At 45.9% G+C, this 70,298-nt stretch overlaps 4 protein-coding genes and 1 long non-coding RNA gene across 6 annotated transcripts; 1 reads left to right on the top strand and 4 right to left on the bottom strand.

The window, feature by feature from the left end:
- Positions 1-5,999: 5,999 nt before the first annotated feature.
- On the bottom strand, positions 6,000-19,215 carry LOC134759251 (uncharacterized). The gene is made up of 2 exons (XR_010135300.1): positions 9,909-19,215; positions 6,000-8,648 (listed from the first exon to the last, which is right to left on the bottom strand). It is a non-coding gene; the product is annotated as an uncharacterized lncRNA (long non-coding RNA).
- Positions 19,216-28,023: 8,808 nt separating this feature from the next.
- Positions 28,024-29,174, top strand: LOC101138009 (small ribosomal subunit protein eS26-like). Its single transcript, XM_063709698.1, has 2 exons — positions 28,024-28,132; positions 28,799-29,174. Exons 1-2 carry the CDS (start codon positions 28,024-28,026, stop codon positions 29,140-29,142), a joined length of 453 nt encoding a protein of 150 aa, XP_063565768.1. The 3' UTR covers positions 29,143-29,174.
- A 6,138-nt stretch (positions 29,175-35,312) lies between these two features.
- On the bottom strand, positions 35,313-46,581 carry BUB3 (BUB3 mitotic checkpoint protein). Of its 2 annotated transcripts, none has more exons than XM_004050231.4 (8): positions 46,231-46,581; positions 45,601-45,795; positions 44,986-45,055; positions 42,812-42,963; positions 40,125-40,283; positions 38,268-38,445; positions 37,853-38,069; positions 35,313-36,861 (listed from the first exon to the last, which is right to left on the bottom strand). In XM_004050231.4, exons 2-8 carry the CDS (start codon positions 45,793-45,795, stop codon positions 36,846-36,848), a joined length of 987 nt encoding a protein of 328 aa, XP_004050279.1. In that variant the 5' UTR covers positions 46,231-46,581; the 3' UTR covers positions 35,313-36,845. The 2 variants fall into 2 exon arrangements, with proteins under 2 accessions (XP_004050279.1, XP_004050280.1); XM_004050232.3 differs by having other exon boundaries at positions 35,313-35,635; positions 46,231-46,546.
- A 3,388-nt stretch (positions 46,582-49,969) lies between these two features.
- On the bottom strand, positions 49,970-52,585 carry HMX2 (H6 family homeobox 2). The gene is made up of 2 exons (XM_004050233.4): positions 52,075-52,585; positions 49,970-51,150 (listed from the first exon to the last, which is right to left on the bottom strand). Exons 1-2 carry the CDS (start codon positions 52,340-52,342, stop codon positions 50,597-50,599), a joined length of 822 nt encoding a protein of 273 aa, XP_004050281.1. The 5' UTR covers positions 52,343-52,585; the 3' UTR covers positions 49,970-50,596.
- An 8,134-nt stretch (positions 52,586-60,719) lies between these two features.
- HMX3 (H6 family homeobox 3) lies at positions 60,720-64,777 on the bottom strand. The gene is made up of 2 exons (XM_031015465.3): positions 64,279-64,777; positions 60,720-63,671 (listed from the first exon to the last, which is right to left on the bottom strand). The coding sequence occupies exons 1-2, from the start codon at positions 64,682-64,684 to the stop codon at positions 62,998-63,000; spliced, it is 1,080 nt and encodes a 359-aa protein (XP_030871325.1). The 5' UTR covers positions 64,685-64,777; the 3' UTR covers positions 60,720-62,997.
- Positions 64,778-70,298: the final 5,521 nt, after the last annotated feature.

Here is a 70,298-nt window from a genome sequence, read left to right as displayed (position 1 = left end):
CTAGTCTGGCCCTAAATGGATTGGCTGCTGCCCACCCACTTTGGTGAGGGAAGATCTTCTTTACTCAGCTCACTGATTCAATTGCTAATCTCATCTGGAAACACCCTCACAGATGCACCCGGCCAGCTGAGCATCCCTTAGCGATCAAGTTGACATATAAAATTAACCATCACACCTGTCTTATCCCTGAGCTCCTAACTGCTACGGCACTTCCCATCCTTCCCACAAAGGATCTCCTTTTTTTCCTACAGTGAGGCAATTGAGCAGGCATGATTGCCCCTTATTGGTGAGGACACTGAGGCCAGGGGTGGTTGCCAGCATTTCAAATGCCCCCCAGTGGTCCTTGCCTCTGGATACTTGCATTCTTGTATAGTCCCCTCTGTATCAAATAAGGCTACCCTGCGTAAGCAACAGTACATTGTGGAAATGTTGGAGTGTGACATCTCAGGCTGGGTCAGAAAAGCCGTTGCTTTCACCTTGTTCTCTCTTGGGTCACTCGCTCTCCAGAAAGCCAGCTGCCATGTTGTGAGGATACTCAAGCCACCCTATGAAGAGGTCCCCCTGGTGAGGAACTGAGGCCTCCTGCCCACAGCCAGCACCAACTTGCCAGGCACATGGGTGAGCTCCCTTGGAAGTGACTCCTCCAGCCCCATTCAAACCTTGAGATGACTGGAGCCCCTGCTGAGAGCTTGACTGTAGCCTTATGAGAGACCCTGAGTCAGAACCACCCAGCTATTCTGAAGTCGTGGGCAAACCCAACTCCATACTGGAAAATCCCAGTTTTTATCTGGGCCTGGTCCCAAGGACCCCAGTCACGCTGCCCTCACATACCCTATGAGCCTCCCCTACTCCTCTGTCTCTATTTGACACCTCTTCCCTCAGATATTTGCCACTAAATTGCTTCATGACACATTCCTTTTCTTCAATGTCCTCAAGGAATCATGATTTGGCCCATCTCAAACCACAGGCCAAGTGGAGACACAGAGGCCACCACTGAATGGGAGGAAAATGGTGCATCTCACTGTCCAGGACTCCAACTTATGAAAGTAACTCTTCACTCCAGCAAACTCCTGGTCTTTCCTTTCAACTCTCTCCTGCTGATGTCTTTTCCTAGATTGCTGCCAGAAAAGCCAAGGCTCCCTATTAAACCCACTCCTGTGGCCCACCTTGTATTCTGATGCAGCAGATGTAAGGAATAGCCCCATTACAGCCCCATGGAGGTTCCAGGGAGACGGGGTAGATGTACATGACATGGAGAGGCAACTATGAAGACAAATGCCCAACCCCATCCACTCCACTCCACTTCGAGTTTCCTCTGCTTTCAGGGGCTCTCAGTCTGTAACCTTGCAGGCTCCACGGTAGCTCCCATTCCCCTGCCTTCAGTGTCTCCCAGGAGAACGAGTTAGAATGTTGGACGGTTTTAAGCAGCCTTCCCCTTGGACTTCTCAGTACTGTGTAGAGTACTACTTCCAGGACCTCCTACTCCACTGCCCAGTCCCTGAGGACCAACCTAGGAGGCCCCCAAGCTTAGAGGGGTGGTGGGCAATGGTACCCTGGACTCCTCTCATCTCAGGTGTCAGAGACTGGCTGGAAGGATGGCACTATCACTAATGTGTTTATTTATTTAGCAAGAGGTCTTGAGGGCTCTTGAGGACTCAGTTCAGGTGCTGACCCGGCTCAGGGGACCCACAAAAATGGAAGGATCAGGTGCCTCCTCAAGCTTGTTGGCTGGCCCTAGTGCAATGTGACAAGGCTGTGTGCGTTACATGCACACATGCAGATACCTAGGTTGGGTATCTTTTTTAGTCTAGGGAAAGCACAAGCTGTTTAAGATTTTACTTGGATGACGTGCTCTTCATCTTTTGCCATTTTTAACTGGTTTTTCTCTGGTTTACTCTGCACACTGAAGCCAGAATGAGCTTTTTGGAGCCCAAATTTGATCTCTCTCCTACCCTCAGAAAGCTTCCCACTGCTCTTAGGATGAAGACAAGACCTCAAAACATGGCCCTAACCCTCCTCACCGCCCACACACCTCATACCACCCTCACTTCCTGCTCTCAGCTCCAACCCCACAGTTCCTGGCGCCTTCCCTAGGGCCTTTGCTCAGGCATCCTCTCCCCTCTGTCTTCCTCTCCAGTCCTGCAGTGTTTCCTCAGGGAAGCTCCCTGATAGCCTTTCCCAAGCCCTTGTTGCATCCTATCTGTCATTTGTAGAAGCTTCTATTCTTAGCCCAGCTGCAACTACGTGTCTCGTTTGTGGGATTATTTACTTGTCTGCCTCCCCCATATCCCAAAAGGTCCATAAGGTCTGAATTTGCTCATCATGGCGTTCAAAGCTCCCCAAACGGTCCCTGGTACATAACAGCTGCTCAATAAACATTTCTTAAATAAATGAATGAATTATAAACTCCAGACCTTACGATCTGAGACTAAATTTCCTCTGGCTCCACACCCTTTTATGAGTTCTCACATTTAATGCCTCTCTTTCAGCCTCCATCTCCTCATTTTTTAAGGGAATTATTACTTGCTTCTTGGCCTGCTGAACAGGGCCACTGTGAGACTCACACAAGCTCATGGGGTCCCTGCAGTGTGGTGCTTAAGGACATGGACTTTGATCTCTGAAGGATCGGAGTTTGAATACCTGTTCAGACCCTACCAGCTGTGCAGTGGTTATTCTGCTGGTGTTGCTAATAATTGCACACTTCACTATCGATATTTGTGCCTGAACACATAAGATACTCCAACTTTCCCTTATTCGTTAATGTGAATCCTAACATCTTCATGAGTTCTTTGTGTCAACGTAAATTTGTCACACAGTAACTTCTCACTCCATGTAGCTCTAACATTTAAAACATGTTTTCCACTTTACACAGAGTATTTTCACATTTATCTCCCTTTCCCAAACTAGGAAACTGAGGCTCACAGAGGTAAACTGACTTGCCCAAGATCACTCAACTGGGAAATGTCATAGCCACAACCCAAGTGCCAGTCACACTGCAAAGGGGAGTTGGTAATCCCCACCATAGGGTGGGTGGTGAGGGGTCTGTCAAGTGCAAAGCATAGTACCTGGGACATAGTAAGGTCTCAATGAAGGGCCACTGACTGCCCAAGTCCAGAAAGGCAAAAGGGTAGTTCCATGCCCACTACATCTCCCAAGGCACTGGTCCCGGGAGTGTCCAGGAAACCTGACACATATACTCTCTCTCTCTCTCTCCATTTCCCTATTTTTTTTTTTTTTTTTTTGAGACAGAGTCTCACTGTGTCGCCCAGGCTGGGGTGCAGTGGCGTCATCTCAGCTCACTGCAACTTACGCCTCCTGGGTTCAAGAAATTCTCCTGCCTCAGCCTCTCAAGTAGTTGGGATTACAGGCAACTGCCACCACGCCCAGCTAATTTTTGTATTTTTAGTAGAAAGGGGGTTTCACCATGTTGGCCAGGCTGTTCTCAAACTCCTGACCTCAGGTGATCCGCCTGCCTCAGCCTCCCAAAGTGCTGGGATTACAGGCATGAGCCACCGCACCCGACCTATTTACCTTCATTTAAGGGCTTGCCCCCCAATCCCCACTTGTTGACCCAGTGTTGCAAGTAAGAATGCTGAGGGCCCGTTTACCAGTAAACTGTGGCTGCCCTGGTCTGCCCTGCCACCCTGTGGGACCGTGCTCCTGCAGGCCTCAGCCTCCACCAAGAAGAGGGGCCAGTTCCACTGATGAAGATGAGCTCCACCCCAGTGCCTTGGTCACTGCAGGACAGGCTGGGATCTCTAGCAGATCCAGAGAGGTTCTCAAACCAGAGAATCCAGGATCCTCATCCTCTGTCCAGGCTGGATAACCTCTATCGAGGGTCCCTGCTGCAGAAAGAGATCCTGACGAGACAGAGGGCACTTTGTGTCTTTTAGAATCCCAGGACACCATCTGCACACAGCAGCCCCTGCTTGGCGCCCAGTGGAGCCCCATACAAAGGGTGGGGGTGTCAGATGACTCAATGTCATCATGAAGCTCATGAATGACTAAAGCGACTAAGGTGTTATAACTCCAAAACAACCAGGTCCTCAGCATAGAGAGTGCTTGGTACATTCATCTTGCCTCCACAGTGACAGTCCCAGCCACACACCCTGACCACACCTCTGTCCAGGAGAATAACGGTTCATTACGTGTTGCAGCACCTCATATGGAGACAAACTTTTACTCCATATTATGTAGTTAGAATTAGCCAAGAATGGCATCAGAAGGTGGCTGCCATCTTCACTCATATAATGTCCTCTGTTTCCCTGTTGCTCTTGTTGCTGGAAGAGCAGAGAGGAACATGGGCTTTCAGCAACTTCCACCAGAGATTGTCCCAGCTATTTTCTAAAGAGCAAGGGTACCCTCAGCGTCTCTGAGCAAAAGTAAATAACTGTGGCTCCCCAGGCCCTCTCCTTTCCTGCATCTGCTTTTCCTGGTTTAGAGTCTGCTTCAAGCAAAGATGCCTGTGAAGAAGGAGGCAATTATTTGCCCGATGATTAAAAGTGCTGTCTAAAATAACAAGTGTCAGTGAAGAAGCGGGGAAACTGGAATGCTCAGACATTGCTGGTGGGAATGTGAAATGGTGCGGTTCATGTGGAAAACAGTTTGGTAGCTCCTCACAAAGTTAAACATACAATTACCAATGACCCAGCAATTACACACCTAGGTAATTTTCACCCAAAAGAACTGAAAGCAGTCACTCAAACAGATATTTGTACACCAATGTTCACAGCAGCACTCATCACAATAGCCAAAAGGTAGAAACAGCCCAAGTGTCCATCAATAACTAAATGGATAAACAAAATGGATAACCAAAATCTATGCAGGGGAATATTATCCGGGCTTAGAAAGAAATGAAATTCTGCTATCTGCTACAACATGGATAAATGTTGAAAACATAGTAAATGAAAGAAGCCAGATCTAAAAGGCCAAATATTGTACAATTCCACCTACGTGAGGCATCCAGAATAGGCAAATTCATAAAGATGGAAAGTAAAATAAAGGCTGGGGGAGGAGAGAATGTGGAGTTACTGCTTAATGGGTACAGAGTTTCTGTAAGGGATGAAGGAAAGTTCTCAAAACGGACGGTGGTGATGGTTGCACGACACTGCCAATGTGCTTAATGCACTGAATTTTATACTTGGAAATGGTTAAGAGGGTTAAAAAAAGAAAAAGAAAAAAAATAAGAAAAAAGAAAAAAAGAAAAAGAGGTGTTGTCTATATGCAGACGCCCCTTTCCTTTCAAGGTTCGATTTCCCTGTTTATTCGACAGGTGTTCACTGGGAATCGGCCAGGGCAGGCCCCGTGCCGAGCTAGGCCTGGGATGAGGTGGAGGAAAAGTGCTCTCCCTCCATGAGCGGCTCACCCTCATGTGGATCCTGAGTACAGACATTTAACCACAATCCCAGTGCAGGAAGATCACTGAGATGACGTCTGAGGAGTAAAAATCAAGGTTCCGGGGAAAAGAAGCAGCCTGCAGTGTGGTAGCCAAGCTCCCACCTGAACTCCCTCCCCAGGTGTTGGGGGTTGGAGGTGGTAGGGTGCAAGTCTCCCCAGATACTCAGGGAGGATAAACAGAGTGAGAAAATGGGGGAGGTAAGTGAGCAAGAGGAGCTAGGCAGGCCGAGAGTGACAAGACCAATTCCACCTTCTCACTCCAACCTTAACCCTTCATCCACCCTGTCAAAGATAACAGAGTTAGCTGGGTGTGGTGGCTCATGCCTGTAATCCCAACATTTTGCGAGGTCGAGACATGGGGATTGCTCAGGAGTTCAAGACCAGCCTGGGCAACATGGTGAAACCTCGTCTCCACAAAAAATACAAAAATTAGCCAGATGTTACAGTGCACCACTGTAACCCCAATTACTTGGGAGGCTGAGATGGGGGGACTGCTTGAGTCCGGGAAGCAGAGGCTACAATGAGCCATGACTACACCACTGCCCTCCACTCTGAGGGATAGAGCAAGACCCTGTCTCAAAAAAATAAATAAGTAACAGAGCTCTGTGAGCAGCATAAATTTTATTAATGAATAACAATCACAAGAAGACAAAGCAAAGCTGTTACTGAGTGCTTCCTACAGGCCAATCTCTGTGAGTTCTACTTGCATTTTCTTGTGTAATACCCACCACAGCCCACGGAGATAACTGCAATTATTACATCATTTTACAAAAGAAAAAACAGTTCTGAGATGAAAATGTGTCCAAGGTCTCACAGCTGGAAAAATGTTTGCCAGTTGGAAACTTTGTGCAGAAAATTTGTTTCTTTCATTTTCTTCTCAAAACAAATAGGGAACATGCCTGGGGGGTGAAAACATATAGGTAATGGTGGTGCTTTCTCAAACCCTAAACCTTCCCATGTGATGGCTTTGGTGCTAACCTCCCAGACCCACAGCCAAGAATGTGGAGCGCATTTATTGCCTTGGACTATCCATGGACTTAGGTCTTTGTTCGATGCCTCTGCCCTGGGATGCGGGTCAAGGGGGCTGACAAAGAGCTCTGGACACTCAGTCTTCCTGTGGTCATCCTTCTGCAGCTCTTGCTCCCTCCCAGGAGAGCTGGAAGGTGCAGACACTGGAAGACAACACTCTGATACAAATCCCTGGCATTGGCCCCGGGCTTCAGAATGTAAAAGGCATTTTGGGCATGCATTCATTTATCGCCCTCTAGAATCTGAGAGAGTAAAACATCTCGTCCCCATTTCCCAGATGAAGAGCTGAGGCTCGGAGAAGCGAAATAACTTGTCTTAGAGTCCCAGAGGGAATACAGAAGTGGCTACATAATTTGCGGGGCCAGGGAACTTGAAAATGCAGAGTCCTTGTTCAAAAGTTACTAAGGATTGGTGACACTAGAGCACTGAACCAAATGTGGAGGCCGTCGCAGCCCACAAACACGGTGCAGGCCCAGGAAGTCAGCCCTGGAGTTAGGAACTGAGCCCTGACTTCTTAGGGGGTTTAGAGCATGTGCCAGCACCCCACAGCTGCCTCTTCCGAAATACAGCCACTTCCTGGCCCCTGCCCTGCAGCCCTCAGAGTGGGGAGGGGGTCTCCAAAGCAAGGGAGCAGACTGAAGCGCCTCCACAGAGCCTGACCACAGGCTCCAGCGGGGCCCCCATGTTGCTGATCACATTAGCTGAATTCAATTGTGATGCCCTCTAATTACAATCCTTTTCTAGGAACAAGAGGGCCAAACTGAATTAGGAGGGGGAAACAGTCCATACTTTCATTCAGAAAAAAAAAAAAAAAATTGGAATAAAGGCAAAATTAGATTTTACTCCATGGGTCCTGGATTTAGAAGCCAGAGGACAGAGTTGAATCTTACCTCTGACACTTCAACTTACATGGGACCAGCAACAATGACATCTCTCTCAGCCTTGGTTTCTGTATCTATGAAATGGGAATAAAGTATTTTTGGAGCATTGATGAACATTAAGTTAGACAATGCACTGGTACTTAATCTTCTGGGGGAGGCTCTCAAAAAAACACCTCCTCCATTTAATTTCAGGGAGTTTCATGGTGCCCTGAAGTATAAGCACAGTATCCCTGGACATGCCTGGAAGTTAAGAAACACTCAAATAAGAAATTAAAATATTTTTGGTAATTTTGTGGGATTTTAAACCACTGTACTATGAATACATTGAATTAGAAAGGCTTTGTTGAAATATTCACAGACTTAGCAAACAAGCCAGACGACCCGTGCATTATTTTATTCCGCTCTAGCATGAATATTTCATAAATTACATGCAATTATTAACAACATCAACACCAGCAAATTAATTACTGTCAATTCATATTAATAAAATTGCATTTTGTAATAAATAAAGTTAGTTTACTGCGCCCCATCAGTCTCAGAGGTATTCACATTTGTCAATTGTCCTCTACTTCAGGCTAAAACAAAAGTAATCAAATAACTAATTATTGTACAAAATGTATCACCACTTACACATCAATGAAAACTCACAGTTATTTATAACCCTCACAACTGAATATTCAAATCACTGTTTATTCTTATGCTAAGAGGAATTTTTCAGCCCTCTCCTTTTTACCGACTCCCTCGGTCTCTGCCCTCCGCCACCTGAGGAATAGCATGTGGCCCCCTGAGCCATGGTGAAGGTGTCTCAGCAACGAAAGAGTGAGGGGCTCACAGCGGCGAACAGGAACTCAAGCAGAAACTCCAGAGAGATTTGCAGAATCTGCCATGGGCCTTCCCATCGCCAGTGGCCAGTTGCTCCATTTCTTGAATTCCGTGCCACATAGGCTCCCCGCCTTCCGTTTTTCATTCTTACAAATAAAAAATGTCTTCTCCTTCAATAAAGGCTCCAGAACTGTAGCCTGGGATTACAACACGTATTCTGCCTCCCTCTGTTCATTTCAAAACCTGGGGTAGTCGACTCACCAAAGTGAAGTCAAAATAACTGCAATGAAAATTATCTAGAGAGCCCGTTGCATGCAGAGCTAAATCACACACTCTTGATTTCCTTTGATGCTCACTCATAACAATTTAGTGTGTTCCATTTAGAGGTGGAGAAACTTGGGTTCCACAAGATCAGGTGACTTGTCCAGGAACCTTCAGGAAGGAAGAAGACAGCTAAGACTAGAACCGGCTCTGTCAATCTCATCTCCTGTGAGGTGTCCACCGAGCATCCCCGAGGCTCTGGAAAGGTAGCAATACACAAATGGAGGTTTGCATCTGCCCAGCCAGTCGTCGGCCTCCTCCCTGCACATGCTCAGGCCTGGCCGGGAAGAGAGAAGACCTGGGACTCAAGCCAGTCCCATATGGGCCAGAGGTGCCTTACACCCTCAGCATTTAACTCCCATTTAAAAAAAATACGTCAACGCCCATTTTGCCCAGAGGGGGAAATTCTCTTCTAAGATTTGAATTGATGTTTATAAAGCTGGAAGCATGTCAACTATTCACAAAGTGGGCCTCATCAGCAGAGTTTCTGCCTCAGTGTAGGATTCTCAGAATGTGACTTGGAGCCTGTCACATTTCCTAGGGCTGCTGTAACAAATCATCCGCAACTTGAGGGGTTCAAACAATAGGAATGTATTCTCTTGCAGTTCTGGAAGTCAGAAGTCTGCCCCTTCCAGAGCCTCTAGAGAAGAATCCGTCCTTGCCTATTTCAGCTTCTGTAGCCGCTTCTTGGCTTGTGGCAGCATCACTCCAATCTCTGCCTCCACAGGCAAATGACCAACTTCCATCTATGTCTGTTTCTGTGTACAAAGTTCCCCTCTTCTTATAAGGATACCCAGTTACATTGAATTTATGGCCCATCTTATTCCAGCATGACCTCATCTTAACTTGATTATATCTGCAAAAACCCTATTTCCAAATAAGGTTACATTCATGGATTCCAGGTGGACAGGAATTTTGGGAGGGGACACTATTCAGCCCAGTATAGAGTGCACTTCTTGATTCAATGGGGCAGTATTTGGCCCCACTAAACACAGACATTGCCCATGCCAGGAGTATGCCCCTTGCGTGTTCCCAGGCTGGGCACCAGAGTCATCTTAAAAGCACGTAGCTAACACATTCCCGGACTCCATCTTGGCAGTTCTGGTGCAGAAGTTCAAGGGGGAGCCCAGGAATCTTTGTTTAAGGGCTGTCCACATGATTCTCATGGGTAGCAGCCAGGTTTGAGAATCTCTCATGTAGAAAGGCTAATAATCATCACTGTAATGATAACAAGAGCGGCCAACGTCGGCGAACCATGCATGGAGCTAAGTGCCGCACATGCCCGCTCACTCCATCCTCGCTCACCATCTGTCAGTGAGATTGTAGCGTCAGTTATGCTCAGTTGACAGAAGAGAAAGTGGGGGAGAGGGAAGGGAGACTCTGTGACATGCCCAAGGCCACATGCTGCTAAGAGGGAAGCCTGGGCTAGAAGCTTGTGCTGACCGCTTCGCCACTCACCCAGCCATGGGTCAAGCAGCGAGTGCAGGTTCCATCCCAGGGACTCACTGTGCCAACGGACTTCATCCACAGCACAGCTCATGCTCCACTGGCGCCTGAGGAGAGGGCTGGGATTCCAAAAGTGATTTCCCTCAATTCAGTCTCTGTTCACATAGCTCCTCCATGGGAAATGATGTACTAGGACCAACGTGGAAAAGAGGAGAACAGGAGTGACTGAGAGAGGGCCCTGTGCATTATATGTGGCCACAGCAAAGCATGGGCCTGCAGGCCTGTGGGGGATGCAGAGGGCCCTTCCCACTAGGACAGTCACCAAAGCTGTGTCTGAGATGAGCCCAACAGGCCAATAGGACTGGCACATCATGGATGCTCCCCATAAGTATTTGATGAATAAATGAATGGCAGGGGAAGTAAGAAAGGGAAAATATGCTGGGCAGAGAAACCTGTATAAACAGAGGCACAAAGACAGGAGAGCCTGGGATGAGTTAGGAACCAGTGGTTGGGATGTGGCACACATACATCTAAGCAAGCAGTAAAAGGTGAGGTAGTAATCATAACAGCAATAATACCAGCAGTTCACATTACTCAGCAGTTAAGTCCCAAGCTCTGTGCCTTACATGTATCTTATTTTACTTGATGAGGTATTATTACGATGCTCATTTTTAAGATGAGAAAACAGGCTCAGAAATGGTAAGCAACTTGCCCAAGATCACAGACTCTGTGAGTGGCAGATCTAAGACTCAGACCCGAATCCATCTGACTCTGGGCCCACCTCTGGTCCACGCTGGGATTCGGAGTTTACACTGTGATGTGGTCATCATGGAGCTCCTGCAGGGTGCTGAGCTGAGAAGGCACGTGCCTGGAGCTATGCCTATGGAGGACCCATCAGGAAGCCGGCATGAGCCTCCTCGGTGATCCCAAGTGAAACAGTGAAGTGACCAACATAACTATCCTATAACAGAATTATTCCAAACAGCAGTTTCTTAAAATAAAAACTCTGGATGGGAGGTTTTTATTGCAGGCTAATTATACAAGTGAGAAAGATTTGTCATTTTGGTAAACATTCCCCATTCCCCAAACATGAAGAAATCAGCTCACATCAGTCTTTTGACATTTATCTGAAAAGGACGGTATTATTTTCAGAACACTGCTGTTGATTTCAAACATGCAAACAAACAAAAAAATTCTCTGGCTGCCCTCAAGAAAAGGAAAATATTAGGCTACCCATGACTCAAGGGAAACTGAGGGCTGCAGTGAAGGACCCCAGTTCATTCACACCTGAAACACTGACCCTGTGTGGACAGGGCATCCCGGTTCACTCACACCTGAAACTGATCCTGGGTGGACAGGGCACTGGGTGGCATCTCCCTCTGCAGTGAATGACCCTGGTTCACTCGCACCTGAAACACTGATGCTGCATGGACAGGGCACTGGTGGCATCTCCCTACTTTCCAGGCCTAGAAGTTTAGTAGAACCCAAACAGGAACCATAAGACCGTCAGCAAGACAGGAGATGGGGGCACCTGGATCCCTGGGAACCAGCGTCTTTACAAGGGATGATAGAGCAGGTGGTGGGGGGCAAAAAATGACAACAACAATCCAACCTCAAACTTTAAATCTGGGCTACTTTGCTATAACTCCAACGACATGGTTCTTTTGCTAACTGATAGGAAGATCTTTCAAGTTTCTAAAGACTGGAGATCCTCTGCTGCGACTCATACATTTTACACAGGAGGGAACTGAAGCTCAAAAAGATTGTCTTGCCCGAAGCACACAGCCAGGTGGGAGTAAATGGAGTCTACCCTACAACTCCAGCCCCCTGGCTCCCCGGCCAAAGCTCTCTTTTCCTCTTTTCATCTCATTTGGCTGCTTCTTCCAAAGAAATGTTTCTTCTGCACAAACAAAAATAAAAAATGGCAGAAGTGTGCATTTGCACAAACACACACACAAACATATAATTCTTAAAATTGGTAAAAATAATTAAATCCAGAAAACCAAAGTTCAGCATGACACTGTCCTTAATTAAATGATGCTCTCCCCATATTTTTCTTTCCTCGAATTTGCTTTTTAACAACAGAAAGAGTTAAGTAGAGTGACTATATTAACTGAGTTTCTTGCCTTTTAATAATTGGTGTCACCACCTTCATGTGATTCAAATTTAGTTGCTTTGCACCTAATTAAAGCATTGCACAAAAATAGGTAATTTGACATCCAAAGGAGGAGTGAGAGGAGACCAGAGAAAAGAGGGGACATATTACTTAACTTTATGATGATAATTAACTGAACACAAAGACGCTTATAAGAACATTCTACGCTGGATATCATCCAGAAAAATTAAACCTATGTTGCTGCTTCAATACATCTGAATACTAGGAATTGGCAGAAAAAAAACATCTGTTCTATGAATAATAGCCTCTACAGTCCCAGAGGAAAGCAGTACATGAATTGAAAAAAAAAAAAAGAAAGAAAGAAAGAGAAAAAGAAAAAGAAAAAATGGAGTCTTGAGCCTTTTCCAAAATGGTGCTAATGCGCCACTGAAACTTAATTTTATAATTTACTGGCAGTCAAGATGGCAGGAAATAAAATAATTTGCTATATTCTGCACAACAAACCCTGCTTTTCCTGGGAAGGGGTAATTATCCCCATGGAAAAAAAAAAAAAGAAAAAAATACGCCATCTCATATTAAGCTAAAGTCTCATCAAGAAGAGAAAAAGTGCCTCATTACACGTAATTACCAGGGAATTAGAAACATCATTTAACTAAATGAGCGAATAATGCTCAGGATATTGAAGAAACTTGCCTGCACTTCTGCAAAGCACTCTAAGTCCCATTACAAAAATTGCCCCTCTTTAATGGAATAATTTTAGGCCTTGTCTGCCTTGCTTTAAAAATAAAGAGCCTCCGAGAGGCAGAAAGAGGCTGAAACTGCCATAAACAACTGTTGAAAGGGACTGAAGGGAAGGCGCTGTCTCTCTTGGAGACCAAGACCCAGAATGACTTATAATCTACCATAATCAGGAAAATTAAACCTGAGGACTTGAAAAAAGGATTACCCCCTTTTTAATTGTACTTCCTCAAGACTGCGATGTGCTTGTGAGTATGTATTAGGGATAACAGATGAAAGATTTTCAAGTTCGGGTACGGCTTCCCTGCTCCGATACAAAAGCAGTTACAGCCAGTCAATCTTATCTTAAAAAAATAAAATTATAACATACCTGCAGATTGATGTTTATTGTGTCTTAATGCAATGATTTTCCAGCCATTCAAAAGCTTCCAGGCTTGAGTTAGGATCCCCTCCCCCTTTTCCCTTTGCTTTTCATATTTGTCAAGATTTAGCATGGAAGCAATGAATTTAATATAACCACCTCACCTTCCAGCAATGCTAATCTTTCCTCACCCAGAAACCAGAAAAGGAAAGTATATTGATACTGGTCACTCCATCTTAGTTTCTTGACTTTAGAGCAAGAAAAATTCAGAAAGTAATTGGTATTGGTCAGATTCCTAGCAGATGGCCAAAGAAGGCTCTCAAGAGGCCATTTTAAAGAAGAAATGAGTCAGGGAAGGGATTGCAATATCATCCTGAGATATCCTGCCCTGAGACCCAACAAAGAGCCACCAATCCCCACCACTGCATGAGGACCAGGGCCTTCCCTGGAACAGGGGCAGCCAGAGCAACCAAAAGTGCCATTCCCTCAGCCACGGATTTCACGCCACCATCAACAGCAACACCCCTTTTCAGCAATGAGGAAGCTAAAACCAGCCAAGGTCTCAGAGTTCCCTCTTCCAGTGCCTTGTGGCCAAGTCCAGATTCATATATGTCAAGCACAGTCACCTCTCAGCAGGGCAGGAATGACATTCCTACTGACCACACCTCATCTGAATTCTCTATCCCCTCACAGAGGTTCCGTAGTCTAAATACGTTGCTTTCTGGTCCAGTACATGTAAATATGATAGTAAGAAGAGATGACAAAGTGCCAGCACCATAGGTGTGCTCACCACAAACACCTGCCCTTGGGATGGTTGGAGATGGTGGGCAGAGAAGGCAGCAGAGCTAGGACAGGAGATAGCTGAGCTTGATCTATTCCTCTGTCCCCTTGGGCCCTTGGACATGTCCCTCAGAAATACTTTCAAGTTCTAGGGCCCTATACCCAAGAAATAAAAAGAAATAATGAAAGGCAAAGGCAAATATGAGAAGAGCTTCACATAGATAAAGCCCTGGAAAAAGAAACCACATTTAAGATTGATAATGGGCAAAGTGCCCTGGGCATTTTAGGTCCCCTCGTTTAACTCTGAGATGGAATTTGGCACTAATGAAGTGTTTGGGTGATAGGAAACAAAGAGGAAGCCAACGTCCTATCCCAGGTAAACGGAAAAAAAAGCACACAGTATAATATCATTTCATGATGAGTCAGGTTAACTGACTTGCCTGCTAAGATCACACAAAAAATAAGGGAAACCTAGAATCAAAACACAGATCCACCTGCTTCCAAAACTATTTCCCTGGGCCACACAATGCTGTCCTCTCCAACGAGTATAAACAAGGAGCATTAGTAATAGCACTCACCATACTATAGCATCCCAATGTATTTCAAAGAGCTTTCACACATGTTCTCGCCAATGAGGTAGATAAGGATGGCACAATCTCCATTTCATACCAAAACTTGAAATGATCAGGGCAAAGTCATCCTGCCACCAGCTGCCAAGACCAGTGATACTTTCTCCCGACTGATGATCATACTGGTAGTGAGAGTAGAACAAATTCTGAAAGAAGATTCATCTGGACTAAGATTTGCAAACACAACCAATGTTTATTTTCTCAATGTAAGCAATACCAATTGCTTACCAATAAAAGAAGTGTTTACTTTCTAATTGTTTCTTTTATTTTTATTTTCTAATTGTTTCCCATCAGATCATGTATCTTGTGACATTAGTAAGGCAAAAATTTTTAATCATATGAGTTAACCAGTTAAGTTGACACAATAAGCTCACATTGATCACTCTCTGCTCCAAACACCACAGCAATGACAGCTAAATCATAAGAGAAAACAAAAAAGACACAGTCAGACTCCAAAGTAAAAAATAAACATTTCTGTGGACTTAAACAGCTGATCTCTGGGGCTGGAAGCAGGAAGCAGTGGCAGGGAGTTTACCGCTACAGCTGCAGTTGCAGCTACTCCAGACGTGGGAGGATTGCCTGAGTCCAGGAGGTCGAGGCTGCAGTGAGCTATGATCACGCCATTGCATTTCAGCCTGGACAACAGAACAAGACTCTGTCTCAAAAAACAAAGCCTGGAAATCAAAATTGTAAGTCAGCCCTCAAAATCAAAATTGAAATCTATATTTACCCTAGATGAAATTAAAATTTCATAGCTCCCTGTACCAAAGCCTTCATTTATGTTTAAAATATTCAAGGAGGTAAATGAATGTATAACTTCATTGAAAACAATTCAAGAGGCTGGGCATGGTGACTCACGCCTGTAATCCCAGTACTTTGAGATGCTGAGGTGGGCAGATCACCTGAGATCGGGAGTTCGAGACCAGCCTGACCAATATGGAGAAACCCCATCTCTACTAAAAATACAAAATTACCCGGGTGTGGTGGCGCATGCCTGTGATCCCAGCTACTTCGGAGGCTGAGGCAGGAGAATTGCTTGAACCCAGGAGGCGGAGGTTGTGGTAAACTGAGATCACACCATTGGACTCCGGCCTGGGCAACTGGGCAGGCTGGGCAGCCAAGAGCAAAACTCCATCTCAAAGAAAAAAACAAAAAATTCAAGAAATTATGTATCAAAAATAAGCAAATGCAAAACAAGAAGAGGTGGATATGAAATAAAATAGAAATCCAAGAATTTTTTTGAAAACTTACTAGGTGAAATAAATTCTGGATTAGATACAAACAGAGAATTAGTAAATTGCAGAGAGTTCTGAGGAACTCATCCAGAACATAGCATGGAGAGAAAACAAAACTAAAATATGGAAGAGCAATTAAGAGACATAGAGGGAGAATTATAAGGTTCCAACATTGACCAAGCAGGAATACCAGAACAAGAGAATGTAGGGACTGGTGGGGAAGCACTATTCAGAAATACAAATGCTGAAAATCTTTAAGAACTGAAGATGTATATTACATTTTCAGTACTAAGCAAGAATATATGAAAATAAATCCACAACTAGACATATCACAATGAAATTGCAGAATAAAAAGACAATCTTAATAGCTTCCAGAGTGCTATGGCTACTTTTATGTGTCAACTTCGCTGGGCCAGGATACCTAGACATTTGGAAATTATTCTAGATTTTTCTGTGAGGGTGTTTTTAGATGAGATTTACATTTAAATCAACTTTGAGTAAAGCAAATTGCTCTCCATAATATGGGTGGGGCTCATCCAATCTGCTGAAGACCTGAACAGAACAAAGGGCTGACCTTCCCCAAGCAAGAGAGAATTCTGTCAGCAGATTGCCTTCAGACTTCATTTGCAACATTGGCTATTCCTTGTTTACCACCAGACTGCATTTGGATTTGAACTGCAACTCTTCCCTGATTGTCCAGTCTCCTCTATCAAATTTTAGACTTGCCAAGCCTCTGTGTTGCATGAGCTAATTCTTTACAATAAATATCTTTATACATATATATGTGTGTATGTGTATGTATAACTATATATATATGTATGTATGTATACGTACACACACACACACATTATTTAATTGATTCTGTTTCTCGGGCAAAACCTAACTAATACACAGAGGGAAAGAAAGATAGCTTCTAAAGGAACAATAGTTAGGCTCACAGCGGACTTCTCAACAGGAAGTACAGATGTACAAAAAGTATGCAGAGAGAAAATTAACTATCAACCTAGAATTTCATATCCAGCTAAACTATCTTTTGAGAGTGAGGACAAAATAAAGACATTATCTGGAATACAAAAACATACTCAGATTCTCATTACAAAACAAACAAAACAAAAAATTACTAAAGGATACATTTCAGCAAGAAAAAAAGTAACTCAAAGGTAAAAAGCAACTATTGGCAGATATATATACATACACACATACATACATAGTATATTAATATAAGTAATTAACTGCTGAACTATAAAATAACTAACTTTGATATTTTAAAATTGAAGAAAAATAAAACTATAAATAGCAATTATAAGATAGTTAAAGGGAGTGATCTGTGAGTAGGTAACATGAGAAATGACTGTTACTATTGGAAAGAAGCTAGAATTATTGAATAACTATAGAGTCTGATGGAAAATAGATAGAATACTTTAAAGGTAACTATCAATCTATAGCTTTCAAGCCAGAAGTGAGGTGGGGAAGAGGGGAGAAATATGAAAAACTATCAATCCAACAAAAGGCAGAGGAGGAAGAAAGAGAAAACAAAAGCATTATAAGTAAAAATACCTAAATAAGGCAGCAGAACTGAAGAAATAAACTCATATACATTACTAATCACAAAGAAATCTAAATGGATTAAATCTACCTATTTAAAGACCGAAATTATTATACTGCATTTGCATTTTTAATCTAGCTATATGATGCTTAAAATAGACACGCCTGGCCGGGCATGGTGGCTCACACCTGTAATCCCAGCATTTTGGGAGGCCAAGACAGGCAGATCACTTGAGGTCAGGAGTTCAAGGCCAGCCTGGCCAACATGGTGAAACCCCGTCTCTACTAAAAATACAAAAACTAGCCAGATGTGGTGGCACACACCTGTAATCCCAGCTACTAGGGAGGCTGAGGCAGGAGAATCGCTTGAACACAGGGGAAGGAGGTTGCAGTGAGCCAAGATCATGCCACTGCACTCCAGCCTGGGCAACAGAGCAAGATTCCGTCTCAAAAAGAAAAAAAAAAACAGACACACCTAAAACCCACAAGAAAGACTGAAAATAATAAAACATAAATATATGTCACATGCAAATATTAACCAAAATAAAGCTCACAGAATGTTGCATCAGATAATATGTAAAGCCAAAGGTGTTAATAGGGATGAAGAGGCATACTTTGTAATAATAAAGGAAAAAAATTCACCTAGAGGATATAATAATTATTAATAATCATAAACTTGTATGTGACTAATAACACAGCCTCAAAATTATATAATTCATTACATACATTAAAAATATTAAAGCAAAACAAGTAACAAATTACACAAAGCAAAAACAGAATTTAAAGCAGAAACTGACAAATCAACATAATGAGAGATCTTAACATATCAGAAAAATTGATAGATAATGTAGGTCAAAATTTAATAAGAACATAAGATAACTGAATAACACAATTAACAATCTAATGAATATAAAAATTCAACATTGTACCTAACAAATAAAGTTATTTGCAAGTGTATTATAAGCCATTTATAAAGATTAATTGTGTTACAATGGAAAACTTAACAAATCACAAAAATTGGTATCATTCAGATGACTCTGACTACACTGCCATTAAGTTATAAATGAGCAATAAAAAATAGCCCACATGTTTGTAAACTTAAAAATATACATCTCAGTAATTTATGGTAAAAGAGGAAATCTCAGTGGAAATTATAAGTATGTAGAACCAAACAGTTATGAAATATTTCACATCAAAACTTTTGAGATGGGCCAGGCATGGTAGCTCACACGTGTAATCCCAGCACTTTGGGAGGGCTAACAGGGGAGGATTGTTTGGGTCCAGGAGTTTGAGACCAGCCGCGACGACATAGTGAGACCTTGTCTCCACAGATTTAAAAAAAAAATTTTTTTAATTAGTCAGGCACGGTGATGTGCACCTGTAATCCCAGCTACTTAGGCGGCTGAGATGGGAGGATCACTTGAGCCCAAGAGGTGGAGGCTACAGTAAGCAATGATCACACCACTGGACTCTCACTTGGGTGACAGAGCAAGACCCTGTTGCTTAAAAAAAAAAAAAAGGTGTGAGATGTAGTAAAGGACGTATTTGAAAGTAAATGTGCAACTTTATATAAATTTATTTTTAAATGAGAAAGATTGAGAATTTGTGACTATTGTATTTAGCTTAAGAAGTCAGAAAGAGGCCGGGCATGGTGGCTCACACCTGTAATCCCAGCACTTTGGGAGCCCGAGGTGGGCGGATCACAAGGTCAGGAGATGGAGACCATCCTGGCTAACATGGTGAAACCTCGTCTCTACTAAAACTACAAAAAATTAGCCAGGCATGGTGGCGGGCGCCTGTAGTGCCAGCTACTTGGGAGGCTGAGGCAGGAGAATGGCATGAACCCGGGAGGTGGAGTTTGCAGTGAGCCGAGATAGTGCCACTGTACTCCAGCCTGGGCGACAGAGTGAGACTCTGCCTCAAAAAAAAAAAAAAAAAAAAAAGAAGTCAGAAAGAGAACAGAAGAATAAACCTAAAGAAGGTGGGCGAATTGAGGCTGGATGTGGTGGCTCACGCCTGTAATCCCAGCACTTTGGGAGGCTGAGGTGGGTGGATCACCTGAGGTCAGGAGTTTGAGACTGTCCTGGCCAATGTGGTGAAACCCCGTCTCTACTAAAAATGCAAAAAATAGATGGGCAGGGTGGCGGGCCCCTGTAATTCCAGCTACTCGGGAGGCTGAGGTAGGAGAATTGTTTGAACCCAGGAAACGGAGGCTGCAGTGAGCCGAGATGGCGCCACTGCACTCCAGCCTGCACAACAGAGCGAGACTCCATCTCAAAAAAAAAAAAAAAAAAAAAAAAGAAGGTGGAAGAATTGGAAAGACAAGCAAGAATCCAGCAAGAATCAGAAAGGACATTCTTTTTTCCCTCTGCTACGTTTCTGCAAAGCCGTATTTTGCTTGCTATGGGGTATGACTAGGTGATTCAGGTGGAGATGAAATCAGTCAAACCTTGGTCATGAGGCTGTACCTCCAGGGCATAATAACACAAACCCAAGAGGCCCTTTTTTTTTTTTTTTTTAAGGCAGCCAGTGTTTATTCAGACTGTGTGCTGAACACTTTGCTAAGATGTGTGGGTTAAAATGTACATAAAATTTATTAGTTTAACCATTTTTAAGTGTACATTTCAGTGGCATTAAGTATATTCACATAGTTGTGCAACCATCTCACCATCCACTCCACAACTTTTTCATTTTCCCAAACTGAAATTCTGTACTCATTAAGCAATAACTCCCCAAATCCACCCTTTTCCCAGCCTCTGGCAACCACCGTTTTACTCTCTGTCTCTATGAATTTGATTACTCTAGACACTTCACATAAGTGGAATCATACAGTAGTTGTCTTTTCACATCTAGCTTATTTCACTTAGCATACTGTTCTGAGGGGGTTCATCCATGTTGTAGCATATGTCAGAATTTCCCGTCTTTTAAGGCTAATATTCCATTGTGTGTATACACATTTTCTTTATTCATTCATCCATCGATGGGCACTTGAGTTGTTTCTATCTTTTGGCTGTTGTGAAAAATGCTGTATGAACACGAGTGTACAAGTATCTCTTCAAGTCCCTGCTCTCAATTCCTTTAGGTATATACCCAGAGGCAGAATTGCTGGATCATATGGTAATTCTGTTTAATTTTTTTGAGAAACCACTATACTGCTTTACGTAGAGACTGCACCATTTTACATTCCTACTAGCAGTGCACAAGAGTTCTAATCTCTCCACATCCTCACCTACACTTGCTATTTTCTGGAATTTTAATAACGGCTATCCTAATGGGTGAGGTGGCATCTCACTGCAGTAGCAGGGACTTTATTAATACTAGAGAGCACTGTAGGCATCCTCAGAGGTGGACTCCCACTCCCACATTAGCAGTTCAGAGTTTATAACTCAACTTATGTTTTGAAAGAGACTGGAGAATAAAATGGAAATTAGGAAGATGTAGTTACATAATGCACTGCCTGAAATAAAAAGTTCTCTCCCATTAGGAAAAGAATATTAGATTTAATGAATGCCCTAAGAATCTAATGTTACAGAATAACATGACATTCGTATAGCCCAAAAGAAAAAAAATAGAAATTTTTATTTATTTTTTGGCTTCTTTGGTTAAAGACCATCTTCAAAAGGAATATATATATCTCTATATATAAAATATATATGCTCCTTTTGAAGATATATACATACAAAATATATATATTCTTTTTGAAGGCATATATATGCCATATATATTATTTGAAAACAAATAATGGCTAGTATTATATATAAATTAATATATATTTACATATATTTAATATATATATAATACTAGCGAGAATATTTTTTAAAATATCAATAATTAGCATGTATTGAGTTATCACTATATGCCAGGCACTGGATTAAATATGTTACATACATTTTCATTTAATCTTCCTAACAATATTTTGGGTTGTCTTTAACAAATGAGGCAGCTGGAGCCTAGGATGTAGAAAATTTGCCCAGGATCACATAGCTAATCACTGGCAAAGCTAGGATTTGAGCCACGGGCTGCCTGATTTGGAATTTTCCATTCTACAAGTCATACGATTTCAAGATGTTTTTTGTGCTGCTTCAGTTTTCTTTCTAGTAAAACCTCAGTGCAAGCTCCACTTTGCTCACTAAGACAGCACCCACACACTTCAGAAAATGGGAGCTGCCCTGAAAAGGATCGTCATGAGCCATGCTGCAGTTCTCACATGAACTTGTTGCTTCCCAGTTATTGACAAAATTCTTCTCCCAGTGGGAACCATGAAGAGCACACACCCAGCTGGTCCTCTTTGAACTGTGGCACACATTAAATGCTGAAGGCACAAGATTGGATTGCCTTACAAACTCACCAGAAAATTGGGTAGGTTTGTACCTCCAAAAATAAAGTTCCCAAATGTAAATGGAATAGCATATATCTGGTGATTAATAGCCAATTGATTTGTTATTAATATTATACTTTAAGTTCTGGGATACATGTGCAAAACGTGTAGATTTGTTACATAGGTATACATGTGCCATGGTGGTTTGCTGCACCCATCAACCCGTCATCTACATTAGGTATTTCTCCTAATGCTATCCCTCCCCTAGCCCCCCACCCCTCGACAGGCCCTGGTGTGTGATGTTCCCCTCCCTGTGTCCACATGTTCTCATTGTTCAACGCCCACTTATGAGTGAGAAAATGCAGTGTTTGGGTTTCTGTTCATGTGTTAGTTTGCTGAGAATGATGGTTTCCAGCTTCATCCATATCCCTGCAAAGGACATGAACTCATCCTTTTTTATGGCTGCATAGTATTCCATGGTATATATGTGCCACATTTTCTTTATCTAGTCTGTCATTGATGGGCATCTGGGTTGACTCCACGTCTTTGCTATTGCAAACAGTACCACAATAAACATATGTGTGCATGTGTCTTTACAGTAGAATTATGTATACTCCTTCGGGTATATACCCAGTAATGGGATTGCTGGGTCAAATGGTATTTCTGGTTCTAGATCCTTGAATTGCCATACTATCTTCCAAAATGGTTGAACTAATTTACACTCCCATCAACAATGTAAAAGTGTTCCTATTTCTCCACATCCTCTCCAGCATCTCTTGTTTCCTGACTTTTTAATGATAGCCGTTCTAACTGGCATGAGATGGTATCTCATTGTGGTTTTGATTTGCATTTCCCTAATGACCAGTGATTATAAGCTTTTTTTCACGTTTGTTGGCCAGATAAATGTCTTCTTTTGAGAAGTGTCTGTTCATATCCTTCGCCTACTTTTTGATGGGGTTGTTTTTTTCTTGTAAATTTGTTTAAGTTCTTTGTAGAGTCCGGATATTAGCCCTTTGTCAGATGGATAGATTGCAAAAATTTTCTCCCATTCTGTAGGTTGCCTGTTCACTGATAATAGCTTCTTTTGCTGTGCAGAGCTCTTTAGTTTAATTAGATCACATTTGTCAATTTTTAGCCAACTGATTTTTAACTACAATGCAGAACAGAAAAAAGCCCTACAAGTGATCCTGTAGAATTGTATCCCAGTTCTACAAGATCTGCATACCCAACCAAGGGTATGTTTCCCAACAAAGGTTACATTTCTGCATACCCAACAAAGTTAGGTATGCAGGACGTGTATTAGAAAATATAGCCCAGATGCCATTGCAAAACATATCCCTAGACCAAGTCTCAATGAAGGCAAGACCTCCATTTCTCAGGGGCCTCAAGATCTCTGCTCCTCAATGCATACCTCTGCTCCCTTCTCAACTTTCTCACCTGCTTGCATGTGGACCAGAAGTGGCTTCCCCAGCCCCCAAATCCACAGGACCCTCCAACTAGCTGCAAAGACGACCACCAATGGGTTCAGTCTCTTTAGTGCCCTAGGAATGAATTCCAGTTGATCCAGCTCATCTTTCTTGAGAAGGACAACTAAAGTCCAAGGTCACTGTCTTCAGGCCAACCAGGAAATCAAATGCCCTTGAGTCAAGTATCCATCTGGTGTCCACTTAAATATATTAGGGAGGTGTTGGGGGTGGAGAGGGGCATGTACATAGTTCTGTGGCTTTGGGTACCATCCCCAAAAAGGGGCTTAGTCCAGGACTGAAAGAGCCCCCATGCAGAGATTATGGTGGCAAAGCGATAGCTTGGGAAACTTTTTCTTAACAACGATTTTCATAATGATTATGCAAAGTATTTAAATTTTACATGTATCTACATAATGTTCATCCACTACAACTCTAATATCTCTAGGCTTAAGAGAGAAAATGCCTGCTTACATAAAAGGGAAGAAGCAAATACAAAAATGTATGACAACTCAAAAGAAATGACATATGAGAGAACTGGAAATGACTTTGGGTAACTTTGGAACTTATTCAAATGTGTTTGCTTATTCACATCCCTTTCAAGGTCAGGGAAAGAGGGCTTCTTTCTAAGTAGCACTAATTAATGTCTCCTTTCTCTCAGCTTCAGGCCACTTGGCTGATTTATATGCCTGTCCCATCCCAGTAAACTATGTTTCTTGAAGGCAAAGGTCACATGTGATTCATCTTTGAATAATAACAATAACAGCAATTAACACTGTGCATGGTGTTAATCACTTTATATCTGCTATCTCACCTAATACATATAACAACCCTATGCAATAGGCATTGTTATTATCACCACTTAAAGGTAAGAACGCAAGGCTCAGAAGTTAAATAATGATCCCAAATCCCATAGCCAGGGAGTTACAGCACCTGCATTCAAGCCTGATAGGTCTACTACAGAGCCCAGCTTCCTAAACTCAATGCTATGTCCAAGGCTAGGTCAGAAATGTTAGGTTCAAGAGATGAATGAATGGGTGAATGGGTGAATGGATGATGGATGGATGGATGGATGGATGGATGGATGGACAAATGAATGAATCTTTTACGAAAACAAAACGTGATCCACAAAGACAGTACTGTGGTGATTGGTGAGCTAAGCACATTAAGGCATGTTCCTGAGTGAGGTCAAGGGCATGGATTTGCTGTATTCCTTGTCTAGGAACCTCTAATAAAAAATAAAAAACCTGCACCTCTAATAAAAAATCCCCACCACAAGTCCTAGAAGCATAAGGGTCATATGAGAGGGAAAGAGAGACGAAGGGATGAAGGACAGAAATAGACACGTGGTGAGTATTGACTCTGTTTTAGGTTTCACAAATCTGAATTTGTCTGATCAGCACAAATCCACCTTCAGAAATGGTGGAGGGTCAGAAGGATCATCTTCATATGAAAAAGACTCCCATTATGTTCTAGAGACCACAGGAGCTGAAAGGTTTTAGCACCTTCATCCACCTCTAAACATTTGCCCTTCACAACAACTTTAAAAGCAAAAGGCTTTGAAGGAACGAAAGCCCTTTTGAACAGACTTCATTCACACTTGCCTGTAACTCTCTTACTCCCTGTATCCAGTCAGGGTTCAGACAGGGAAGCAGAGTCCCAGGGGCTCATGGAATAGGGCTTTATTATAGGAATCTGACCTTGTAGTTGTGGGAGGAGCTGTTGGGGAGGCATGAAGGTCTGGACGGGGTGCTGGAGGATTGGCAAACACAAGCAGTCAGAGAGGCCAGGCACATTTAGCCACCACAGAACTGCAAAAGGATCTGAGGAAAGGCTGTGTAGCTAATGTCCTGTGGGTCTGTAGCCAAGCATCTGGGCCCTTGGGCCCTTGGGCAAAGCCAATGAGTAAAGAGAAGCTAAACTCTGTCAGGCACCTCTGCAACCATCCATCACTGCACCTGACAGCAAAGAAACCTGAAAGATAATGGCCACCATGTTTCTTCAGCCTTCCCTGTCCGTGTGTGTTCCCCTTTTGGCCAGCTCTAACTCGGAAGCATATAGGGAAGGGGATGCTGGGAAATGTAGTTCTCAGCTTAACCAAGTTGACCCAGCACAGTCCACCAGACTCCTTTAATTAAATATAGAATACTTAAAGTGATTATTCACATCTTTGGGGAGACTGCACATTTTAATCATAATTACATGATAAATATTTCATGGTATATATCTTTGTCATATAATTAGGAGTAAAATATGTAATTTCAAAAAGATGCTAAATAATTCAAATGGCTGAGGATGTGATTAAAATCATGATTGAGATATGGTCAAAAGGTAACTCAAGGTCTTCAAACATGATCTCCCAAGCCACATGTCTCCTGACAACTGGCCCAAACCTATTATCACTACCCTACATTCTCTCATGAAGTCTTATTTCAGAATGAAAATTTCAAGAACAAGCTCACAATATTTTCCCATCTTCCTCCCTCCAAAATTACTAGACTTGAAAAATCTCTACAGTATCCCAATAACCACCTGATTAATATGCAATTTTAACACCTGGTGGTGTCCCCAAATACCTACTATCTTCTGAAACTCCATGTTCAGCTAAACCTGAGCTGGGCCCAAAAGTGAGGATAAGAGTGTCTCCTAAGCTACTGCCTGGAAGATTCTCTCCACAATACATGTGTTTCAAGGTTTCACTGTACTATAAGTAAAATGGGCCCTGTCACCACGCCTTCAAAAGACACAATTCCTTCATGGCATATGCATGCTAGGTCAGATCCAACTCTTGGGCTTATGGGCATGCCAACAGGCTCATTTATCCATTGCCACCCACCACCACCTGGACCAAATGGCATAATGGAATAGCAAACAACTATTTCAAAACCCCACCAGCCACATTTTCCTAAGTCAAGCTGTGCACAAATGCCTTTTACTGTTTATTGATTGAAGGAAAGAAGGAAGGGAGACACAAAGAAAGAAGTGACAGAGAAACAGCAAAAAGAGAAGAAAAAGACACTGTATGCCCCGAATTACAGACCTTCATGATTACCTGTAAGCAGTGGTCAAGAGAAGACCTTCAATGGCATGCCATTGTAACAGTCAGCCTGGCACAGGCTTCTAATCCCTGAAGGTTATGAGGCTCTTGTGAAAGACCCCTATTTTTTCCAGCAAGCAGTTGGCAGTGATGGATGACTCCATTAGAACAGCCATGACTCCATGTTTTCTCAGAGGCCCTCAGCATCCAGTTAAGAGGCTGGGCCTTAAGAAGCTTTTTAGATCTCAATTCTTGGATGTCCAAAGGGTTGAGAGAACCACATTCAGCAAGTTTCAAAATAGCTCAGAGGAGGCTTGTTTCAAACTGATTCCTTCAGTTACCAATTCCTGACCTTTATCTCTATTTCTGGAGAGCTAATAAAAACAAAGATTAATCCCTGTCTCACAAAAGTAATGACAATTCCACCCACAAATTTATCGGTTCATACTCTGGCACAGCTGTCAATCTGCCCAACAAGTCCTCTTCCTTCTCTTACCAGGTTCTCCTGATTGCCCAAAAGCAGGACCTTTTATAAGCATATCTGTCCTCATAATTCCAAATCAATAACTAGATGCTTATAGCAACAGGTATTAAAAACAATTTCCCCTACTCTTATTTTTTCTTCTCATCCATTTTACTAAGCTCTAATCAGGGAGAAGCCAGTTTAGATTAAAAAGATGAAATTGATCAGGAATGTTGGCCAAACAAATCTAAACACAGCCCAAAAGAGAAAAGAAAGCTTTTTCCTGAGTTCTATTTATTTTGGAGTCAAAAGTAAATAAGAAAACCCTTGCTAAAGTTTTGACTAGTGGCCAAATTAAAATTTCATATTTAAATTTTGCATTAGTCCAATTATTTCCCAGTTCATCCACATAGGCTAGTTTCCCTGCATGTTTCCATAGGGTTGTCCTGAATTGGAGGTCTTGGGTGAATCAAACTGATTTATTGTTTTCAGCCAAAAAGTGTTTTCCTAGAAATATTAAATGTGTCCAACCTCAGTAATGCAGATAGCTAGTCAAGTGTTTCCACACAGAGGTCTTGTTCAATATACAGGTCAAATATCACTATTATTATTAACAATGTGCTAAAAGCTATAAAGAATTCACAATTTAGGAGTTAGGATATCCTCTGTAATCTCATTTGATTTTTTTCCTGTCATGTCAATTTATCATATTCTGTGTCAGTGGAGTCCAAATAAATGCAACTGATCTAACTTTTCAATAGCTTTACAGTTGAGTCAAAAGCAAAACCCTGGGCCAGGCGTGGTGGCTCACGCCTATAATCCCAGCACTTTGGGAGGCCGAGGCGGGCGGATCACGAGGTCAGATCGAGACCACCCTGGCTAACATGGTGAAACCCCATCTCTACTAAAAATGCAAAAAGTTAGCCGGGCATGGTGGCAGGCACCTGTAGTCCCAGCTACTCGGGAGGCTGAGGCAGGAGAATGGCATGAACCCAGGAGGCGGAGCTTGCGTGAGCCAAGATCGTGCCACTGCACTCCAGCCTGGGTGACAGAGCAAGACTCCATCTCAAAAAAAATAAATAAATAAACAAAAGCAAAACCCTGGGTAATGGATGGCAACACAAGTACGGGATGTTTTGAGATAGTATGTCCTATTGCAAAGCTAAGCAAAACAAAGGTGAAGTCCACATTCTAACAGTACACAATTAACAATATATATTCCATTAGTATAACTAAAGTGACCAGAAAGCCAAGCTACCAAGTAACAAGCTCTCAATGAATAATGCCCATTCTAGACTTCTACTGGCAACTGAGGTCCACATTCACCTGATGAACAGGAGAAACAAAAGGTATTGTGTTGAGAAGCTTATTGGTATACTTGTCCTCCATTTCCATGATCACCTTTATGCTAGAGTCACATATGGAAAGCTGTGTTTCTCCATATGACCAGCAATTTTGATGAACTAACAGTGAACCCAGCAAGAGAGTTGCTTCTATATCCAAAGCTTGATGAAGGCATACATTGCTACTATTCCGTGCGAGGGTATTTCTGTACGTGGAGAATGCTAATAACTGAATGCCATGTTAGCCTGTGAAATGATGAAGGAACTGAAGGATTTTTTGTCAGACAATTCAATAAGAATGTTAGGTCTTAGCAGCTGAGGAGGGTAATATAACACTGAAGACAAATTGTCTGGGCTCTTTAAGAATACATGGCTGGTGCTAAGAAAATCTTCAAGAGCCAAGTATTTTGAGAATTATAAAGTGATGTTATAACAAGGTCAGGAGTCTAGGTACATAGGTTTTAAATTACTGCAATAGCCTATAACAGAGTCCTATAAAGGGGATGAAAGGTACTTCGTTACAACATTGGAAAAGCAAACTTAGGTGCTTCTGAGACCAGTAGGTATAATTTGTATGGCTTCTTCAGGTTTGTGTTAACTGCACAGAGTTGGCTAGTATGGTCAGAGGTGAAAGAATATTTCTTGGGAAATTAGTTAATGAAGTAAACCATTGGAAATGAACCTTCAATTACTGAAATCTGACACCTGCTAAAATAAAGCTCAGTAAAGCATTTCATTTTCCTTTTTTCTATTCAAGTCAGGCGATTTGGAAAGTCATACCAGTGGTGTATTTAAGGAAAGCAAAACAACAAAATAAAACCAATTGCTTTTCATTTAAAATAAGTCTGAAGTCTCTCCAGTCTGTGCCTCCAAGATGACAAAAGAAGGAACAACGGTCGTGCCAAAAAGGGCCATGACCACGTGCAGCCCATTTGCTGCACTAACTGTGCCCAATGCGTGCCCAAGGACAAGGCCATTAAGAAATTCGTCATTCGAAACATAGTGGAGGCCGCAGCAGTCAGGGACATTTCTGAAGCGAGCATCTTCGATGCCTATGTGCTTCCCAAGCTGTATGTGAAGCTACATTACTGTGTGAGTTGTGCAATTCACAGCAAAGTAGTCAGGAATCAATCTTGTGAAGCCCGCAAGGACCGAACACCCCCACCCCGATTTAGACCTGCGGGTGCTGCCCCACCTCCCCTACCAAAGCCCATGTAAGGAGCTGAGTCCTTAAAGACTGAAGACAGACTATTCTCTGGAGAAAAAATAAAATGGAAATTGTACTTAAAAAATAAATAAATAAATAAATAAATAAAGTCTGAAGACCAGTTGCCAAATCATGAGTTATATTAAATGGGCTGGCCAACTCACGTCATGTTCTCCCAATTACAGCCCTCTATAAATCACAGTACAGTCTAGTTTTTATCTTCTGATTTTTTTTTCATCAGGACACAAAATGATTCCCAACTAAGTGCCTTACAACCACCCCAGGACAAGTTCCGTGGGCATCCTTTGAAAATGAAAGCACCGTTACAACACACCACTGATCAAGAGGAAAGTGCCTTTGTACTCAATGGCGCAATTGGTATTTGCGGCCACCGGTACAGCAGCTTTCTTTCATTTCTCTTAGTGCTAGTTCCAAAGGCAACATAGCCAGGTGCCATTCTGAAAGGAAACTGCTATAACTAGTCTTAATAGCATAAATCAGCACTTTCCCAAGTGAAAGATGGGCTACCCAGAGACATTTCAAAGACTGAAGTGGGGAAGTCAAAGGAGAGAACCATGAAACTAGCGCTGTGTTTGCTCCTCAGATGTCAACACAGATGTTGTTTTTAATCCACCTTATCTATTGAATACTAACATGCTCACATAGTTTCCTGAGGAAAAGAACAATTTCTGTTTGATTATGCAGTTTTCACCAAGTCAGAGACAATTGCCATTCCATTACAAAAATGGTGGCTGACCTCAAAGGAGGGGGCGCTCAGCTCCGCCACTCCCCTGCCCAACCTTGCTGCTGCTAAGTTGTTTCCCGGTCAGTGATGGATTGTAGCTTTGTCCCTTTCCCTTTCCTACATCTTATTAACCATACTTGATGTTAAATAGGGGTGGGCTTATTCTGGGATAGAAACGGTTACCAGTTACCATTTATACAAACTTGCAAAAAATGCAAAGCCCGTATTTTATATGGATACTATATAAGCAAAAAAAGCATAAATGGGCACAACACTGAAGAAAAGTGGAAAATGGAAATGGGGCGAGGGAGGGGTACAAATGAGGCTTCAAACATGTGCAAAACTTTATTTTAAAATGAAGAGATAAAATACGGAAAAACATTGAACATTTTAAAATCTAGACAGTGGGTTTATGGGTATGATCCTGAGTTTTTCTGAATGTTTGAAATAGTTCATAAATATTTTAACAGAAAAAAAATACTGGCATTTAAGAACTAGAAATCCCGTATATATCTGAGAACTACATCATGTAAAAGAAAAAAGAATCTCAAAAGTCAGCTAATAATTATATCTGAGAGTGAAGTGTTAAATATTTTTCATCCAAAGAGAGTAGATATTTTCTACTCACTGTCAGGCACACTCTGATATTTAACATACTTGTTCCTAACTCCATGAGCTAGGTATTCTCTTCATTTTACAGATGAGAAAAATAAGGCTCAGAAATTTTATTTTTTAGATTAAGACAAGGTCTCACTCTGTCACCTAGGCTAGAGTGCAGTGGTGCAACTTCAGCTCACTGCAACCTCAACCTCCTGCGCTCAGGTTATCCTCCCGCCTCAGCCTCCAGAGTAGCTATGAACTACAGGCATGCACCACCACATCCAGTTAATTTTTGTATCTTTTGTAGAGATGGGTCATGCCATGTTGCCCAGGCTCACAAATTAACTTAGCTAGTAGCCCCCTGAATAAGCAGTAAATCAGGATTCAAAGCCAGGTTCAAAGGCTGGACTCTAAGATTCACGCTGTCAAATCACACTGCCTGACCTGTTAAACCAGCAGATTCAATTCTGGATGAGTGACAGGCCCTCTGAGCGAGTGGGCTCAAAGATTTGACAAGATGCTAGGCTCCCTTCTTTTTAAAGTATAACCAGAAGGCTCTCGAACAGGGAATTTCTGCCCACATTGCTTTTCCTAGTGCCCAGATTGTCACAGTGCCTGCATTAGCCACTTTGGTGATCTTAGACTTCAAGCAGTCACCAAACTTAACTAAGTCCCTTACTACCAGGGCAGTGGCTGTGAAGACCAAAGGTTGGCCAAGGTCTTGAAAACAAAATGTGCCCACGTTGTGGTATCACAGCATCTGTCACAGTGTTTTGAGCCCCAGAACCTAGCAGTGGCTGGCACATCACAGGCACTAAATAGTTGCTCAAATAATCAAATACTAACTAGGTGGCCCTTAAAAATAAGGTAAAAAATAAATCATGGGCAAAATTTCATATTAAGTGCATGAAGCAAGATATTTATGTAATATGATCCAAATTTTGTAAAAATTATGTATACTAACTGGCCCTCACTTGCTCAGGCGCATCTTAGCCACAGGTACGTAAGTAGACACCTGCAGCCTCTCGCTGTGGAACAGCCGATAGGGGGAAAGCCCGTGCAAGGCTCACTCACAACTATCACCAGCCACATGGAGCACCTGCCCACATGATACCTGGGGGTGCAAATTTGAAGTTGCCATTTTCCCTCCACGTCACGGAATTCCTCATGGCCAGAATCCTGTTAGTCATAGCCACAGGCTCTTTTGTATCCAGGCGTCAGATGCTCTAGGGCAGGGGTGTCCAATCTTTTGGCTTTCCTGGTCCACACTGGAAGAATTGTCTTGAGCTACACATAAAATACACTAATAGCTGATGAGCTTAAAAAAAAAAAAAAGTCACAGCTGGGTGCAGTGGCTCATGCCTGTATCCCAGCACTTTGGGAGACCAAGGAGGGCAGATTACCTGAGGTCAGGAGTTCAAGACCAACCTGGCCAACATGGTGAAACCCTGTCTCTACTAAAAGAAATAAAAAAATTAGCCAGGTGTGATGGCGGGTGCCTGTAATCCCAACTACTCGGGTGGCTGAGGAGGAGAATTGCTTGAACCCGAGAGGCGGAGCTTGCAATGAGCGGAGATCGCGCCACTTGCACTCCAGCCTGGGCGACAGAACGAGACTGTGTCTCGAAAAAAAAAAAATCGCAAAAAATCTCACATTTTACAAAAGTTTATGAATTTGTTTTGGGCCACCTTCAAAGCCATCCTGGGCAGCATGTGGCCCATGGACAACAAACTGGACAAGCTTGCTCTAGAGGATGACTTCTAAGTATAGCTATGGGCATCCCCCTCAAAGTGGACACCATGCAGGCTGTGTGGCTTGTACAAATCACACCATCCCAAATAACATCTTTAAATTTGTCTACCCAGGCATTTCACATGATGTAGCTAACAAAAACTTTTACTGTTAGAGAAATATACAGAAAATCCTGAAGGATGGATATACACCAAAAATGTTAAAAGTAGCTGCCTCCTATGAGATGAGTAAGTTCTGGAGCCCTGACATACAATGTGGTGGCTATCTTAGTAATAATGAATTGTATACTTGAAATTTGCTGAGATTATTTATTCTCACCACATAAAAAAATGACATAGGCCGGGTGGGGTGGCTCACGCCTGTAATCCCAGCTCTTAGGGAGGCAAGAGGCGGGAGGACAGCTTGAGCCCAGGAGTTCGAGACCTGCCTGGGCAATATAGCGAGACCCCGTTCTCCAGAAAAAGGAGAAAAAAAAAAAAGCGTAAAAAATTACATAAATTTGTAAATGTAATTTGTCAACTTGTAAATTTGTTTAACTCAATTTAACAAGGTGATGGAGATGTTTAGTAACCTCCTTGTGGTAATCATCATTTCACAATGTATACATGTATCAAAACATTATATACCTTAAATATATACAATTTTCATCAAATACCTCCATGAAGCTATAAAGAAATTTTTAAGTTATATCATAGGATTGTGATAGTATGTTTCATTTTTTGCATGCTATCCGAATTTTTCTGCAGTAAACATATCACTTCTAAGACACTTACTAAATGCTTAATGAACAAAGCCAAAGGTCACCTGTCTAGTGCACTGGACAAGATGTCTATACTCCAAAATTATATTTCAAATTATTTTAAAAAGAGTCTATATTAATTCAGCAATATCAAAGTGGTCCAACAGTCATGTGCCAGAGCATACAAAAAGATGTGGTCCTACTCTTGCTTTAAGTAGGAAAGCAAGATGTACGCATACAAAAATGTTTAAATGCCAGGCAATATGAGGAACTACTGCTAAAGGTATACAAGCAGGAGGTGTTTCATCCGTGTTTTGAGAAAGGGCACACTTATTTGTGAGCTGCAACAAGGAAGAACGGCTTCATGGAAAAGGGGGCCTTGAACAGGACTTTGCAGGATTCAAATTAAATCCTGAAAGAGCAATTCAGAAAGAGAATGACCCTGGGCAGACTGAGATTTGGGAATCAACACAAGCGTTGGAGTGATAGTGAAGAAAGTAACCTGGCTCTCAGCATAAGAGAAGAACCCCAGTGTTTTCTGGGGGAGTGGTAAAAGGTAAAATGATTGTGGGAACAAGACAGAAAAAGTAGAACCGGGTTAAATGAATTTGGGGAAAACTGAGTTAAACAAATTTACAAGGATTCGTTGTAGTGATCTAAGCTCTCAGTAGGCTAATGTGCGTTGAGTCCCCACTAAGGGAAGGAAGCTAGTGTTATTAGGGTATAGAAGATACCTTTGGCAAAGCAGGAGTTTAACAGATAATGGAGGAAAAACAATGAAGGGTTTGAATGCTAAGGCTAAACTGGGCATGCTGGCCTTGGTCCTTCTAACAAGGCCTGGATCTCCCACAGAACAAAGGCTAACCTGCTAATATACCTTTAAGTTTTTACACAACAGAACTCAGAACCAGATATTGCTGTCACTTCCCATCCCATCCACTTATTTATATGCCCAACAAAGGTTAGTCCCATCTTCTGAGAGCACCTTACAGTCCGCGGCCCCTTCCTGATGATCTGGAAGCTTGGGAAGCAGCACACCTCCTTATGAAATCACTGAAGGGTGACTATGAGCAACAGGAAGCAGTGGAGGATTCCAAGTATGACATAAGAATACATTTTTTAAAAATCTTTTAGAAATTTTTTAGAATCTGATCAAGCAGTTTTTGCAAATTACAGGTGACAGACATTTGTTGTAAAATCAATTCAAGGTGACATAGCCAGGATTTCTTAAAAAGCAAAGAAAAAAATGCACACATGCACCAGATACATCGCATGTAAGAAGGGCAAGTCATGTTTCAGGATCCTTCTGTCATGTATAACATACTGACCTCTGTGTTCTGAACTGTAGTTCAAAATGTATTTCTTACTTGGGTCACAACTACAAGGTTCAAAAGTCACTACTCTATTAGATGGAGGACTTAAGGCAGAAACTGGAGGCTGCCACATTCACCCAGAAGGCCCTGGGATGGTAGCAGTAGGAAGAAAAGATAAACAGAAGAGACACTTAAAGAATGTGGGTGAGGGAAACCAATGAGAAGGCCAAGGTAACTACACCTGGGTAACTTGGGGAAAAGGTAGCTATAACCATAAACAAGTAAATTGTGGAGAGCTGGTTAAGGGGTATGTAGAGATGGCAGGGAGGCACACTTGATTTCCAGAGACAAGAGGACATCCAGATGGAACCACAAAATAAGCCCTCCCTCACCACCTCAAAACCAAGTCCACATTACTTTAATTTGGTCACCTATAACAATACTATATTAATTCTTTCACTTATACAATGTTTTAAACTTATCATCTGTCCTCAACCAAGTGGTTAGGGACTTTCAGAAGCACATAATCACACTAAAGAACTAATATCATCAGTCCCTGGCTATTACATTATTTACCATCCCAAGGGCTTCACTGTGATTTAGTATTTGATGGCTAAGCACAGAAGGGTCTGTTATTTGGCTCTGTGTGGACTATGACTACATCAACATGGGGATGCACAAGCTACCTAAGCACTACCGCGCCGGCGCTAGTAGGAGAGCACTGAGCCAAAAGGTCCCCAGAGGCTGCCACATAGTCTCTGCCCATCCTGAGTGAAGCTGCACACTTGGCTCAAAGGCCCTGCTGATCCACCGAGAGGGCACAAGGGGGCATAAGGGAAATGGCTGAACTCCAACAAATCACTTTATGCAGGACTGAATCCCCAACATACATCAGAGGAGACAATTAAACGAGGGAGAGTGGACTTAAAGGTAAAATGTCATCCCCCAACATGCCTGTGATGACGAGTTTTGCCTTACACAAGCCTTTTTAAGTAAATTATATTAATTACCAACATTCAAAAACATCCAACATTCAAGGGTTCTGCATCTCGTTTATTAGACAGCACAGAAATAACAGGTTTGGAGTATATTACAAAAAGAGCTCAAACTGTTCAGATACAGCAACTGGGCTTACTAGGGGACAGAAGGGGGAATACGTCAGACTACTGTACAGGGACACAAAGACTCCTCATCCTAAACAAAGTATTAAGGTACATAGACAAGTTTCTTGTAAGACAGAAAACAGAGAAATCCACAGTAACTCTAACACATCCCTTAAGGAATAAGCATGTATTTGTAGGAAGCAAACAAAGCTTTCCATAGAGAAACCACTTTCACAGGATGATTAGGTGGACCTGCAATGAAGAAAATACATTTCAAAAGATGGGTTCAGACTTACACCAAGTTTTCACTGAAATACTTAAAAAAAAAGACCCTTCTCTGTATCAAAAGAATTAAAAAAAAATACATCACGGATAAAATAAATCTCAGGAAAGGTCCAAGTCCTATTCAGAGACATACATTTGCAAATTAATATAAATTTTAAAGTTTGACAACAAAAATACTATTTGGAACTACCTAGAATAGGCCAAGCTAAGTTCGTGTTCTGCTTTAGTGCATTACATTGAAATGAATCTCATTCTCACTATAATTTTTTTCTTTTTAACTTTAATCACCAGCGGCTGGTCAACTGAAATGGACATGAGAACTATATAAATGTCAGAGAAATATGTAAACCTCATTAATGTTTCCAAAAATTCATTTAGAGATAGAAACAGGTCCAAATAGATGCCTGTCTAAATGCACTGCAATTACGTTACAATTATTTTTCCAAATACACAGATATGCTCTGTCTTTTCTCAGCTCATTACTGACTCAAACAATTTGCCCTTCTGGGATCAATTGTTTGCTAATAAATAATTGTTTACAGTCACAAAATGATATTAGGAGGTTTTCTTATTAGTTTTCCTTCTGCACCCTAATAAGATTGAAAACTAGCTGATTCCCAAGAGTCTAACCTTAACCTCGCTTTGTTTAACAGCCCAGGAAATGATGAACCATCTGCTTCAGAAAATAATGGACGGCCAAGAGGAAATATTGTTTAATTGTAGATTAACCTCCTCATGAAGCAGTCTGAAGCAGCTTTAGAATTAGCAACTATAACCAGCAAAAGAAACAAATGGCTCACGAGCCTTTTCCTCTACCATTTAAGGTCCAGAAAGAATGCAAAGGGATTTTTATTACACTTATTTACAAACATTTATTTCCACAGTGGAAACAAAAAATCATCAAGGTCAAAACTTATTCTCAAAACTGCAGTCACTTGCCCTCCAATTTTGTTTGCCCAAATACCTTTAATGCAGCAAACCATCAAACCATCTCATGCACTTAAGAAGGTGTTTATTTAAAAAAAAAAATTCAAAAACCTCTTTTCCATTATTTTCAGGTTGTTATAATATTAAAATTAATATTTTCCCTGGTTTCTTTAATAGTAATAAATCCACCATTGGGGAGTACGAATTGTTTTATTATCATCAACATGGCACTTAAGTAAATGAAATCTTGTCAAGTACATGGTGACCTACAAGTTCAAAAGAAAAAAAGAACAGCATGAGATCAAAATGGCCAGCCAGGACAGGAGATACAAAAGTGACAGATTAAATGCAAACACAGCCCTTTATCCAACAGGCTTCACATGCTAAGACTTTTCTAAAGTCAAACCTGTAAAAGCATATATGATATGGAATATTTAATATTCTGCCCCCTCTTAGGGGCTCAACCAATCAGCAAGGGTACCATATCCATTTTAACTCAGCAAAGTATAGGAATCCTGAAAACATTCAGTTATTCTACAAATATGTATCGAGAACTTCCTTTAAGGGCCTGGGGAGAGGGGACAAGGAACTGGGCAGATACTTGGAGTAGGTATTTTATAGTTTAACACATGCTGAAGTATCAGATTTCCCTTAAAGCCTGGTGGAGGTAATTAAGTAAAAAGCTTTGCCCTGTTGGTATCAAAAAATGTAAATGGCTCTTCTCAGTCAACAGTTACAACCAAGAACCAAAGACATCTATGAAAATTTCAAAACTAAGGAAATTTGCAATTCCAGGCAAGGCCATATTACTCTGGGTTTCCAATAAGACCTGAAGGTCACTTACTTTGTGTTAATATTAAAGAAACAACCTCTGTGGAGAGGAAAGATTTTTGGCAGTTCAAATTCTTAAACATCTTAAATAGAATTTACTAAAATAAATTATTCTTGAATTCCTCAACTTAATTTTGAAGCAATGAGCTGGTAATAACTCCAGAGATTCAAATAATAGAGCCTATTCAAGAAGAATGAGAGTTTGACATTCTTCTCTACAAAACAACTAGGCACAATTTTATCCATCAGACGTCTATCAACCTACGGATATTGAAAGCTTGGGAGAACATGATAACATCAACTCCAACCCTACAGTCAGCTGTAATATCGAGCAGGCATCAACAATGCTATTCATGAATTTAGAAAAATTAATAAATCCTGGGTTGAATGCAAGAAAAGGCTCAAATACAGGTGAAGCATACTCACTTGGGTTTTGTTTCTGCATCTGTCACTTGGCGAATGAAGATACCATCTTCAGGATGTTCTGTGTCATCCATTTCATACATATATGATGATGCTATTGCAAGCGTAGTCCCATCATTACTGAAGGCAAGTGATGCGATGCTCGTGGGGTACCGATGGAATTGGCACAGTCGCTTTTTGTTAAATGGATCCCAAATATTTACAAAGCCATCAGAACCACCTGGAAGTAATTTCAAAACAGTTAAAATGGTTCTTAACACCACATACAGAAATAACCATTCTCTTAACAGTTAATTTTTAAGGTCATAGAAGTTACATTTCCCTAAAGCACTGTACAGATTTTTTTTCACTAAATACCATAAAAAGCAAGCACCAAATAGTATAATAATTAAATATAGGTCAGCATGCCATACTTTACCTGTGGCAAATGTATTGTGGATATTGTGAAAAGAAATGGCATTGACTGGGTAAATCTGCTCAATATTATTTTCTTTTAGTCTGTGACATTTGAAGGCATACTTCTTCTTCTGTACCTCAGGGCTTGGGTCCAAATACTCAACTGCCACTCGGCCTTCAATAGAGCTTAATACATAACCCTGCCAATAGAGAACCAGAGGGAAAAAATGGTAAATTCCAGCTTCCAAAAACAAGGTGCTAATTCCCAAATTCAACCCACACTAAAGAGTGATTATTTCAGAAATGAGAAGTACAGCAGGCTTTAATGAAGTGTTTAGGCTGTACTAACATAGTTATGACGACTTTAAAAAGAAAATAAGACTCATCACATGCTTTCCTCACAGGTACCAGGGCCCTGCACATTACTATAAAAAATATCTAGTTATTGCATCAAACCTAAACAAAAATTTAAAGTGTTTTAGTGTCGCTTATTTGTTGTCCTGTTGTCCTGCCCAGCAGACTCAAATTTGTTCCCTCAGTTAAAATATATTCTTCTATGTTCTGTGCCTCTTCATCGCGAACAACTGTTAAGAATTGTGTTTCCTTCATTGGGGGCATCAATAATCCAAATCAACTAGAACACCAGTCTTCCATCTCAGTCATACTACTTCTTGCATTTAATACAGCAAGTCAGGTTTGCACAAAGACTTTCAGGGACATTCAAAAGTGGTTTACAATTTTAAACGTTTTTTCATCTTTCGTTGAAATGACAGTATCTTAAAAAATAAGAGCTAACACACCAAATATGAAATCTATGATTTTTTTAATCCTTCAAGGTATGAAAAAGATTTATTCCTGAAAACTGTTTATGAAGAAATATATGTCAGTAAAATCCTACTTTTTAACTTCCATTACAAAGTAGAAATAATCCTATAGAAAACATTAGATATAATGGCATTAAAATAATGTTCACAATGTAAGCATATTTTAATCACATATCTAAATCTCTAAAGTTTCACATAACTGCAATTCTTTATCTTCAATGGAAACTTACAATTTCCTAAAAAAAAGGAACTGTGATCACCATTTGAGGTACTGGCCTTTGCAGGTTAAAAAGCAAAGAGAATAACATACCTGCTTCAAGTTCTACAACCACCAAAGGACAGCCATAAGATACCAGAAGACACCTTCTGTTTTTAATGACTTTTCCTCTTGCAAAATTCCTATCGCACCTGACCACACCACCATCGCCTCTTAGAACTTTAAGGACTTGAGGGAGGAGGGAGCTCACTAATAAACAGGCTAATATCATTTAGCGATGATGGAAGGTGACCCACCCTGTACATCAAGAGTCAGTCATAAGAGGGGCCCTGCCTCTCTAATCTCAGTTGAGTTTAAGAAAAAAAAAAACTATCAAAGTTCTATTGTCAAACTGGGGAAAGAACTCTATAAGCATTAGGGTTACAAAAAGGCAAAAAGAAAACAGCAAATTCCATAAGCTTAAAATCCAGATATAAATTTTAATTCAGCATTTTGTAAACTGAAATATCTGCAAAGCCCTCTTTGATTACTGTATACCTATGAAGCATCCTGGACCAGGATCAACAAAAGGTCAGAAGACCTCCTCTATTCAAACCACTTCCTGAGCAGATTACTTGGTCTCTCTGAACATCAAGGTCGTCTCTAAAATGGGGGTTAACGCACTTCCTTTTAACACATGGCTGTCAAAAATATCAAGGAAGAATACACCTAATAGCAAATTCTAAATCACTACTGAAAAAAAAAAAAAGAAAGCTTTAGGGGCTAGTGGCCAAATCATTATAATATAAGATCATATTATTTTCAAATTCCAGAACGAAGAGGAGGTATAGTTCAATACCTGCTTGTTTGGAAACGCTCGTATGCAGCGAGTCTGGTATTTCAGGCTGGACTCCCTGCGCTGCTGCACGTAACCCATGTTCCGTAAGTCCCACACCAACACTCTGCGGCCTGCTGTTCCCACAATCAGCCGGTCTCCAGACACTGAGAGGGTATATACCTTTTAAAAAAGATCAAAACTTGCTAAAAATCACCTTCTTGCCTGAAAATGGCATTTTGCCCCAAAATAAAGTCCATCTGATCATAAGACCATAAAAAATTAGCTGACTGAATTCCCCAATCACAGATAACAATTTTAGATACTGCAATTATTCAAACCAAGTAATTCACATAAAATAGCAAACCCATGATGCTCTCCATACTTCACCAAGCATCATATAATGTACATTCTAAGTAATTCTGTAAAGGAGCTTTTGAAGTCTTAATTCTCTCCATTACTAAAACAAATTAAACTATTTTTCCCAGCCTTCATGTTTCATTTAGAGACAACATAAAAGTGTAAAAAAAAATTCAAAAATGAGATAATAGAGCCATAAAATAATTCAAGGTAGAGCTTAATGGGTTTCTGGCTTTTCATAAAACAATCATTTTCAAAATTATTTTTCTAAAACCACCTTTTAGAATACTTCATTTTGCAACTCTAAAAATCTTGATTTTTTTTTCCCCAGTTGTTACATGGAATAAATAGGCCTTTCCAGGAAGGGTGAGGGAGCCACCACTAATTAGATGTTTAGCAGCCTTTGGTGGCATACAAACTCAAAATTAAAAGACAAGATAGTGGTCTGACATATGACAAAGCAATTCTTGTGCCCTGACGTAATACTATGCATTCAAGATAGAAGTTCAACATTAGGGAAAATTTTTAAAAGTAGTGTATCCCCTATTTTTCCCCTTATAATGTCTTTCTTCAATATTAAACTTTCCACAAAAATTCCTTTATAATAAACCATAGAATTTCCCACAAGCAAACATTTAGTGGTTTATTTGCAAATATAATGTTACTTGGAAACAAAACAGAGGTAGCCAACTCATTAAAAAGGTGGCAAAAAAATATTCTCCTGATCATATTCAGTCACTTTTTAAAAATCTAGACTTGCGATTCACAAGTGTGCTCTATTATTTTCAATAAATAAGAAACTCTAATCTGACTTAGCATTTTCAAACCTGGAGAACTGCCATAAAAAATGTAGAGAGGCCCCATGGCAAGGTAAGATGTCTCTTCAACATTCAGTACTTAAGCCATATGTTAATAATCTCTAGTATGTTAACCACATACCATCAGCTGAAGAACCAAGTTAGCTTTAACAATGCCATGTCCCACCCCTCTCTAGAATCTGGCCTTAAAATTCAACAATTAATGTGACCAAGGGAAAAATAAGGAATTAAAATTAAGATTCAAAACAATAGATTTAATATAAGCAGATTTAAATGTCAGAAATGTTAAGATTTATCATAGCTTACTCAGAAAACAAAATGTTTGCAGTAAAATGAAAATTAATCTAAGATGTATAAAGTACCAAACTTTAAAAATAAAGAATCCAGAAAGAGATCGATTTATAATGGTACAATCATACTGGGAATTTTATCTTAAATCTTTACTATATAGGTGACACACAAGCTTCTAATAGTGCTTTCTATCCCCACCGATCATAAATCAAGTGAAACCACTGTCATGCTACTGACTAGGTATATACATTTATCAAAGAAAGTATTAAAAAAAATGACATAATGAACCTTGCTGAACCAATAAGCAGCTGGATTCAGTGTGGCTGTCCATTATATGATATTCTGTCAGCAATTTATCACAGTTCTTAACATGTTACATACAACCATAAATCAAAACTAGAAACAATGCAATTATTTTATTCTGAACAAAGGTCTTGCCAGGAGTAGATTCTACTGTGATGTGACAAAAATAATGGCTCTTTGGATGCACTATTGTATATAATGATGGCTAACAGGAATTGAATAGTATATTTATGCTGAGGAAATAGACTCAAGTGAAGGATACCTTTAAACTGCTTAAACAATCAATCTTTAAAATTAACTACCACCTGATAAAGTCTGATGAGGATACAGAAGGAATGCTCAATTACACTTTTATCATACAGATCAAAAGGTTAGAATAATACACAGAGTTTTGGTTTTAAAAAGCTTTGTTCACTAAGGCGCCTTGAAACTACAACTGTCAGTATTAAAAAATAAATATACAAACAGTACAAGCCAGGGAACATAAAACACCTTTCTCACTGAACTTGAAATGATAACCCATTTTGCCCTCTCAACAGTCAACCCAAAGAAACCTCAGATAACAAATGAAAATAAGTGATGCTCCATCCAGTCTTCTGGTTTGGGACGGAGCATCAATTTAAGACAATCGAACAGTCTGCTAAATGACTTCTCTGAAAAGGCAATGAGTTGCTTCTCAATTCTGCGATTTAAAGCATTAACAATACATGGAAGCAAATATAACAACTGACAAATAAAAGTTGGCCCAAAATCCCAAAGTTAATTTTCTTTTGCATTAAAGCATTTCCATGTAGTTGGATTTATAAAACCAACTGTCAAATTTTTTTCCCCCATGTTGACTTTTCACCTTTAAATTCAACAAGCATAGTCGACAATCATGCATCAAGACAAAAATCACCCCAAAACCATCAACTCCTGCAATGAATATGAAGAGCCTACCTTTTCAGGCTGAGAGAAGGTCCCGGCATTACAAGGAGTTCTGGGATCCCACAGTTTAACTGTCTGATCCCAACTTCCAGTGACCATCACATTCACTTCTGGACAGTATTCAACACATCTGATAGGGGCATCATGGGTCCCAACAAGATTTTCTATAGGGAAAAAAAAAGGGGGAAAAATCCCCAACATCTAGCTTACTACCTTTACTAAAGATTCCTAAAATAAACAATTAAAAGAAACATTCATTCAACTGTAATGAATTTTCCTCATCCAACCCCATGGAAATGTCTACAGACAGAAAAATCTCTCCATGACTACAAAGTTGTCCATTCCTCTCTGTTCACCTTACAGTGCACACTTCACATGACTCACTAGTATTGCACATACCAAAGGCTGTCTTGAATTTCAGATTACATTAACATAGTGGCATGTCTGTTATCTTCCTCACTTGGATTTCCTATCAGGAATTGCGTTTACCTCTGTGATCTCTGCCCGTATCTAGTGCAAGGTCTGGTACAGGCTAGGTGCTCAAGAAATATCTGTTGAATGAACAAATGAATGGAGAACTCTGCTCTTCTAGATCAACAACATTTATGCTGAACATTAAGCCAATGCTGCTAAGAAACTTATTTACATGGCTAAAGGGTTATGAGAACTGGGAGTGAAGTCCTCTCATTACTCCACTTGGTTCCACTGTGGTTCAAATTTTCAATAGACATTTTCTTTCTTTTCAATTTGAACCTTCTCATTATATCTCATTTATTCCTTCAACTAACATCTACTATGTACCAGAATCTGTGCCAACTGCTAAGGATATAGGAATGAACAATATATGGTCCTGACCTGCAAACAGTAAGATTAGTCCCAGCATTTTGGGAGGCCAAGGTGGGCGGATCACAAGATCAGGAGTTCAAGACCATCCTGGACAACATAGTGAAACCCCGCCTCTACTAAAAAATACAAAAATTAGCCGAGCATGGTGGCGCACGCCTGTAGTCCCAGCTACTCGGGAGGCTGAGGCAGAATTGCCTGAATGTGGGAGGCGGAGGCTGTGGTGAGCCAAGATCACACCACTGCACTCCAGCCTGGTCAAGAGAGTGAGACTCCATCTCAAAAAAAACAAACAAAAAAAACAACAACAAAAAAAAACAAGAAAGAAAAAGAAAGGATTTCATGAAGTTTGGCAGTGACTTTCATAGAATAAACAGCTAATTCTCTATGTAACACTGAAAATCGAGATGTTTGCTTTTCAGTGTTTCTCCCTACCCCTACAAGTTTCTGAATAAATAGAACCTAGACCTACAAGCTTACTTATTACACAGGGTAAGCTACTGGCAAACAAAACCAAATACCTGCAGTATAAGTTACAGAAGAAAGTAGCTTTCATGCAAAAGCCTCTTCCAATTGGGTGCTTACTTTTTGACAAAATGTGGCCATCCTCCATCCATTCTCCTGTTGCTCAACTCATCTTCTGTCTAGTCATATCTCTGTACCCTCCTATGTCCTTAGAATATCTATGTCTGATGAATACACATGCAAACAAATGTTCAGCTAGAGAGCTCTATGCATTTGGGTTCCGGTCCAATCTCTAACACTGTGCCAATGTCACGAAAAAAATTTGAGTAAGTCATTTCATATCTGGATCTCTAAGAAATTACTTAACTGAAAGGAAATGTATCATCTAGTTACTCATTCAAAAAATGCAACGGAAACATATTTTGCTAAATACCTAAAACAAACACAATTAATACAGACATGATTGCCTATTTTTTGTCAGGTTTTAAATCTACCTTTAGCTTCTGAAAACTAAATTAGTTTCTGAAAACTGAACTCTCAAAACATCAGCATTGTAGTGGAAAATCCTAATGAAACGCTGGCCAGTCTGGGATCCAGCCCACTTCTAAGGACAAAATAAAGGCCAAATACTTAAGTGTCAATTTATGTAAACACTGACAATGGTGACCATAACTGGCTTTACTGCAAAAATACATGCATAATATTCTGTAATCAGTAACTTAATGGTTATCATTTAAATTAAAAAATCCTCAATTCAAGCCACCTGTACTTAAGCAAGTTCGTAACTAAGCAATTTAGGAACTACTCTTCCTACATAAACATTTATACTTTAGAACACTAGTCAAGAAAACAAAGTGGTAAAGATATGGTCACATTACCTTGATCAGTGTTCAAATCATGCATTTTCAATTGATGATCCAGTCCTCCACTCCAGGCATGCGTTGGATCCTATAAAATAGTTTTGAACCGTTTAAAAACTAGAACTTTTGAAAGGGTTTCAACATTCTTATTTCTACAAGCAAGTGTTCAGTTTATGCTCGGGATATGCACTGGGCTCAACTATTCATGGTAAACAAACCAAAAAACAGCATAAAAAAGCAAGTGGTCACTAAACTCCTGTGTCTGGAAATTAAAGGAGGGCTGCTTTATCCTAGCCAACACGCTAGCTGAGGGTAAACATACATTTCCCCTAAACGGTTCCTTTCAATACGGCAGCCAAAACAGTATTGCTGCAAATATAATGATCGTATTTTCAGAAAGTTTAGAGTTACTCCACAAGCGTGTAACAGAAAAGGGGAGACGGAGTTTCCAATGTCTGCATGTCCCCAACCCAAAACGGTACAGGTTCAAGGCAGATGCTCCTGAAAAGCTAAAGAACTGTCCAAATAACCCCACCGACAGACGCCTCTACCCAACACTGGAAAAGAAACGCTCCTCACGTGGAGAATCGTTAACACAGTAAGAGGGCAGGAGCAGGGCGGGAGGGCACCTACGTAGAAGGCGCAGTCCAGGACGGCGCCGGTGTGCTGGTACTTGAGCCGCATGGAGTTGGCCGGCACATCGTAGAGACGCACGGACGTGTCCCAGGAGGAGACAAGCAGGAACTGGGAGGTGTTGGGGCTGAACTTCACGGAGGAGATGCCATCCTCGGGTGGCTGGTTCAGCTTGAACTCGTTAGAACCGGTCATCTGCAGAACAGGCGCCCAGTCAGAGTCCCCAGGGGTCCCGCGGGCTGGGGCTGCGCACTGATAGCCTGGCACTGGGGGACCCCCCAGAGGGAGGGGCCCAGAGGACTACCGCGAGGAGACTCTGCGCTTGCGCCTGCGCCGAGCACTCGCCCGCCAAGGTCCGGACTCGCCCCATCATCCGGCCCCCGCCGCGCCCAAACCGGCCCAGCCCGCACCGCCGACCCCCTAAACCCAGCCCGGCCCGCAGCGATGCCCGGACCCCAGACTGTTCCGTTTCCCCTCTCCCGGGTCCCGTCGCCCCGGGCACTCCTAAAAATAAAGGGAAAACAATAGAAACGAAACGGGATCCCCTGCGAATCGAACGGCCCTGCCAGTTGCGGACCCGGGAAGTCCCTGGAGAGCCCGCTCCCGCACACCGTCACCTCGCCTCCCTACCTTGGGCTCCCCTCAGAAGCAACGTTTCCACTACTCGCCACTCGCTGCCGCCGCCGCCGCCGCCGCCTCCTTGCTTCCCTCAGAACACTCGCAGGCTGGGCGAAGGAGGCGGAGAGGAAGCTCCAGTGTAGACCTGCCATTGGCTGATTTCAAACGCCAACGTCTCAGTCTAGGCGGCCGATTGGTCCGCTCAGCTGCCCAGCATCGGTCAACCCAGTCATCCTGTTCCGGCTCAAAGGGAAACCGCTGTTTTTCCGATCACGTGGGCTCATTTTACCACAGCGCTGGGGCATCAGCGTTCGAGCTGGACGCGTGGAAACTACACCTCCCAAGGAGCATCGCGCCAAGGCTCTGTTCACGCCCTCTCCCGCCCGCGTATGGCATTCTGGGAAATGTAGTTTTCTAGGGGCTGACGCTCTGCCCGCCCGCTTAATAGAAAGCAGGAAAGATCTTTACAGCTCTGTCCATGGCGCCCTCCCCTTGAAGTTAGTCTCTGAAACACAAGAATCCCATTTTGGGCAATACTTCTATAGTCCTAAAGTTGTCTCCCTATCCCTGGGCGTGCACACGCCCGTGAAGCTAACCAAAAGTTGATGTAGAGAAGGAAATATTTGCTCTATCAACTGCATTATTTTGCCTTGATTTTTTTTTCTCATTTCTTGGGAATTTCCACCTATAAACCAGGGTCTCCCATTTCCCATTGTCTCAAGTTCTGCTGAAGAAACCCATTCATATTTATATTATGCTTTATCTCTCCAACCCATCTTTCCACAAACATTTATTGAGCCTCCACTGGCGCCAGGCCTGGTGAGAGGCTCTGGAAAGATGCATGTAATCAGACCAGCCTTTGCCCTTCAGGAACCCCCCTTCAGAAGGGTGAACAGCCTGGGAGACAGTACTCTGCAATGTGTTAAAGCTCCCACCACTTCTTTTAGAGCTGTTTTTTGAAGGGTCCTGAAACGACAGCTACAAGCCTCTCCCCTTCCACTCTGTCCTGCCACTCCCCAAAGTTGCAGGCTCAGTGTGCTCCATTTGCTGTTTTCTAGAATCCTCTAGAAATGAGGATCAAGAAGGTTGCTTGAGTAATGAGAAATTGTTTTATCTCCATGAAAGAAAAGCAATACTTAATCAGTAGAATGAAGTGACTGAGTTATTCTTGAATGTCAAAGGCTCACTGAAAAATTTCAATTAATCCATGCTTTAACCGCTTTTTCACTGCCTTTTGCAAAAGAAAAATATATATCGTTTTATTTGATTTTGTATGAAGTGAGAGAAAATTGCGGGATTAAAGTGATTAACTTTTAAGGGACATTAATGAGAAAGTGTTGATGATCTTTATGCATTCACACACCCTGAACTGGATGCACCTCTTTCTATGATTCCTGACACAAGAAACACACATACAACAGCAACCTTTCTGCCTACTGCATTGATGACATTACTGCTGAAAGACTCTTGCCCTCCTTCCTTGCCAGTCCTGGTACTTGGTTCTCTATCTCTTCTCTTTCCACAAGTTAATGGCTGAATTCAAAATTTTGAAATGCAGTTCCTTACTTCCATTCTAACTTTAGCTAAATAATTTTACCTCCTGACTTATCTGGTTCCTTCTCCCAGTTGTTTATTTAATTATATTATTGTTCCAAGATTCTGAGCATGAATTACCCACTAATAAAATCTAAGTGTATTTCATTATCCAGTGTGTGTATGATTCAGGTCCCTCTGGGCATGCAGTTGCAGCCCGACTCGATTTGAGTTTTAAGAAACGTCAATCTTTTAAATCCAGTTTAGAGGCTGAAAGGAGGCTGATGATTTTGCTGATTATTCAAATGAATTGATAGTCTTGAGACAGGAAATCTGGCAACAATGGAGTCCTGAACATTTAAATCCAAATGCAAAGTTGTGTGTGTGTGTGTGTGTGTGTAAAACCTAGTTACCTGTAAGAGAGGAATTCCTAAGAACTAATTATACTGTTGGATCACGGTTGACAGCTAGTTTCTGGATTAGTAAAAAGAATGAAATATACACATCATGACAAACTGGAAAAGGATCATTCCCTAAAATTTTAAGGGCACAAATCACTGTCATTAAGTGACTGAAATGGCTATAAGAAACCACTTCCTATAAGGGAAACCTACAGAGGATACAGTGACCCAATACTGTTAAAACCATGATCTCTTGTAAAAACTGTAATCTATTGAAATGCAAACAAAAATGATATGGATGGAATATTCCTATAGAAGCAGTTCTTTGGACGCAGTTTGGTTTTTTCGTGGAATATTCCAAGAACATTAGAAAAAATTTCAAAAGGGTCATCTGAAGCAAAAGAATTTCATTGAAACGAAGTATATGTATACGATAAATCACAAGAAAACGAATCCACTGTCTCTTTTATCGGACTACCCAATAGCATAGTTTCTCAGCATGTAGTAGGGCCCAGTAAATATTTACTGATGTAAGCTCAGTTGAAATAAATGTAATTGAACTAACCTAGTGTCGGCAGATGTGTTCTTGGGTAACATCCTTCTGACATCACCCTGGAATAGATTGTGATTTTTATGAAATCTAATGTGAGAAGAAAAAACATGATCTCAAAATGGACAACATGAGATAGAATATGTTTGGCCAGTTTACAAAAAATACTGCGAGTCACATAGATGTTTACAGATATCCTGTATATATTCACAAAATGTAGATGATTTCGATGCCTTGCAGCTCAGAGTCAACTCTCACACGCAAATGTTTTCCTTCTAGCGGATGAGATAGGGCCTCAGCGCTGCGGACTCCAGGCTCCTTTGCATCCGCTCTGCCGAGCCAGAGGCCGGAGGAGCTCGCCCCAGGTGGTGCTGAACCACCGGCTTCCTCCAAGCTCAGGCTTCCTTTCCCGAGGTTTTGCCAAGAACAGGTGGCTGCAAACTATTGGGAGCGAGAATCTGCAATTTGCATGATACTCCCGCGGCTATTCTCTCGGTGCAGCGCCCTCCCAGCCCCTGCGCGGCCGCAGGCGTCAGGGCGAGGAAGTCCGTGGGCGCCCCCGCCGCGCGTCACGGTTCCATTCAGAGCAAGCGGCCGCGTGCTAGCCGGTGATCCAGCCACACGCTGAACCAATGCAAACTATTAACAACAAAAGAGTGTAGGGAAGCGCCTTTGCCTCCCTCACCTTCTTTGCCTGGTCCCGGGCCTCGGATCTCTCCTGAGCCGCAGAACTGCCTCACCGCGCCCAGTTCCCTCTCCGCGCGAGACACATAACTCTGCCACCGGCCGGGTAGCTGGGCACAGCAACAAGCTGGTCGCGCCAAGCTCGCTGCGAGCAAAGTGGAGGCTTTACCAGGTACAAGCAGCGCCATCGCCTGCTTTATACCCCTGGAGAGGAAGTGCGCGGCACAGGGCATGTCATAGCGGGAGCTGCTGTGGCCAAGCTCAAGGGGAGCCCAGTGCCGGGAATATGCCGCTGGGCACCCGGCTCGCTTGTTCCCAGAAGGCAATCGCTTAAATGGCGAGGCCTGCCTCCCAGTCTTTGTCTTTCTCCGCGCGGACTCTTGAGCTGGATTCCAGCCGGGGTGCGCCCCAGCCCGCGCGACGATTCTGGGCGTTAGGAGGGAGAGTGGGCGGGCAGCTCCAGCCACGTGCAGTCTGGGCGGTGCCAAGGTCCCGACCTTTAACCCCTGGCCCCGGTCCCACCCTCCACGTGGAGCGAGCCAGACTTCCACAGACAGACGCATGCAAGTCCTTCCACCGAAAAACCTGAAAACCTTCCGTGCGTTATCATGCCGGGCAACCAAGCCCACCAAAGTTAGCAAAGATGTTTAAAATGTTTTATTTTTTTTCTTTTTAAAAATATTTACAGATCTGAACTCTCCCCCTTTCGTCCCTACCATCCTCGGGATGAGGGAAACGAAAATAAGCAATTTGGTAATTGTCCAAAGCCTCTGAGGGCCTGGCTTGGCCGAGAGTGTATGCATGTACATATATACAGGTGTATATATGGGGGAGGAGTGTACCTGGTTTTGTAGGTGTTTTCCTGATTTTTTTCCCTACCAACCACAGCCTGTCTGGCCAAAACTCCCTTTCCCACTACCACCCGAGAACATCCCACTCCGAATGGTTTTCAAAGCGTACTGGTTCGGTCTAGGTAGGAAGCAGGCTCTCTGACTTAGGGAATGCCGATAAATACCCGAAATAATCAAAACAAAAAGTAGGGCAGAGGCCATAAATAAGAGCTAATGAATACACATGGTGTATTTCTTCATATTTCTGGAAACACGCCGCCTTGCTCCGGAGCCCTGCTTACAGTACAGTACGCGCCCGGCTCTGCGGGCAGCTGGAGGCGGCCCGGGGCGCAGGCGGGCGGCGCGGGGCGGCGGGCCGGTCAGTAGTCGAGCTTGTTGTATAGGTTGTAGAGAGGTAAGGCCGAGAGGTTGCTTCCCGGGTAGTAGAGCGGCGCGGGAAAGGCGAGCGAGCGCGGCACCGGCACGCGCAGCAGCGAACTGTCCCGGAACACCAGCGGCATGCTCACCAGAGTCTGCGCCGACGCGTGCGCCATGTTGGCCGCCTCCAGCTCAGCCGAGAGCTGCCGCTTCCACTTGTTGCGGCGGTTCTGGAACCAAGTCTTTACCTGGGTCTCCGTGAGCTGCAGGCTGGAGGCGAGGCAGGCGCGCTCCGAGCTGCTCAGGTAGCGCTTCATGTCGAAGGTGGACTCGAGCTGGTACACCTGGCTGCGCGAAAAGACGGTGCGCGTCTTCTTCTTGGCCGCGCCGGCCTGCCGCTCAGCGCCGCCGTCCCGCGGCCGCTCGGACCCCGGCGAGGGCGAGCCCGCGGGCAGGAGCCTCTCTTTCTCTTCTTTAAAGTCCGAGTGCGAAGGAGAGAGGAAAGGCGTGCGCTCCAAGCCGCCCGGGCCCGAGCCTCCGCTGCCCTTGGGGGTACCTGAGGAGCGAGAGCAGACAGAAAGGCCATGGAGTTGGTTGGGGAGCCTCGGAGACCGCCAGCTCTCCCTGGGACCAAGCGGTTGGCAAGCGCCTGCAGCCTTGGTCCCACCTTACCAATCCCCTCCTCTTATCCCTCTCACTGGCCCCTGCAAACCCAGCACCCCGTCCTTTAAAAGCGACAAGAGAGGGACCCAGCTACTTGGAGTATGGGGTCTCTGTGCTCCCACCTTTATGAACGGGCCAGGGGCAACAGGGAGAGGAGGTCTGGAGGGGGAAACATTAGCGTGGTTTTAAAAGGCGAATTTGCCTGGTGGTAATTGAGCTGGAAGAGTTCCTCGAGCTTTATAGGGTGGCATCATTTCACAGGCCGTTTGTTTGGAAATCACGCTAAGGACTAACGCAGGACTCCCCTTCGTCAAATGTTGTAAAGAGGAACCGTCTCTGAAATGCACCATTGTCAATCATCTTGGAGTGCTAATCATTCCAAGGAGGAGAGAGAGAGAAAGGCAGAGATACGGAGCAAGTGAGGAAGAAGACTCAGAAAGAGATTACGGTGGAGACAGACTGCCCAGACCCGACTTGCAGATCTCCACCTCGTGTCCGGAAAGAAAGTACCAGATGTGCAGTGATTGAGGACAGCCGGGTGTACGGCCGGCCGCGTGTCCCTCTCGCTGTGGCCCACTCTCTTAACAACTCAACCTTCCCCAAGAAGCCCAAGCCCGCACGGGTCTGTGTTCGCCTCCTCCCAGGGGCCCACCGGGCGGAGGAGGCACCACCGTGCGCGCCCCTCTCCCCGCGGTCCCGAACCCCCGGCTGCCGCAGCTCTGGCCAGAGGGGGCCCGGCGCGGGAGTCTTGGCGGGGCGCTCAGCCTCCCTCCCCTCGCGCTCGCTCGCTGCCACACTGGCGACGTGCGATGCTTACCCAGGCAAGGAAAAGGGATGGGGGGATGGTGCTTGGGGCCCTGCTCCTTAGGGCCGTGCTGGTCTGGGCAGAAGCAGGCGGGCGCCTTCCAGCCGTCGTCCGGCTCCTCCTCCTCCGAGGACACGGACAGGCTGCGCTTCCTGGCTGGCCAGCCGACGGGCTCCCGCGGTGTCTCCGAGGGGCCCCCGCCCAGGATGGACTGGATGGTGAAGCTGGAGACGCCACCGGCCGCCGGACACCCCTTGCCCGCATCTTCTTTGCTGCCCATCCTGGGTTCATAAGAAATCGAAGGAAACCAAGAACTCCCTTTAGAGACGATCTGGGTGATCTGGGTGGAAGGTGGTGCAGCAGGCAGGCAGCGGGGAGGGGCGGGGAGGGAATCTAGGGGGAGGGGGCGCCGAGGCTGGTGAGGCGTCCCTTCCGCGCCAGGGACATGCAGGCACCGGATGGCTGCGCAGGGGTTCCTGCCCGCCCGGCTCTGGGTGCGCCCGCCCAGCCCCGGTGCAAATGCCCCTTCCTCGCCCGCCAACTCGCCGGGTCTCCGGCGGCGCGGAGGCGGCGCGGCCTCATTTGCATAGAGGTTACCCGAACGCGGCCAATCGCAGCGCCGCCGAGCGGCCCCGGAAAATTTCAAAACGCTCCGGCCAGGCACACAGCACCGGTGCGCCCCCAGAGCGCGCCGAGGGCCTGGCGGGCATCATTGGCGTCTAACCAGGGGCAGCCAGGGCTGAAAGCAGCTGCAGATTCTAGCCCGGGTTCCTGACGGCTGCGGCGGCTGCGGCGACTCCGACTCCTTGGACCCCTTGGACCCGTCTCTCCAGAGGCAGGGGCGGTGCGGGACTCGGAGCTGGAGTGGCTCGACGCCTCCGCAGGCGACGGGTCTCCGCGCCTCCCAGGGGCTTGTACAGGCTGCTCCACGATCCTCCCCCAGCCCTCCACCCCTTCTAGCCCCAGTGGGCGGGCAGAGCCGGCACTCCTGGGACCGTGGCGCCCTGCGTGGGGATGAGGTGGGTTAGGAGCAGGCGTCTCCAGGCGGACGCTCATCCTCTCCAGCATGGCCAGGAGCCTTGGGAGCAGACAGTCCCCTTCCCCGTCTGCAGAACTCATCCCTGTCACAGGTCCTACGGACCTACAGAATCTTTAGGGGGAGGGAGGAAGCCCTAAGACCTCTAGTCAAGAGATCTGGGTTCAAATTCCGGCACAACTATTTACACACTGCGTGAACTTGCACAACTCATACCGATTAAAGCCTCTCTGCCCTCATAGTTGAAAATAACTTCTCGGATTGCCTCAGGTAGGGATTAAAAGCCTCGAAGCACTAGCAGCGCATAGTAGGTACTCCATAAACCTGGCCGGGTAGCCCATGGCCCACCCTTGTTTTAAGCGAAGCTGTGTTTTTGTTTTGTAAAGTTTGAAGGTTTCCGAACTGCTGCAGAAATAGATGCCTTACTCCCAGGAAGAAGATAAGGAGCTGGTGACAGGACTCGGTTTTAGAATTGAGCAGACTCGACTCAAATCTCGGCTGGGTGATCTTGGGGAAGACATTTGGAAATTCTGAGGCCCGGTTTCTTTATTCCTAAAATTGGAGGAAGCAGTGCCTCCCTCGCAGAGGCTGTTGTGAGGTCAAACTACCCAGCACCGAGCCTGGCACATCGTGGTGCTCAGTAAATACTGATTCCCTCTGTGTTCTCATAGCCCCCTTCTGTGCCCTGGCTCTCGCCCCTTTAATTCCTAGATCAGCTGTTACCCGAGCTAGAATTAGCCCAGCCAAGCAAAGCGGTTTGGGGCCACAGTCGTCTGCACAAGCTTCCTGGAAACTGAAGTGAGGCAAGGCCCGAAGTGCTCAGGCAACCCCGTCCCCTCAAGCTGTGGCCTCTACACCTCTTGGCCAAGAGATTCCAGAAGCCCCGTCTTTAGGGTGCCCCCCAAGTGCAGCCAAGGGTGAGTGGAGACTCTGGAATCAGTCCCCACAAATGTCCAGACCCTGCATGACGGTGCAGTTCCTTCCTCGCCTGCGCCGCTCCCGGGTTATTAAGTAAAGCGCTTATAATATCATTAGCCGCGGTGAGTTACCGACTGCGGCCCTGCCCGTGGCAGAATTCTTCCCTACTTAACTCCTCGAAGGGCTCGTTAATGGGCTAATTGATTAGGAGTCGGCCGCGCAGCCGGGGCAGGGGCAGGCGAGGGGGCGGGGGCCAGGGGTTGCGCGCAGCGGCCCGGGAGGCCAGCGAGGGGCAGGTGCCGGCCTCCGTCACCGCATTAACCTCTTCAGGGCTCAGCGGCAGGGTCGAGACACATTACAAATGGTCAGCTTTAATCATGGTGTCAGCTCATTAACCCGGAAGGACCTGGCGCTGAAATACAATTTGTGCGTTCTCCTCTGCGCCGCGGCGGCGCAGGCTCCTGGGCCACGTCGCAGCGGGTCCCGCGTGCTCCCGCGCTGTTGGGGGGTACGCGGGAGGTTCAGCGAAAGAATCGTCCGATTCTCACTAACCATCCGCTTCTCGCAGACATCCTGAGCTAGGCTCTGCCTCCGGAGCCAGGGTCAAGGCAGCCCCGAGGGGAACTGGCCAGCTAACTCGGGGAGCAGTGCCAGCCACCCCGCTGGGGAAGAAAGCTGGGGGCAGGCAGGGAGAGTTGGTCGAACCTTCCCGAACTGTCAATACTTCGTGCCGGGAACATGCTGGAAGCTCCCTATCATTCTTTGCTTTAATCCTGATGGCAAACAAGTGACACAGATCTATTCACTCAATGTACAGGCCGGGAAACTGAGGCTCAAGAAAACAAGAGACTAGCCCAGGCAGAGAAAGCAAGACTCGTGCTCAAGGTTGTTCCACTGCCAATACATCACATTTGGGAGGAGGGAGAGAGGAGGAGACACAGGCATTGAGCTTGGAGGATGGCTGCGGGGAAGACTGTGAGGATCCTGCTGACTCGGGATGGCGGGGGCGGGTATATGGGTGGGGCAAGAGCCCAAGGAGTGATCTCTGTCAGATCAGGGGACCTCGAAGTGGGCCTCGGAAAAGCAACTCCCAGGCCCTGAAACAGTGAGAGACTGGGGAGTCGACCCTTGCAAGGAGCCTGGCTTCCGGACTCTAAACAAGGAAGTTATGAAGCCTTATGTTCCTATCTCTCCTTCCCCTAGGGATAGTTTGGGAAGTCAAAAAGATCCATCTTGCCTTGTATTTCCTCTGTCCCGTCCCTCTAATCGCTTCGAGGGTCTGATCTTCACCGAGGCACTTCCTCTGCTGCCACACCCGGCAAAGGACGCATTAATTCGCATGAAGGCACTTGCATAAACGCCTGCGCACACTCACACATTCATTCAGCAAACGTTCACTGAGCTCCTACTAGTGCGTGCACTTTACCAGGGAAGAGATGGTGGTGGGCACGGGGCTGGGGCAAGGAAGGCTGTGGGGGAGACCCAGCTCTGCAGCCTGACTGACTGCAGCTCCCCTGAGCTCCCCTCGATTGATAGCCCGAGGGACCTCCCGCCCCTCCAGCACCTATAGCCGTCACACCGCAAGGACGGGAGGGACAAGAAACAACCTTCCTTGCCACCCCTTTCTAGCATATGGGGATCTTCACCGGTAGCACGGAGGCCCAGACGCCCTCTCCTGGGCCCAGTGTAGCTACAAAACTCACTCCCTGGAACACTCAGTTCCTGGAACCACCACCCACAGACACCTCATGTCTTTCCCCTAACAAATGGCAATCCTTCAACTCAGTACTATCCCACACCCCGCCCACCTCCCTAGCCTTGGGATAGCTCCGCCCAATCCTACTCAGTTTAATACCCACACCTTGGAGGATGGCCCCTCTGCATCTTTGGGATCGACCCCCTGTCTCCCTCTCCTAGGAATTAGGCATAACCAGGTTCCAAGGAATGATAAACTTTCTGAGCCTGAAAGAACGCTTAAAGTTTAGGTCCCGAGATTATGCCACTGCTCAATATTAAAGCGGCCCAGAGCAAACTTGCTGAGGAGCCTAATAAAAATTGATCCTCTCTGCTCTGCGGCAGTTGAGAAATAGGCTGGCTGAGCCGGGTAATAGTAGAAGAAGGCTCCCTCCGAAATGACAGATGAAGTCATAAACAAGTTTGATCTTGGAATCAAGCTTCGATAAATATTAAACACAGTCTGCCCCCCCCCCCACGTGAGTGGATTATGATATATGGCGCGTCCAAACTTTAAAATAAGGAAATACCAGAGAAAATGATCTCAATAAATTTTCTAAGTATAAACGTTGATTATGTTTCGATTTTCATTCAAGGGCCTCTGCTGTTCGTTCTTTGGTGCAAATGACATCTCACAATAGGCTTTTGGGGAAAAGGGCTCCCTATTTGAAAAAGAGAGCCCCAGAGGTGTACAATTTATGTAATCTGCGGCTGGAAAATGAATTGTGTAATTTATTGGAAAACAGAAAGTCATGAAGATTGGATCAGCATAGCCGAGTCCCGACACTCCCCCCCTCCCCCCCCCCCCCACATCCATCAAGTTCCAATTAACAGCCTAACCAGAGAGCTTTAATGGGTTTCCAATCTAGTGGCCTGATAGACTCATCAATTCCTCTGGGAGAAATTAAGAAAATCGACCGCCCCTTGGCGACGCAGTGTCATTCCTTTCTGCAACTATATGTCAAATTAAAAACACAATTAAAATTTAAACTGTTTCAATCAAAGGGTGCCCTGCAACCTATGTTTCACTTAATAGAACTTTGATGAAAATCTGATGCGTGCACTCCATCACCAACGGGGGCGAGGGCGGTGAAGGAGCTCACGAAAGAAGGGGATTCTTTATATTTCTTTAAGACATTAGCGCTTGGGTGAGGCACAGCAGGTGACTCCACCTCACCGCTCCTGCCTCAGTGATAGGCGCAACGCGCTCTCTCGCTGGCTCTATACCTCTCCCAGGCCTAAACCCAAAGGGATCCTTTTGGAACCCCGGCAACTCAGACTTTGGGAAGTTTCCCCCGGAGATGCATCGCCAGGAGCAGCAGCCAAGGAAGAGATCTGGGCTAGTACAACTCATGCGCACCTCCAGGGGACTCTCGGAGAAGGCGCGCTGCAGTCTCCAGCTATCCCTTCCCTCGGGTCTCCGGAACTGCCCCGTCGCTGGAGTGATACCCTTAGGGGTCCTGGAGATGGAAGGGTGGGGAGGAATCCCAGGCGCATACATGGGCCCCAGTGAGGACGAGGGTTGTGTTTCTATCCAGGACCCGATTACCCACCTCAGCCTATGCTCCCCACCTCGTGCACCTTCAGGGTACTCCGCCGGAGAGACACACCGGGGACAATTGCAACCCAAATCTCAATCCCAGACTCCGATCGGAGGCACCCGGCAGGGCTCAAAAGTACATCCCGCCTAGTTGTTCTCGTGGCTCTTTCCTCTCTTCCGCCATCCTTCCCCCACTCCCCAGCCCCCAACTGTTTTCAGGTCAAAAGGTCAACACCATCCACCCTGCACAACGGCCGAGCACACTTCCAGAGTCCTAGGCCCAGAGGCAAGGAATCGCTCACACCTCAAAGCCCGGGTTAGGGGGTGGGGGGCAGCGAGAGGGCGGGGAGCCGAGAGTGGGAGCCCTGCGGCTGGCTCCTGCGGGGCCACGTGTACATGCGGGGGCGGATGTTGTCCTCTGGGAGTGCCCGGCTGCGCTTTGGACCCCAAGCAGAGGTTTCTATGAGGCTCCTGGTTCTTACACCCTGACCCCATCGCGCGCACTCCGGTAGAGAGGTCTTCTTAGCTTCTTTGCGGAGTCTACATTTGGACCGCTAGGGGAAGACGCCCCCTGGCTGGGTCACTGAGCCGCGGGAAGTGGACGACCCGAATAAATGGGGCAAAATGGAATCGTGGAGGGCAGGGTAGCGCCCAGCAGAAGCTCAGGCCCCACGGGGACTCTCAAGGGGAGGCCAGGTGCCCCGCGGGCGCAAGGGGGTGAAAGCAGCAGCGCGTGGCCCTTGCGCAGGCGGCCGGACAACGCGAGGCCTCGTCAAAGCGCTTGCAGTAAGCAGCCGGCAGCACCGCCCTCCCGCCCCCAAGCCTCCGACCCTGGTCCCCATCTCCCAGGCCCTAGCTGGCCCAGAAGGCCGCAGAAGGGAAAGCAGATCCCACTGATCTTTTCGCCTGCTCCTCTTTCTCCCAACTCTACCTCCGACCTCTCACACAAGAAGAGCGCACGCACTGGGGTTCTCACCGCGTGGCCTCTGGCTCTGCGGTGCCGGGAGCCTGTTAAGGGGGCGTCGCGGCTCAGAATGAGCGCCCGGTGGTGGGGGGGCAGTTTATATCTGTCTTGCTGTTGTTTGATGTACACACACCCACTCTATTTACCACCAAATAAAAGAAATACATCTGTGTTGCCAACAGAAACAGTTCGCGTGCTGGCTCTGTGGTCTCCCAGGGTCCAGAGGCCTCGGCGGTGCTCAGAGCGGCAGAGCCTGGCACTGTAAGGAGGCGGACACTGAGTAGGATCCCAGCCTACAAAAGCATGGGGGTCTGCGGTAGGATGGTGGCAGGCTCCGCTAGTTTATCCCGGGTGGCTTGTGAGGAGGGACTTCGAGGCATCCCGGTCCAAAGGATGTTCATTCGGGCTTCCTGCAGCAGAGGTGGGAGCGCCACCTCACTCTGCCCAGTCCTTTCCCAGGATTCTCCCCAGCTTGCCTAAGCCTAAGGCCATCGGAGAAAAGGGTCACTTCGAACAAGATGTGTGTAATTACGTCTGTGTCTTAGCAATGGTGGTGATGCCAAACACATTTGTGATTGGGTATGCTAGGAACCCAAGGAAATGGTGTTAGGAGGTCTACAGTGTGTGAATGTGGATGGTGAGTGTTTATATCAAATGTGAGTGTATCCTGTGTGTTGTTTCCATGTGTGTCTCTTTGGGTGATGCAGAAAGGATTTAGCCTGGAAGCTGAAGTCATTTGCATTGACTTGAAGATTAATTGGGGTGCAGATGGGGAAGAATCTAAAGCTAGGGTTGGTAAAGAGAAGCTGGGCTCCACAGTCTGAAGGAGGGGTGAAAAGACAAAATTGAGAGTGCCAGTTCAGTGTCCTAGGAGAGAGGACATGGGATGCCCTGTCTTCCCCTAGGGAATGTCCAGGAGGAATTTTGTGTAGGCACATTCACTTTTCCCAAAAAAGGCCCCTTTTGGTGAGTGGTGGCAGCAGCTCCCAGTAATCTTTGCAGAGGCAGCAGGGAGGGGGGCATTCTGGGTGGGGGAAGAAGACGGCCAGCTCTGGAGATGTGACAGCCCCACTAAGTGCCTTCTTGGCTTCTCCTGGCTTGAAAACCACAGAAAAACTTGCAGTTGATCTTAGGATGCTTTGTGTAGAGTGGCTTCTGTGCTCCACAGCCCCGCACCCTGGCTCATCCCCCTTGCTTGCCCTGCGATAAATATGGTGACCCCTGACAGGAGGGAAGGGGACATTTCCCACCTGGGCCAGCTTCTAGGCTCACACAGCCACCAGTCCCCAGGCGAAGTTGGCACCACCTCCCTCCCCCAGGGCGCAGATTACTGTTTGGGGGAGGAAAGCTCAGGGGTCCAGGGCAGTGGGGCTCCCCAACAGGAGGAAAAGGGAGGCTGTAGGAGCAGGACAAAGGATAAACTGTGCTTGTGGAGAACCAGTTATTTCCCGACTTTGTAAAGACCTGATCAGTCAAGAACCGTTTTCTAGAATCCAAACACAAATAAAGAAGCATTTTCTTGGCCTTTGATAACATCGTGTTCTGGCTGTAAAAATCTAAGAATGTGTTTGCTATTGCAACATTATTTTTAATGAGCTGTTATTGGCCTGTCCTGCGGTTGGTATTGCCAACAGTAAAAGGCATCACCATGTTTGTAGGTAACACAAGGAACAACATATTTTGACCCGAATTTCTGTTTATTTTTCATTTATGACACATGCCCTCGTTTTTATTCCAAACCAGAGGGAAATAAAGCAAGATCTATCTTCATTGGGGTCCAGGCTAAAATTTTGCCATAAATACGCATGTCGGTTTATTCGGAGGGCAGTTTTCCATTAACAGAAAACTATACTGGACGTTTCAGCCACAGTAGAATCAATTGTGTCGATTGAATTTGAGGAGCCTAGCAACGCACTGCGAGAGGAAAGACAGGCGTGCAGGCGCTCCCCAGCGGTCGCGCCCTATGGCTGCTCTCTGGAATCTTTTTCAGCCTCCGGGTTCCTCATCTCCCCCTTTCGGCTCCCCAGCTTCAAAGGTGCCCCGCCAGGAATTTTACGTGCAGGCCCCCAGCTTAAAGGCAGGCGGCCACACCCGGCCAGCGAGTGTCGCCCAGGCACCTGCTTCTGTCGGGCGGACCCACCCTTCCAGGCGGTTCCGGCGCGCTGTGCCTCCGCAGGCTGCTCACTAAGAGCGCGGCGGCCTGGAGCCCAGTAGCGCGCGGGTGTGGTGAGCGCTACGCTTCCCGGCGTCTGCCAGGACAGGGTCGGGGATCTAGAGATGCCGCCCAGGAGGTGTTGGGCGCCAGGGGAAAGAGAAGAGCCTGGCACGGAAGAGACAAGGTCTTCTCTGTTGCAGCTGCCGCAGCTAGGTAGCCTCTGTTCCCTCACACTTAGCACATCAGGAGCGCGCCCATGCTCGAGTCGCCCCGGGAATCTCAGCTCCGCAAGACCTGCGGAAGTTCCCCTCTCCTGGTAGTGGGAGCCGCTGTCCCAGGAGCTGGCTGTCCCTGGGGTTGTCCTCTTGTGGCCCAGCCTTTCCTAGCCTGACTTGGCAATCGGCCTACGGCTGCAGCTAAACTCTGAACTCACTCCCTTCTTCCCTCCAACCAGAGCCCACCAAAGTTAACCAGCTGACGAATGCCCAGGGATGCCCTGCCCGAAAGCTCTCGGCTCCCGAAGGAACCCAGGTTTAAGAACAGAACGGGAGGCTGCAGACCAGTGTTCGGAAATACCAGCTGTCTCTGGTATCTCGCCTCGCGCGCTGTCGCTTTGCTCAATTTCGCAAACTAGATAAGCCTAAGTCCACTCCCCTTCCGCCCAGCATTCTTCCCTGCTCGCTGGGCGTTTCAGGCCACGGAAAGTACAGGGGAGAGAGTGCCTCTGGTCGCGAACAAAGCCGCCTCTGTCTCCACCGCCTCCCGGAATACAGGGTTGTGCGTCCAGGTTGTACTTACAGAGCGCAGAGGCAGTCAGCGAGCAAGACAGAAAAGAGTTTTGGAGACATTTGCTCTAGGGAAAATCGCCCAACCTTACACACTCTGGCAACACGTAAAGCTTTTCTTTTCTTTTTAATTAATTCAATGTCACGACAACATTAGTGTAACAATATTTTGTGGGGTTTTTTTCTCTTTTTCTTAAAAAGGGACTCAACCCAGGCAGAGGTGAGGGAGATGAGGGGAAACAAACTATCGCAGAACAACAGGTGTACCGACAGAAAGAAAACAGATTGGGTGACAGAGCCAGGAGCCCTGCGGAGTAGAGGGTGAACTTTACAAGAAATCTGTACATTTATCAAATAAGTTAAAATTCTTCTAAATTGATTGTCCTTCACTTAAAGCGCTCCAGTATGCCTAACTTACTCCTTTGAGCATCACTACCTAAGCTTGTTTCTTTCTTCCCCCCTTTCCCCTGACTACTTTTTTCTTTCTAAATGAATGACCATGATCATACAGTGAAAAGGTCTGTTTCCCACGGTGGAGGAGGAAACAGCTTTCTCAGGAGATTTTGTACAATATTGCACAGGTCAACGTACAACAATTACTGCAGAACATGAAAAGTAAGAGGAGAGGATAAAAGATATCATATTAAAAATACTGAAATTACTCTCTCAAAACAGGGAACAAAGTAATAATAGTAATATTAATAATAATTTACAAATGAAATTCTCAGAATAAATGCTACTAATAAATAAGACCACTTAGACCAGGCCAGATATGGAGCTGTTTCAAATAGTCAGAGTTCTGATTTTTGGCTGTCTTTTCCCTTTAGACACTTAGAGAATTCTTCCATCACAAAGTAAGACCGATGAAGAGGCTAATTGCAACAGACCTCTCCAGAAGAGAAAAGCGGCCTGAGTCGGGATTCTTATGAGAGGCTGCTCATATTTTGAAAATTAAGGTGGATAACTGATTTGGGGGTTGGGAGGAAGAAACATACCCAGAAATCCAGAAATAAAAGTACTATCATATGAATTCTCTCCCTCTCTGGATTCTGAAAACAGTTCTATGGAAAATGAATAAACTAGGCCGGGCGCAGTGGCTCACGCCTGTAATCCCAGCACTTTGGGAGGCCAAGGCGGGCGGATCACGAGGTCAGGAGCTCAAGACCAGCCTGGCCAACATGGTGAAACCGCGTCTCTACTAAAAATACAAAAATTAGCCGGACGTGGTGGCACACACCTGCAATCCCAGCTACTCGGGAGGCTGAGACAGGAGAATCACTTGAACCCGGGAGGCGGAGGTTGAAGTGAGCCAAGATCGCGCCACTGCACTCCAGCCTGGGCAATAGATAGAGCAAGATTCCGTCTCGGAAAAAAAAAAAAAAAAAAAGCAGAAAAGAATAAACTAGAGGGATTTAGGTTTTGCACTTATTTTCCTTCTATAAAAATGAAACCAAAAAGCCACCGCGCAATGGAAATTTGGAAGGGAGGGCTGCACATTTTACAAAAACTATCGGCCGAAATATTTGACCCGGAAATTTTGTCTTGTTCCTGCTTTCTCTTAATATAAGCCAAAAACCAAAAGTAAGAGGGGAAGCGCCTCCAATCCATTAGGGATGAATTGCACGAAAATGCATTGCAAATACTTACAAAATGCTACCGACTGGGGGAGGGGAAGCAGAGGCTGCGCGCCCAAGCCCCAGTTCCTGAAGGCCGCTGGACTTCTCGGCGCCTTCGGCCCGGCCCAGTCTCCTCCGGGATCCGGACAAGGAGGCCGGGCGCTCCCTCCCCCACCCCTCTGGGGACTCAGACCGGCCGTAGCAGCGGCACGGAAGAGACCACCGGGTGCGAGTAGTAGACGGGGTGCGGGAAGGTGAGCAGCGGCTGGCTGACTGGCACCGGGGCCCCCGCGGCTGCAGCCGCCGCGCCCTCGGCCGCCGAGTTCTCGTGGTAGAGGATGGGCACCCGCACGATGCGCTGCGCCGCGGCGTGGCTCAGGTTGGCCGCCTCCAGCTCCGCCGCCAGCTGCCGCTTCCACTTGTTGCGGCGGTTCTGGAACCAGATCTTGACCTGCGTCTCGGTGAGGTGCAGGGACGCGGCCAGGCCGGCTCGCTCCGAGCTGCTCAGATAGCGCTTCATGTCGAAGGTGGACTCGAGCTGGAAGACCTGGCTGCGCGAGAAGACGGTGCGCGTCTTCTTCTTGCGGCACGCTGGCTTCTTCTCTGGACTTTCGGCGCCCTTCTTCCAGTCTTCTGCGCCCGGAGTGGCCGCCGCCGCCCCTACGCTCGCCCCGGCCGCGCCTGGCGCCGCTTCGCCTTCCTTTTTGCTTTCCTCGGAGTCGCTCTCCTCCAGAATGATCTCGTCCGGGCTCTTGGAGTCCAGCTCCTTGTGGTCGGGGTCGGCCTTGAGCAGTGGCTCCGGAGAGTCGCGGTCTGTGCCCGAGGCGGGGGAGGAGTCTCTCAGCAAGGCCTTCTCCGAGGCTGGGGAGACAGACAGACGGACGCACACACATGCACACCGACACAGCCTTGAGCGAGGCCCGGCGCCTGGGGACGGCAGGCTCAACCCGCGCCGGCCTCCAGGTCCCAGGCCGTGAGGCCTCACCATTCCCGCGGGCTGCCTCCTTCTCGGCTGGGCCAGAGAAGGGACGCCGGGTCCTGGGATCCCCCTCCTCCCGAGGACAGGCGAGCAGATGGTGGTAGCGCGGCCACCTCCTTCCATTCCCTCCGCTTCCTCGCCAGGGGCCGGCAGAACGGTTCCCTTTCGGCTTAGGCGCATTGGAATCACCCCCTCCTTCCAGGCCGTGTCCCAAGCCCCGGCCGTCCGAAGCCTCCCTATTCACGCCCGAGGCCACTTTTCCGGGGAAGCACCGTGCCCGGGGCTCCAATTCCACTTCTTTTCTCACCAAGTGGGATTGGATTAACGGGCAGCGCAACCCAGCGCGAGGGCAGGCTGGGGGCCGAAAAAAACTGACCGAGCAGAGGGTTTGCGGGTGCTGGGGTCCCAGAGCTGCGGAGGGAAGCAGCGCGGGGCGGGGATGGGACGGGCGCGCAGGGGGACAACGAAAGTTCAAAGAGAGGTCGGTACCTTCAGGTCGCGGGAGGTGGCCGCCGGCGGGGGTCAGGGTGTAGGGGTACCACCAGGCTGGGGAGCGCTCCAGGTAGTGCGCGGGCAGGGCAAACCTCTGCGCCGGGATCTCAAAGCGGGGGAAAGCCAGGTCGCCCACCTGCGAGAGCGCGAAGCCCGCGGCGCCCTCCAGGGCCCCCTTGGCCGCCGCGGCAGCGGCAGCGGCGGCGGCGGCGGCGGCGGCAGCCGAGGCTGGCGCGAAGAGCGTCCGTGGGGGCGGCTGAGGCTTAGGGGGCGGCCGGTGGTGGTCTCCGTTGAGCAGGTTCTTGATGGAGAACGGGGACTCCTTGGGAGCGGGTGGTGGGGGCGGCGGCGGTGGGGGCTGTGCGCTGGCGGTGCCGGGAGCGTCCGGCCCGGGTTCCGGCATGGTACCCTCTCCTCCGGGTCCCCGGGAGGGAGGGAGCGGGACAGGCGGGCGGCGGGGCGAGCAGGCGAGAGGCCGGAAATCAGACCGTAAACGGAACTCAACTACGGGGCGCAAAGTCGGGGGCCGCCCCGGGCGCAAATCCAACGGCGGGAGGGCGGGGTGAGGACCCAGTCGGGCGGGCTCGCATGAGGGAGGGGTGCGGAGGGGCGGGGAGCGGCCCTGCAGCGGCACCGAGGGATCGAGGCGGCTCGGCTGCGGCTGCGGCTCCCGCGGAGGAGGCAGCAAGAGCAGTCCCCGGCTCGAGGCTGCGTCAATCCGGCGCCGGATGCTAATGATGAAATCAAAATGTCATCCAAGTTAAATGCGGGGAGTATACGGCGATTGGGCGCGTACAATGGCAAATGGGATTAGGCAGGCTAAGGCTCAGCCGAGCCCCGGCCCCGCAGCCGCCTCCGCCACCGCCCCCTCCTCGCCTTCCCTCAGATTTTGGCGCTTTGGCTTCGGGCTATAAGAGCCCGCCCGTTATTGGCTTTATATAGTCCAATTAGGCAGCAAATGAGGACAAGCCTATTAGCACAAAAGGATATTGGCTCCCGCTAAAGAGGCACTCGGAGCGCTCCTGCGAGCGCAGGAGGCGAGCGAGGGACGCGGAGCAGGCGGCGCCCTTGGCCGAAGCGCACTAACGGCCGCGAGCCCGTAGACCGCGCCTGCCTCTCCCCCCTGCGGCGCAGGGACCCGCTTCCCGCCGCCAGGCCTGCGGGAGGGGGGAGGGGCGGACCAGGCCCTCCCGGGTCACCTCGGGGTTATCTGCGCTCGCAGCTGCCGCTCCCCCGCCCCCTGGGGCTGGACAGGGGCCCGCCGCCCCCACGCGGCTGGAGAGCCACGCAGCGCCGGCCCAAGAGGCAGGACGTGACCTCGGCCCGCGGAGAACTCATCACTTTCCTACCCTTTGGGGTCCGGCGACCTCGGTATTTTTCCTAAAGCATGCTAGGAAGGGAGAGGCCAAGAAGAGAGGGATTTGGGTTCCCCACCCACCATCCAGCCGATAGTAAGGGAATCCTGGTGTAAGTCCTCGCACTGCGTTTTCGGACTCAGAAATCCGCGTGGCCTTGGCCTTTAGCCCTGGAAAACCGAAGAGTGAGCCTTCCCCCGGGACCAGGAGTGGGTGTGCCTGTGTGCGTATGCGCGCTGACCCGGCCAAAACCCGCGCGTCACTCGGTGGGGCTGCTGGGGCAACAGCTTCTCGGCACCGACGGCTGCTCTCGGAAGGGCACCCCTCTGCTCTGGCCGCCGGTGCCCAAGGCTCGCGGATCAACTCCGAGTCTGTGACCCCGACGACAGCACTTTCTCCCAGGAAGTCTCTCCGGCCAGCTGGCGTTTGGAGCTGTCTAACTAACGCTTTAATGGGGGCAAGGTGAACCGAAGGCGCAGCGGCGTAGCTTCCTCCGCCGCGGCAAGCAGCGGCATCCGCTGCGCGTCTCGACGGCAGCCAAGTCCTTAGAAAACCACACTGGACGTTTGCAGAACGGCTTAGTGAAAGGACATTCCACTCCACTGGCTTTAAAAACAGCTCCCCGGTTCGCACGAGAAGCCCATGAGGCAGACATTTAAGACTCTAGATTTAAGCATCAAGTAAATCAGAATTGTTTGTGAGGTCCCCTCCCGAGAGACAGCTTTCTTATCAGAGAAAGGTGACAAACTGGCCTCACCCTCTTCCACCCTGGTGAAGCTCCCGCACACGAGGGCTTTTTGGGATCCCTTCACCTCCCCACCGCTTTCTTTTTCGTTAGATTGAGCCTCGCCTAATTCAAGGCCGCCCTGCATTGGCAGACGTGATCGTGTGGGGTCCCCACTTGAGAGGTAGATTTTGTTTTTCGGTCCTGGGGCGTCAGACCCTCCCCCACCAAATCTCGACGGGCATATGTAATGTTTCTTTCTGCATTCATCTACGGCAGCGAACCCCATTTTTGCTTTGGAAATCTGGAAACGTAAATGGCGCTTCCATAAACAATTACTGTTATTACTCCTCTGAGTTTACACAGGGCTTTACTGGAATGCAAAACGCTACGCCATCCAAAATCTGGGTTGGAACGGATCACTGCCCTGAGACCCCAGCAGGGTGGGTCTCATACTTGGATTTTCTAAGTGGAAACCCGCGCCCAGAGAGGAGGAAACTGGGCCTAGGTCGCCCAATCGCTGCTGGATACCCAGAGGTCATTTTCCCCCAGCCGCAGAAATAGCTCGATGCACATAGGTCTGTGAGGGTTGGGTGGGCACCGCCTGCACACAGCCTGCCACGCGGCCGAGTATGCGTGGAGAGACCCCGGCGTGTATGCCTGTGTGTTTTGGGAGCTCCGCCATTCAGGGCAGACGCATGCAAACTTGGCTAGAGTTCTGACGCACGAAAGTCGACTTTAAACTGGGAATGCTGAGGGTTCAGTCTGGGGAGGGGGACTCGTGGCTGATCACAACTCCAGCGCTAGACTCAGATGGGGAGGGGACAGGCCCAGTGTGGCGGGAGAAGAGTCCGGGACAGCCGCCCGCATCCCTGCTGTGCGGCTACCGGATCCCGGCTTTCCGGTTGTCGCCCCAAGTTCTCCGGTTGACTCCCCTCCCAGGGGCGCGCAGGGGCGCTGTTATGTGCTTGTGTTTGGCCCGGGAGAGGAGCTTCTCCAGTGTCAGCACTCTCAGCCCATCCTCTCAGTTTTAGGGATTGCTGGGCTTGAAAAGCGGGATGTATGGAGTAGATCTTTCCCTTCCCCTTCGAGAAAGCTGGTGGGAGTCGGGTCTGGGCGCGGACTCAGCCCTTCACTCGCCCTCTGGCGAGAGGTGTTGCCAGCGTTCTTGCGCTCACGACTCCATTCAAAGTCAGGCAGACAGCGCCCTCTATGGGACAGCCTCTGAACCAAGCCTGCAGGTTCCGCTGGAGAAACCACTGTCCCGGCGCAGGACGTTTAAAAGCCATTGAGGTCTCGCCCTTAGCCGCCGCAGTTAGAAAACAAAAGCATTTTTTCTCTGGATCCCGGGAGAAGAAGTGGGTGAAATCGCCTTCAGATCTCTGCTGATCTCTACCTGGCCACGACAGGAAGTGGTCTCGCCTGCCTGTCATCCTCCTTCCCGCTTTTCCTGCCTGTTTTAGGGCCCATACTGTGGTCCCGTCTCGTTCTATCCTTTAGGTGCCGGTCCTAATCTCAGGCTAGGTGTTCTCCAGGAAGGACTCGGGGAGGGAAGGAGGGAACGGGCCTGCCTCATTCGTCTTCCCAGGACTCAGCGCCGCCGGCCGATCAGCGGACGAAACGCTTGTGCTCAGGAAATGCTTGTGCTCAGGAAACGCTTGTGTTAACGCCTGAATGCCTGAGTGAGACGAATGAATGAATGGATTCACAGTTCCCTTACAGAGAGTTGGCCCACTTGATTAGGGACCTTCAGATAGCCTGATCATACCCGAAAGCTGTTTTTAAAGAGTTTAATGAAATCTGAGATCTTTTGATGCTGCATTTTACAAAACTTAAGGAGCCCAAGGAATAGGACCTTTGGGGGACCTTTCCCAGGCTAATCTCAGGCAGATGGGCTGTGAGAGCGGGTCTCTACACCACCCACCCTTGGGACAAGGAGCCAAGAGGGCAGAAGGGGCCTGGAGAATGCCAGTGATTAACACCCAATTTTTACACAAAAGCATGAGGCCTGATACAGGAGTGCTTGGCATGGCATTCTCACCTGCCCCAGGCCCACCACACACACAAAGCACATACACGTTTGTGCACACACACAAGTCAGTAAGCAAGGCGCTTCCCAAAGGAGGGGAGCATTTCCATATTTTTCAGTACTTCACCTAAGAGAAGGCTGCTTACTTCCCTCCATAGCCATACTACAGTCCTTCTCCTTGGAGCAGCCTCCTGGCACAGCCCACCTCCTTATCCATGGACGGGGTGGGGACTGCTTAGGCTTCTAGCCAAAGCTGCAAAACTCCCAGGCTGGAGGCCCCCACAATTAACATAAAGAGTTTGCCCTGGTCCTGATGGCCTCATTTTACCACCCACCTCTTCTGACCTGCAGGTCCCTGCTTTGAAGGCAGAATGGACAAAAGCCTGGAATTGTGATCCTGGGGAAACTGTGCTACCTACACGTGCTACACAAGCTCTTTACTGGGACTTTCCTGGAAAATTCTCTCCCATCTTTCTCGATGCCACCAGGAATGCTGCCAATGATGTCTCCCTCTGACTAAAGACTGACCCTTAGAAAATACACAGCCCTGGGAGACAGGTCACAGCCAAGCTGTGCCTGATCACATATGTTTCCTGCATCACATACAATGTCCTTAGAGTGACAGAATGTCTTACCCTTTCATGACAGTGAGGGTAACAGTTATGTGGAGGTAATATCGGCTCACGGTCATTGAATCCTTATTAGAAGCCAGGCACTATAACTTGGTGAGGTAGGTACTATTATTATTTCTGATTGATAGATGAAGAAACTGAGGTCCCAAGTATGACAAGGAAGAGCTGGAGAGAGTACTAAAACATTTAGCCTCATAGGGTTGTTACAAGGACAGGGCTGGCCTACAGTAATTGCTATGTAAGTCCTAGCTATTGTGCTGTTATTCCTCATTCATTCATTCTTCAAGATGAACCCACAGGCCAAAGTCTGTTCTTGCAGTGTTGCCTTGAGAAAGCTAACACAGTTCTACAATGGAGAGGTGCCCCAAGAGTTGCTTCCTTGCTTCAAGGAGGCCTTACTCTTCTACCCAGAAATGAGCCAGCTCTCTCCCACATCCTCGTTTCTCTTCCTGGTTCCCTTGTCTTCTTTGAAAGTTCTTCTTACAGTGAGGCACAGTGGCTCACATCCATAATCCCAGCACTTTGGGAAGCTGACGTGGGAAGGCCTCACTTGAGACTAGGAGTTTGAGACCAACCTGAACAACACAGTGAGACCCTGTCTCTACAAAACATTTTTTAAAAAGTCTTTCTCCCCAAACCAAGAATCTTTCAAGTGTAATTATTTGCAGGTTGCTCTCTATCCTCAGAGTTCTCATTAGGGGAGAAGAAGTATAATTTACAATGCAATAAAATCCACAATTTTGAGAATACAACCTCATAAACTTTGACAAATATATACCCCTGAGTAATTATCAACTGTATTTCCCCACCCTGAAAGTTTTCTCCTGGCCCTTTGCAATCAATTCCCCCAAACCCCACCCTAAGAGACCACTGTTGACTTTTAGAATTAAGACGAGTTATTCTAGTTCTAGAAGTTCAATTAAATAACCACGTCCAGTATGTACTCTTTCTGAGTCTGCTTCTTTGAGTCAATGAATCTGTGTGATTCATTTGTTTTGTTGTGCAGGGTATTTTTAGCAGAAGAGTGGCACATCTGCCTTACATTTAAGTCAACTTTAGATTCATCAAGTTCCAATGGGATTCTCAACCTAAAGAAATTCCACATCCCATGAATGGAGGAAGAAAATGTGGTCTGTCCATACAATGGAAAATTGTTCATCAATACAAAGGAATCCAGCACTGATACATGCTACAATGTGGATGAGCCTTTGAAAGATGCCAATAGTAAAAGACCACATATTGTTTGACTCCATTTAAATGAAATGTCCAGAGGAGGC

The sequence above is a fragment of the Gorilla gorilla genome, chromosome 8, assembly GCF_029281585.2.
Source record: "Gorilla gorilla gorilla isolate KB3781 chromosome 8, NHGRI_mGorGor1-v2.1_pri, whole genome shotgun sequence".
Taxonomy (NCBI): Eukaryota; Metazoa; Chordata; class Mammalia; order Primates; family Hominidae; genus Gorilla; species Gorilla gorilla.
Note: the sequence above shows the minus strand (reverse complement) of the source record. Positions and strands in the feature narration are given on the sequence as shown.

Bases quoted from the DNA above. Each gene is read 5' to 3' on its own strand.
- LOC101138009 (XM_063709698.1), top strand. From the start codon at position 28,024: ATGACCAGCAATTTTGATGAACTAACAGTGAACCCAGCAAGAGAGTTG. The intron at 28,133-28,798 runs GTACGTGGAGAA...TGTGCCTCCAAG, and splicing joins TTCCGTGCGAGGGTATTTCT to ATGACAAAAGAAGGAACAAC.
- BUB3 (XM_004050231.4), bottom strand. From the start codon at position 45,795: ATGACCGGTTCTAACGAGTTCAAGCTGAACCAGCCACCCGAGGATGGC. The intron at 40,284-42,811 runs GTAGGCTCTTCA...CTTTTTTAAAAG, and splicing joins CCTTCTCTCAGCCTGAAAAG to GTATATACCCTCTCAGTGTC. The intron at 38,070-38,267 runs GTAAAGTATGGC...AATTACTTCCAG, and splicing joins CCACAATACATTTGCCACAG to GTGGTTCTGATGGCTTTGTA.
- HMX2 (XM_004050233.4), bottom strand. From the start codon at position 52,342: ATGGGCAGCAAAGAAGATGCGGGCAAGGGGTGTCCGGCGGCCGGTGGC. The intron at 51,151-52,074 runs GTAAGCATCGCA...CTCGCTCCTCAG, and splicing joins CATCCCTTTTCCTTGCCTGG to GTACCCCCAAGGGCAGCGGA.
- HMX3 (XM_031015465.3), bottom strand. From the start codon at position 64,684: ATGCCGGAACCCGGGCCGGACGCTCCCGGCACCGCCAGCGCACAGCCC. The intron at 63,672-64,278 runs GTACCGACCTCT...CTGTCTCCCCAG, and splicing joins CCACCTCCCGCGACCTGAAG to CCTCGGAGAAGGCCTTGCTG.